The following is a 72,089-nucleotide window of genomic DNA, read 5'->3' as shown; positions in this document are numbered from 1 at the left end:
ATGTACATTTTACACATACATGTACAACTTGTGAGTGTAATATGTCAGCTGATATGGGCCATGTATATGTACATTTTACACATACATGTACAACTTGTGAGTGTAATATGTCAGCTGATATGGGCCATGTATATGTACATTTTACACATACATGTACAACTTGTGAGTGTAATATGTCGGCTGATATGGGCCATGTATATGTACATTTTACACATACATGTACAACTTGTGAGTGTAATATGTCGGCTGATATGGGCCATGTATATGTACATTTTACACATACATGTACAACTTGTGAGTGTAATATGTCGGCTGATATGGGCCATGTATATGTACATTTTACACATACATGTACAACTTGTGAGTGTAATATGTCAGCTGATATGGGCCATGTATATGTACATTTTACACATACATGTACAACTTGTGAGTGTAATATGTCGGCTGATATGGGCCATGTATATGTACATTTTACACATACATGTACAACTTGTGAGTGTAATATGTCGGCTGATATGGGCCATGTATATGTACATTTTACACATACATGTACAACTTGTGAGTGTAATATGTCGGCTGATATGGGCCATGTATATGTACATTTTACACATACATGTACAACTTGTGAGTGTAATATGTCAGCTGATATGGGCCATGTATATGTACATTTTACACATACATGTACAACTTGTGAGTGTAATATGTCAGCTGATATGGGCCATGTATATGTACATTTTACACATACATGTACAACTTGTGAGTGTAATATGTCGCTGATATGGGCCATGTATATGTACATTTTACACATACATGTACAACTTGTGAGTGTAATATGTCAGCTGATATGTACGGTGGCTGATTTATGCCATTTCGTCTTTTCGCCCCGAAAAGACGAAATTAAATATCTGAATTCTTTTCGTCTTTTCGCCCCGAAAAGACGAAAAGTAACAAATTTAAATTTCGGCTTTTCGCGGCGAAAAGACGAAAAGACGAAAAGTCAAACACGAAAAGACGAAAGTGAAGCACGCTAATTAGCGCCTTTAATTTTCGTCTTTTTGCCTTCAAAAATATCGTCTTTTCGTGTTTTCGTCTTTTCGCCCCGAAAAGACGAAAATTAACAAACCTTAATTTTCGTCTTTTCGTCTTTTCGCCTTTTTGCCCCGAAAAAAAATACAAATTACAGATATACTTTGTCATCTATCATATACGACGGAGATTATAATGTAATTTCTTATGTACAATACACAGTACATTGTACCTACTGATTGACTGTTATATAATTAACTGTATTTGAGCAATTTCTTGGTACAAGTCCTTCCTTTAAACTCAAAGTCTTCACGAGTTGTCTTTCATAAATTATTTTGTTAACAAGTTTATCCGTGGTTCAAACGCTTTCAAAAATTACCCGCCGACAACTTTTTTTTTCATGTTGTGTAAGGGAGGCAACTCCTGTAAGTGCTATGTTTAGCATCTTAAGTTCATTATGGTCCTAACATATACAAATATTTTATTTTTACTCAAAAACTGTGCCGTGTTTGTATTGTTATAGTGGAAGTTTGAAATAGAAACACGGATTCTAGATATATTCATGCTAAATTTTGGGATTTTACTCGTAAAAAGATAGTGTTACATTATACTGTTTTTTATGACACTGAAATTTACATCATATGCTATCTATATCTCAGTCCAGACTGATCCGAACATCATTTTGATATCGCTATCAAATTGGTCTGATTGTCTTATATAAAGTTATAGATATATGCTTGTTTGAATTTTTGAAATGGTGTGAATGGAATGTTTTGAAACTGAAAATATCTACATCATAAAGCTAGAATGACCATTTACTCGAAAAACTCAAATTGTAAATCTAACGTATACGTATATATTGATTGATTGATTGATTGATATGCTGTATACATGTATAGTACTAGGTTACCTTGTGTAGCCGCGGACTACTCTGACATCACATCTGTCTAGGTCTGAATGTACCTGGACACTACAATGTATGTCCACCTATAGTGGACACCGTGTTCACGCGTAGTGCACTCCGTGTCTACCTGTAGTCTAAATCTTGTGCACTGGAGCCGTGTCTACCTGTATTCTAAACGCAGTGCACTCCGTGTGCACATAGAGATTGAACAGTGTTTTGATTGCGTTAAAGGTGGTATGAACGCAATGGGATACAGACATATTCAATGTAGCGCGTTAGCGCTACATGTAGAATATGTCTGTATCCCATTGCGTTCATACCACCTTTAACGCAATCAAAACACTGTTCAATCTATATATTTACATAAATAAATCTACTTTTACGTAAAATTTAAAACGGCGATGGTTGCTAAGTTGGGTAACAACGGTAGTCAGGATGACCGAAGATATAGTTCCGATTGTTGAATGTTATAGCTGCAGTTTGGTTCGAAATACAACAATGACAATTTTCAATTATTTTTAACATATATTTTTTTTTTCAATTTGATAATATATCAATAATATCCATTTCGAATCAAAATTGAGATAACCAAGGCGGAACGACTACCGGTATGTATCGTTGTCAGGGTAGGGATGCGGCCCGAAGTGGAGCGAGCCGCCATATTTGATTTTCAACCGAAGAAAGTGACTGTGATATAGCCTTTTGATGGTATGACCGTTGAGCTGCTGAATGTTTGTCATGTATTTATCGGTCTAAGAACGCGATTTAGACTAAATTTTTCATAGTCATGACTTTTATTTTATTGTACGGAGGATAGACAAGTGTTTGCGTGTGTGTATGCCTATTTTGAATGCCAAGACGCCCCCATTTAGGCTAATGATACTGTTTCGGATACGCTACCTGTAATGGTTTTTTTTTTTTTTTCTGGAAACCTGTATATGATCTGTTAACCTATTGTTCGCTTAGACGCTCCCAGAATTGTTCACCGACAATCAGATGTTCTGTATATATAGGCGAGATAAGTGACCGTACACACATGTACAACTGACGTAACTATGGGATTCCCCGAACATTCCTGAGGAAAGCCCCCGGTTGTAGCCCTGACCAGCGATTCATTTTGTATTTTATTACCGTTACAATGCTTGAACACATGTTTTGTTTTGATGTCAAATACATATCTAATTGGATGTAATAAAAACTCTTTATTGTTATTTTAAAATCCGTCAACTTATGACGCAAAATCTTATCGAAGCGTGAACTAGAAGTAGTCCGAACCTTCACTGCTTTTGTATTCATACGTCATTGCGTTTACGCTAATTTGAACGCAACTCCCCTCCCGTTGACTATATAGGGACATATGTGCACAAGGGTGTAACCTTTAGTCTACTAGGCCAACTGTATCTGTCTACATTGTAACGTTATAATTATTCATTTTATCAAGCAACCGGAAGTCAATTTCTAAGCACGCGTTTTACGCTATGCATTAGTAAAGGAAAGAACTTTTAAAGGGACAATTCACTCAGGCTAATTCATTTACATAACCAAGAAGCAAAATATGGCATAAATGTATTGTTCTACATTTCTTATGAAACATATAACGTAAAAAATTGACAAATTCCACGACATTGTTAAGTATTTTAATTTATATCGTTGAAATATCAAATCATTGATCAATACAATTTAGCAGGTACAATACGGACGCTGTACCCATACCCGAGCCAAAGTTACGCACGTTAAACAAATGAACTGCATAACCACTGAGGAGGTGATAAAATGATTTTGAGTCAAGACTTTTTACCTAATAAGGTAAACACACTACTGTCAGAGCGATTTGAGCAGTTCTAGACAAAAGTTGCATTACTCTACGAGCAAGGGGCAGGGTTCGGCATACAAGAAGTTCGACCACAATATGTAATGGCGGACAGCGAGCAAGATGAACATTTTACACACATGTCAGCACCATGGGCTTTTCATATGGAAGGCCGTTTCAGGATAAAATACCAAAACTACTTAAGTGTCTTTTTTACCACTTAAGAACTTAATGACTTTTAGGTCATTATGTGTTGTATTTACTTAAGTATTGTTTAGTTTTACTTAAGTGAAACTTTGGTTCTTGTTACTTAAGTACATTTTACATAATCATCTAGAAAACACCCACGAACCAACTCGCCCCGTGCAAAAGTAATGAGAAGCAGAAGTTGGTTGAATTGAATTGAATCGTTTCTGGGCACGCGTGAAGTTGGTTAAAACAAAGAAGTACTTAAGTAGATACATTGTATGCTAAACTACTTAAGTAGAAGTTGGTTAAAACACGAAGTAGATATGTTAAACTTCTTAGACCAAAAAACATATGTCTGTTTAGGGTTACATTTGCAAAAAAATATAGTCGATCGGTCGGGAGGATTCTTCTTTAAGTATCTGAGATCGAAATCCCGACTGGGTTTTTTTCGTAGAAAAGTGTGAAAAAATTAGGGTCGGGGGTAAAAGAAATAAGGGTCGGTGGGGTAACTACTTAAGTAGACGTTGGTTAAAACACTAATGTAGATATGTTAAACAACTAAAGTTGAAGTTTGTTAAAACAATGAAGTACTTAAGTAGATATGTTAAACTACTTAAGTAAAAGTTGGTTCAAACAATGAAGTACTTAAGTAGATATGTTAAACAACCTAAGTAGAAGTTTGTTAAAACAATGAAGTACTTAAGTAGATATGTTAAACTACTTAAGTAAAAGTTGGTTCAAACAATGAAGTACTTAAGTAGACATGTTAAACAACCTAAGTAGAAGTTGGTTAAAACAATGAAGTACTTAAGTAGATATGTTAAACTACTTACGTAAAAGTTGGTTCAAACAATGAAGTACTTAAGTAGATATGTTAAACTACTTAAGTAGAAGTTGATTAAAGCAATGAAGTACTTAAGTAGATATATTAAACTTCTTAAGTAGAAGTTGGTTAAACAATGAAGTACTTAAGTAGATATGTTAAACAACTTAAGTAGAAGTTGGTTAAAACAATGAAGTACTTTAGTAGACATGATAAACTACTTAAGTAAAAGTTGGTTTAAAGGGCCACTACCTTTCCGGAGCAAAATTTATAGGTTTCTTAAAAACATTAATAACAAAAGAAGATATATATCGATGGCTTAAGATGAGGTTACAACACCAAACATATGCAAGATTTCCTGTCTAATGTACGATAACAGTGAAAATTCATTTCGCTGTTTTTACCGTCTGGCGCAGTGATAGTCAACTACCGCGCGGCATTTAGGACGACGGCGGGAAAACATAAAACGACCCGCGTTATGAAAATTAACATTTTATTTATTCTAATTAAACAGTTCTGAAGGTGGTGATAAGTGTGCTAGTAAACGTATAGTTAATAACTTCAGCGACTCTACAAAATTATTGATCTCGTTTCACATTCCTATTTTAAAAATTAAAAGCCGTTTCGGAAAGGTAGTGGCCCTTTAAACTTAATCCAATGTATACTTAAGTAGATATGTTAAACTACTTAAGTAAGTTGGTTAAAAAATGAAGTTGTAGATATGTTTAAAAACTTAAGTAACAGTTGTTAAAACAATGAAGTACTTAAGTAGATATGTTAATCTACTTATGTTTAAAACAATGAAGTACTTAACGTACTTAAGTACTTAAGTAACAGTTGGTTAAAACAATGAAGTACTTAAGAAGATTAAAACAAGTGAAGTACAATTAAGTAGATATGTTAATCTACTTAAGTAAAAGTTGGTTTAAAAACAATGAAGTACCTTAGTAGATAAAAACAATTAAGTAAAAGTTGGTTTAAAGAATGATAATCAATCGAACTACTTAAGAAGATTTGTTTAAACAATAAGTACTTAAGTAGAAAAGTTAAACAACTTAAGTTTGTTTAAACAATGAAGTACCTTAGTAGATATGTTAAACAACTTAAGTAAAAGTTGGTTAAACAATGAAGTACCTTAAGTAGATATGTTAAACTACTTAAGTAGAAAAATGTTTGGTTTAAAACAATAGAAGTACTTAGTAGATTATGTTAAACAACTTAAGTAAAAGTTGTTTAAAACAATGAAGTACTTAAGTAGATATGTTAAACTACTTAAGTAAAAGTTTGGTTAAAACAATGAAGTACTTAAGTAGATATGTTAAACAACTTAAGTAAAAGTTGGTTAAAACAATGAAGTACTTAAGTAGATATGTTTTAAACTACTTAAGTAAAAGTTGGTTTAAACAATGAAGTACTTAAGTAGAGATATGTTAAACTACTTAAGTAAAAGTTGGTTTAAAACAATGAAGTAGACTGATTAAACTACTTAAGTAAAAGTTGGTTAAAACAATGAAGTACTTAAGTAGATATGTTAAACTACTTAAGTAGTTGGTTAAAACAATGAAGTACTTAAGTAACATTGATAAACTACTTAAGTAGAAAGTTGGTTTAAACAATGAAGTACTTAAGTAGACATGATAAACTACTTAAGTAAAAGTTGGTTTAAAACAATGAAGTACTTAAGTAGATATGTTTATCTACTTAAGTAACAGGTGGTTAAAACAATGGAAGTACTTAAGTAGATATGTTAAACTACTTAAGTAACAGTTGGTTAAAAACAATGAATACTTAAGTAGATATGTTAAACTACTTAAGTAGAGTTGGTTAAAACAATGAAGTACTTATGTAGATATGTTAATCTACTTAAGTAACCGTTGGTTAAAACAATTGAAGTACTTAAGTAGACATGCGTAAACTACTTAAGTAAAAGTTGGTTTAAACAATGAAGTAACCTTAATAGATATGTTAAAAGTACTTAAAACAATAAGTACATAAGTTAGTTTTAGGAACAATGAAAACAAAGAAGTACCTTAGTAGATATATTAAACTACTTAAGTAACCAGTTGGTTTAAAACAATGAAGTACTTAAGTAGATATGTTAAAACAAACAACTTAAGTAGAAGTTGGTTAAAACAATGAAGTACCTTAGTCTAGATATGTTAAACTACTTAAGTAAAAGTTGGTTAAAACAATGAAGTACCTTAGTAGACATGTTAAACTACTTAAGTAAAAGTTAGTTTTAAACAATGAAGTACTTAAGTAGAATATTTAAACAACTTAAGTAAAGTTGGTTCAAACAATGAAAGTACTTAACGTAGACATAATAAATCTATGTATCTATGTATCTATGATTATGATAAACTACTTAAGTAAAGTTGGTTTAAAACAATGAAGTACTTATGAAGATATGTTAATCTACTTAAGTAACCGTTGGTTAAAACAATGAAGTACTTAAGTAGACATGTTAAACTACTTAAGTAAAAGTTGGTTTAAACAATGAAGTACCTTAGTAGATATGTTAAACAACTTAAGTAAAAGTTGGTTTAAACAATGAAGTACCTTAGTAGATATGTTAAACTACTTAAGTAGAAGTTAGTTTAAACAATGAAGTACCTTAGTAGATATGTTAAACAACTTAAGTAAAAGTTGGTTTAAACAATGAAGTACCTTAGTAGATATGTTAAACTACTTAAGTAGAAGTTGGTTAAAACAATGAAGTACTTAAGTAGATATGTTAAACTACTTAAGTAAAAGTTGGTTTAAACAATGAAGTACTTAAGTAGATATGTTAAACTACTTAAGTAGAAGTTGGTTTAAACAATGAAGTACCTTAGTAGATATGTTAAACAACTTAAGTAGAAGTTGGTTAAAACAATGAAGTACTTAAGTAGATATGTTAAACTACTTAAGTAAAAGTTGGTTTAAACAATGAAGTACTTAAGTAGATATGTTAAACTACTTAAGTAAAAGTTGGTTTAAACAATGAAGTACTTAAGTAGACATGTTAAACTACTTAAGTAAAAGTTGGTTAAAACAATGAAGTACTTAAGTAGATATGTTAAACTACTTAAGTAAAAGTTGGTTAAAACAATGAAGTACTTAAGTAGATATGTTTATCTACTTAAGTAACAGTTGGTTAAAACAATGAAGTACTTAAGTAGATATGTTAAACTACTTAAGTAGAAGTTGGTTAAAACAATGAAGTACTTATGTAGATATGTTAATCTACTTAAGTAACCGTTGGTTAAAACAATGAAGTACTTAAGTAGACATGTTAAACTACTTAAGTAAAAGTTGGTTTAAACAATGAAGTACCTTAGTAGATATGTTAAACAACTTAAGTAGAAGTTGGTTTAAACAATGAAGTACCTTAGTAGATATGTTAAACTACTTAAGTAAAAGTTGGTTTAAACAATGAAGTACTTAAGTAGATATGTTAAACTACTTAAGTAAAAGTTGGTTTAAACAATGAAGTACTTAAGTAGATATGTTAAACTACTTAAGTAGAAGTTGGTTTAAACAATGAAGTACCTTAGTAGATATGTTAAACAACTTAAGTAGAAGTTGATTGAAACAATGAAGTACTTAAGTAGATATGTTAAACTACTTAAGTAGAAGTTGGTTTAAACAATGAAGTACCTTAGTAGATATGTTAAACAACTTAAGTAGAAGTTGGTTAAAACAATGAAGTACTTAAGTAGATATGTTAAACTACTTAAGTAAAAGTTGGTTTAAACAATGAAGTACTTAAGTAGATATGTTAAACTACTTAAGTAAAAGTTGGTTTAAACAATGAAGTACTTAAGTAGACATGATAAACTACTTAAGTAAAAGTTGGTTAAAACAATGAAGTACTTAAGTAGATATGTTAAACTACTTAAGTAGAAGTTGGTTAAAACAATGAAGTACTTAAGTAGACATGATAAACTACTTAAGTAAAAGTTGGTTTAAACAATGAAGTACTTAAGTAGATATGTTAAACTACTTAAGTAAAAGTTGGTTAAAACAATGAAGTACTTAAGTAGATATGTTTATCTACTTAAGTAACAGTTGGTTAAAACAATGAAGTACTTAAGTAGATATGTTAAACTACTTAAGTAACAGTTGGTTAAAACAATGAAGTACTTAAGTAGATATGTTAAACTACTTAAGTAGAAGTTGGTTAAAACAATGAAGTACTTATGTAGATATGTTAATCTACTTAAGTAACCGTTGGTTAAAACAATGAAGTACTTAAGTAGACATGTTAAACTACTTAAGTAAAAGTTGGTTTAAACAATGAAGTACCTTAGTAGATATGTTAAACTACTTAAGTAGAAGTTGGTTTAAACAATGAAGTACCTTAGTAGATATGTTAAACAACTTAAGTAGAAGTTGGTTTAAACAATGAAGTACCTTAGTAGATATGTTAAACAACTTAAGTAGAAGTTGATTGAAACAATGAAGTACTTAAGTAGATATGTTAAACTACTTAAGTAAAAGTTGGTTTAAACAATGAAGTACTTAAGTAGATATGTTAAACTACTTAAGTAAAAGTTGGTTAAAACAATGAAGTACTTAAGTAGATATGTTAAACTACTTAAGTAAAAGTTGGTTTAAACAATGAAGTACTTAAGTAGATATGTTAAACTACTTAAGTAAAAGTTGGTTTAAACAATGAAGTACTTAAGTAGATATGTTAAACTACTTAAGTAAAAGTTGGTTTAAACAATGAAGTACTTAAGTAGATATGATAAACTACTTAAGTAAAAGTTGGTTAAAACAATGAAGTACTTAAGTAGATATGTTAAACTACTTAAGTAGAAGTTGGTTAAAACAATGAAGTACTTAAGTAGATATGTTAAACTAACTTAAGTAAAAGTTGGTTAAAACAATGAAGTACTTAAGTAGATATGTTAAACAACTTAAGTAAAAGTTGGTTAAAACAATGAAGTACTTAAGTAGATATGTTAAACTACTTAAGTAAAAGTTGGTTTAAACAATGAAGTACTTAAGTAGATATGTTAAACTACTTAAGTAAAAGTTGGTTTAAACAATGAAGTACCTTAGTAGATATGTTAAACAACTTAAGTAAAAGTTGGTTTAAACAATGAAGTACTTAAGTAGATATGTTAAACAACTTAAGTAGAAGTTGGTTAAAACAATGAAGTACTTAAGTAGATATGTTAAACTACTTAAGTAAAAGTTGGTTTAAACAATGAAGTACTTAGTAGATATGTTAAACTACTTAAGTAGAAGTTGGTTTAAACAATGAAGTACCTTAGTAGATATGTTAAACAACTTAAGTAGAAGTTGATTGAAAACAATGAAGTACTTAAGTAGATATGTTAAACTACTTAAGTAAAAGTTGGTTTAAACAATGAAGTACCTTAAGTAGATATGTTAAACTACTTAAGTAGAAGTTGGTTAAAACAATGAAGTACTTAAGTAGATATGTTAAACTACTTAAGTAAAAGTTGGTTAAACAATGAAGTACTTAAGTAGATATGTTAAACTACTTAAGTAAAAGTTGGTTTAAAACAATGAAGTACTTAAGTAGACATGATAAACTACTTAAGTAAAAGTTGGTTAAAACAATGAAGTACTTAAGTAGATATGTTAAACTACTTAAGTAGAAGTTGGTTAAAACAATGAAGTACTTATGTAGATATGTTAATCTACTTAAGTAACCGTTGGTTAAAACAATGAAGTACTTAAGTAGACATGTTAAACTACTTAAGTAAAAGTTGGTTAAAACAATGAAGTACTTAAGTAGATATGTTAAACTACTTAAGTAACCGTTGGTTAAAACAATGAAGTACTTAAGTAGATATGTTAAACTACTTAAGTAAAAGTTGGTTAAAACAATGAAGTACTTAAGTAGATATGTTAAACTACTTAAGTAAAAGTTGGTTTAAACAATGAAGTACTTAAGTAGATATGTTAAACTACTTAAGTAAAAGTTGGTTTAAACAATGAAGTACTTAAGTAGATATGTTAAACTACTTAAGTAGAAGTTGGTTTAAACAATGAAGTACCTTAGTAGATATGTTAAACAACTTAAGTAGAAGTTGGTTAAAACAATGAAGTACTTAAGTAGATATGTTAAACTACTTAAGTAGAAGTTGGTTTAAACAATGAAGTACCTTAGTAGATATGTTAAACAACTTAAGTAGAAGTTGGTTAAAACAATGAAGTACTTAAGTAGATATGTTAAACTACTTAAGTAAAAGTTGGTTTAAACAATGAAGTACTTAAGTAGATATGTTAAACTACTTAAGTAGAAGTTGGTTTAAACAATGAAGTACTTAAGTAGATATGTTAAACTACTTAAGTAAAAGTTGGTTTAAACAATGAAGTACTTAAGTAGACATGTTAAACTACTTAAGTAGAAGTTAGTTAAAACAATGAAGTACTTAAGTAGACATGTTAAACTACTTAAGTAAAAGTTGGTTTAAAACAATGAAGTACTTAAGTAGATATGTTAAACTACTTAAGTAAAAGTTGGTTAAAACAATGAAGTACTTAAGTAGATATGTTAAACACTTAAGTAAAAGTTGGTTAAAACAATGAAGTACTTAAGTAGATATGTTAAACTACTTAAGTAGAAGTTGGTTAAAACAATGAAGTACTTAAGTAGATATGTTAAACTACTTAAGTAAAAGTTGGTTAAAACAATGAAGTACTTAAGTAGACATGTTAAACTACTTAAGTAAAAGTTGGTTTAAACAATGAAGTACTTAAGTAGACATGTTAAACTACTTAAGTAAAAGTTGGTTAAAACAATGAAGTACTTAAGTAGATATGTTAAACAACTTAAGTAAAAGTTGGTTAAAACAATGAAGTACTTAAGTAGACATGATAAACTACTTAAGTAACAGTTGGTTAAAACAATGAAGTACTTAAGTAGATATGTTAAACAACTTAAGTAGAAGTTGGTTAAAACAATGAAGTACTTAAGTAGACATGATAAACTACTTAAGTAAAAGTTGGTTTAAACAATGAAGTACTTAAGTAGATATGTTAAACTACTTAAGTAAAAGTTGGTTAAAACAATGAAGTACTTAAGTAGATATGTTTATCTACTTAAGTAACAGTTGGTTAAAACAATGAAGTACTTAAGTAGATATGTTAAACTACTTAAGTAAAAGTTGGTTAAAACAATGAAGTACTTAAGTAGATATGTTTATCTACTTAAGTAACAGTTGGTTAAAACAATGAAGTACTTAAGTAGATATGTTAAACTACTTAAGTAAAAGTTGGTTTAAACAATGAAGTACCTTAGTAGATATTGTTATGTATGACACTAAATACATGTAGTTATGAGATAAGGGAGATAACTCCTATAGCTTTATTATCAATACATCCAATAAAGGTCATATCATTAATCTAGGTTATAGAACTTTCAGGCATATCACAGTAAAACCGAATGATTTAATTTCCATTAGAACTGGGGTTTTTCCGATATATGTACAAATTTTAAAGGTAGGTTTCGCCCAATGAAATATAAAGACTACGAAATTGAAATTTATCCTATACATAGATATAATCTTCAGATCATTTTCAATGCATACAGCGAACGATATGGGTGGTCAGTTGCCTAGCTTGACCAGGAAAATACCGCTCTAAAAATAGAGCTAAGCCAAGCTTTACATAGAACATGACGTATTTTTTCCAAAACGAGGCCGCAGCAACACAAACGGAAGCGTGCAACAAAATGTCAAAATTAAGTGACAGTCTTGCCACGGCATGTTTCGTTAAAAAACAACAACAACAAATCGAAGTGCGAGGGACTGTTTATACATATCATATAATCTAAAACACTTCATGTTACTTACATACGCTCGCTAACTTTGTACACCAAATATACATGTAGTTAGTCTGCGGTTGTTTGTGCGCTGGCATATGTGTTGAAATTTAACTCACCACGTGCAATGCCGTTACACGAGTCCCAACAGATCCCGGCAAGTTCCGCTTGAGATGTGGCTTCTGTTTCTTCTATTGCTACATGTCATCTCTGAATTCAATTCCCTATAGATATCCTAGGGTGCTACCGAATCCATTATAATTTCCTCCACTTTGTTGCCGATTCAGATATATTTTTTTTTCATCTCACACACTTTCGTTCAGCCATTTTGTTTACTTTTAGTGCGTGACAATGCGCATGCGCCAAACTTCGACAACACAATCCATCGCAGCTTCATTTGCATATTATTTTGTCTGACGGACACCGTAATAAATCAAGGATTTCCTTCAATTTTGGATTCAAGACACATTTGTTCAATCTCAAACACATAAAGAAATTAAATTGAGATATTTTAATATGTTTTTTCATCTTTTCTTCCGCTTATCGAATTTCACAAAAAATATTTATTTGGTTTGGCGAAACCTACCTTTAATGTTCTCTTAGTCTGAATTGTCCCTTTAAAGGATTTGTGCAGTCAAAAATGATAATTTCAGTGTATACTGGAAATGGCTTTAAATAATCGTAGCACGTGTAGAAACCTCTCCGTGCCGCGCGCGACCGAAATAACCTGTAAGCCGTCGATATCGAGGTCCAAAATTCTGACCGCCCGATTATGCATATTTTCTAGCTCTAAACCGTGTGACGTCATAATAGTCCGTGGCTTACAGCTGTACTATAACTGATGTGCTATCACTTACATCGACGGTCACAGGAAAAGCCGACCAACGATTTTTTTTTTTTTTGATTACTTTTGAGTGCAGTTTATCGTACAATAACTTTGGCTCGAATGTAAATAACTAAAAGAATGAAATTCGATGTCTCAAATACTCTAATTTATGCTCTAATAGCAGGTATCTTCGTGTAATTATGAAAGAAAATCCACACAGAAAAGTTTCGGAATTTTTTGTCGAGGAGTCCAGCAACGAATAAGCTTTAATTAGATACTATTTTCCTGTAGTCTGTATCGTTGATACATTGTGAATTACAAAGTTTGTGACTGTAAAATGAAATTTAACGTAACAATTTAAGAAATCGTTGATTAAAGTAGTGACGTACGTACACACCGATGATTGATCATTACAAACATTGTGTTGTGTTGTGACTAACTGAATAAATTGAGATACATTTATTACAACACCAAAAAACGTTTCAACATGTGGTAGAAAGAATTTATTTTTATATTATAAAAGATCTAAATATTGATATTAAGCAAAACAAACTGGTTTTTTTCAGACCTTGCGGTCGCTTTCAATTTTTAATAGATAAAGCAGTAGATACATCGATACAGATATATAATTAGCCATGCCTTTGGTTTGATGGTTATGTAATACCTTGACCAGGATGTTGTTTACCTGTACACAACACCTGTAATTACCTGGCCGCGGGCAATTTGCTATTCGGTGGACTATATCGGGTATTTGCTATTGTCTTACTGTCAATAATGTTAGGACATCTGTTAATTGGATTTTGATTTGAATTATGGAAACCCCGTACACCTACACTCTAGGTTTTTTTTATTGTCACCTCCATTTTTAATTTATTTTATTACATTTTATCTGTGTACGACATATATATATGTGTGTGTGTAATGTATATTCCTAGGTATGATCAGGGATATTTTATTTCCATTTGCTTATACATCTTCATTTTAAAAATGGAGGTGACAATAAAATACCTAGAGCATTGATGCATGGGGTTTCCATAATTCAAATCACAATCCAATTAACGGATGTCCTAACCTGATTGACAGTAAGACAATACCAAATACCCGATATAGTCCACCGAATAGCAAATTGCCCGCGGCCAGGTAATTACAGGTGAGTTCGATGAATGGCGTTGCGTACAGGTAAACAACATCTAATTAAAGCTTATTCGTTGCTGAATTCCTCGACAAAAATAATCCGAAACTTTTATTTCTGTGCGGATTTTCTTTCATAATTACACGAAGATACCTGTTATTAGAGCATAAATTAGAGTATTTGAAACATCGAATTTCACTCTTTTAGTTATATACATTCGAGCCAAAGTTATTGTACGATTAACTTCACTCAAAAGTCATCATAAAAAATCGTTGATCGGCTTTTCCTGTGACCGTCGATATAAGTGATAGCACATCAGTTATAGTACAGCTATAAGCCACGGACTATTGTGACGTCACACGCTTTAGAGCTAGAAAATATGCATAATCGGGTGGTCGGAAAATTTGACCCCGAATTCGACGGCTAACGGGTTATTCCGGTCGCGCGCGGTACGGAGAGGTTTCTACACGTGCTAATAAAGCCATTTCCAGCATAAACTGAAATTATCATTTTTGACTGCACAAATCCTTTAAATATCACAAAGTATATTTTTTTTTAAAAAGGTACAAGATATTATATCTATTTATATTGTCTGTATACAAGTAATTTCATTTTTCATTTGAACACTATATGTGGTTACTTTTTGGATAATACGATAAATTTTCATATATCATACTATTAACAATCTTGGTATGATATACAAAAGAATCGACAATGAATATGCTATTTTAAGGATTTAGTATAATTTTGAAATAATGAATTTAAATCTACACTTATACTGTAATTTAGAAACATATGTCAGAAATATCATTGATGTATTTCTGATTTTTATTAAACGTTATGGATAAAGTTTCAAAGACAACAATATAGATATACATATTATTTTCGGTATAAGTTCGGTACTGTTACTCCAGTATCATATAACTGATAACCGTCCACATTTTATTTTTACTCAAAAACTGTGCCGTGTTTGCATCGTTATGGCAGAAGTTTGAAATAAAAACACAGATTCTAGATATATTCATGCTTAATTTTGGGATTTTACTCGTAAAAAGATAGTGTTACATTATACTGGGCTTTTTTTATTACACAGATATTTACATAATATATGCTATCTAAATCTAAGTCCAGACTGATCCGAACATCATTTTGATATCGCTATCAAATTGGACTGATTATCTAATCTAAAGTTAGATATATGCTTGTTTTCAAGAATGCTTGAAATGGTGTAAGCTTAGGCCTAAATGGAATGTTTTGAAACTGAAAATATCTACATCATAAAGCTAGAATAACCATTTACTCGAAAAACTCAAATTGTAGATCTAATGTATACGTGCATGTGCTGTATTGATGAATAGTACTACAGGCTTACCTTGCGTACTACGTGACCACCTAGCTCATTATCTCTGAACCGTAACGTCACCGTACCACATTTGGTACAAATTTGACATATTTTGTTCGATATTTTTAATATGCATTCCTTGTGATTCAATGTTTGTCAGTTTCTGACAAGGACTGCCTCTGGGGAGTACGTCCACAATAAAAAAAATTATCGTCGTAACTGCAAGCTAAAAATAGACCGGTTTTATTCCTCACTACGTCACTTCCGGTTTTGATACAGCGAGCGGACCCCTTTTGGTACACGGGACGTTTTGCTTTGAGATTCTCGATTTATATGCTGAAATTTTAATTTATGCACTTTGATGGAAAGGTATGGTATTCATTCATCATTCTGTGTGACTGTCTTTGATATTTACCGACGATTATTTAAAAAGTACCGCCATTCAAAACACTACCTAATCTGGCGAGTCATTTCCCGTATTTTTCAGTGAAATTGAAAGACGGTTTGGTGTTACAATTGAAATATGAGGAATATCCATTACACTTCTTCATATAAACTGATTTAAAATAGAACATACCTGTTTCAGAATATTCTGCAATCTATAATCCCGGTAAATACCAATTTTCAAAACTTTTTAAAATATGTTATCAAAACGAAACAAGCACCTGCTCATTTGCATATAAAATTTGAAATAACATGCCTAAACAGTCCATATTATAACTAGGCCTATACTATAGATCTATCCAGTATCCATTCTCCAAATGAAGCATTAGAAATAAAGCAAATAGAACATATTTTTTGTCGAGGAGTCCAGCAACGAATAAGCTTTAATTAGATACTATTTTCCTGTAGTCTGTATCGTTGATACATTGTGAATTACAAAGTTTGTGACTGATAAAATGAAATTTAACGTAACAATTTAAGAAATCGTTGATTAAAGTAGTGACGTACGTACACACCGATGATTGATCATTACAAACATTGTGTTGTGTTGTGACTAACTGAATAAATTGAGATACATTTATTACAACACCAAAAAACGTTTCAACATGTGGTAGAAAAGAATTTATTTTTATATTATAAAAGATCTAAATATTGATATTAAGCAAAACAAACTGGTTTTTTTCAGACCTTGCGGTCGCTTTCAATTTTTAATAGATAAAGCAGTAGATACATCGATACAGATATATAATTAGCCATGCCTTTGGTTTGATGGTTATGTAATACCTTGACCAGGATGTTGTTTGCCTGTACACAACACCTGTAATTACCTGGCCGCGGGCAATTTGCTATTCGGTGGACTATATCGGGTATTTGCTATTGTCTTACTGTCAATAATGTTAGGACATCTGTTAATTGGATTTTGATTTGAATTATGGAAACCCCGTACACCTACACTCTAGGTTTTTTTTATTGTCACCTCCATTTTTAATTTATTTTATTACATTTTATCTGTGTACGACATATATATATGTGTGTGTGTATAATATATATTCCTAGGTATGATCAGGGATATTTTATTTCCATTTGCTTATACATCTTCATTTTAAAAATGGAGGTGACAATAAAATACCTAGAGCATTGATGCATGGGGTTTCCATAATTCAAATCACAATCCAATTAACGGATGTCCTAACCTGATTGACAGTAAGACAATACCAAATACCCGATATAGTCCACCGAATAGCAAATTGCCCGCGGCCAGGTAATTACAGGTGAGTTCGATGAATGGCGTTGCGTACAGGTAAACAACATCTAATTAAAGCTTATTCGTTGCTGAATTCCTCGACAAAAATAATCCGAAACTTTTATTTCTGTGCGGATTTTCTTTCATAATTACACGAAGATACCTGTTATTAGAGCATAAATTAGAGTATTTGAAACATCGAATTTCACTCTTTTAGTTATATACATTCGAGCCAAAGTTATTGTACGATTAACTTCACTCAAAAGTCATCATAAAAAATCGTTGATCGGCTTTTCCTGTGACCGTCGATATAAGTGATAGCACATCAGTTATAGTACAGCTATAAGCCACGGACTATTGTGACGTCACACGCTTTAGAGCTAGAAAATATGCATAATCGGGTGGTCGGAAAATTTGACCCCGAATTCGACGGCTAACGGGTTATTCCGGTCGCGCGCGGTACGGAGAGGTTTCTACACGTGCTAATAAAGCCATTTCCAGCATAAACTGAAATTATCATTTTTGACTGCACAAATCCTTTAAATATCACAAAGTATATTTTTTAAAAAGGTACAAGATATTATATCTATTTATATTGTCTGTATACAAGTAATTTCATTTTTCATTTGAACACTATATGTGGTTACTTTTTGGATAATACGATAAATTTTCATATATCATACTATTAACAATCTTGGTATGATATACAAAAGAATCGACAATGAATATGCTATTTTAAGGATTTAGTATAATTTTGAAATAATGAATTTAAATCTACACTTATACTGTAATTTAGAAACATATGTCAGAAATATCATTGATGTATTTCTGATTTTTATTAAACGTTATGGATAAAGTTTCAAAGACAACAATATAGATATACATATTATTTTCGGTATAAGTTCGGTACTGTTACTCCAGTATCATATAACTGATAACCGTCCACATTTTATTTTTACTCAAAAACTGTGCCGTGTTTGCATCGTTATGGCAGAAGTTTGAAATAAAAACACAGATTCTAGATATATTCATGCTTAATTTTGGGATTTTACTCGTAAAAAGATAGTGTTACATTATACTGGGCTTTTTTTATTACACAGATATTTACATAATATATACTATCTAAATCTAAGTCCAGACTGATCCGAACATCATTTTGATATCGCTATCAAATTGGACTGATTATCTGATCTAAAATTAGATATATGCTTGTTTTCAAGAATGCTTGAAATGGTGTAGGCCTAAATGGAATGTTTTGAAATTGAAAATATCTACATCATAAAGCTAGAATAACCATTTACTCGAAAAACTCAAATTGTAGATCTAATGTATACGTGTATGTGCTGTATTGATGAATAGTACTACAGGCTTACCTTGCGTACTACGTGACCACCTAGCTCATTATCTCTGAACCGTAGTCGACACTACCCGTAAATCACGACCAAAACCAACCGATAGCGCTAAAAGCTAGGCGATTCGTTGGGTGGGACTTAATTTTTCATTCACCCAAAGCAATATCCTGACGTATTATCAAGAAAAAATTTTGGCTGCACAAATCCTTTAATACATCTAGGCCTAAACAAGTGACACTTTCAACGATGTATTTTGAACGAATCTTACTCTATTTATAGGTGTACAGTAGGCCATAGGTTATAGGCTAGTCTGCATACGTTGATTCACGAGGTATTCCGTAAAATGAGGATATTCCGAAGGAATCACGAGGCAAAACACGCTACACGTTTTGCGCAACGAGATCAGTGTTGTGAAGTCTATTGTGAATAAGGAAACGAGACTGTTCATTCTTCTAACGGAAATGTTTCAACCTTAACTTACCAAATCATGGCATCAAGGCAAACAACGAGACATTTAAGCAGCGAATGCCATGAAATTGAATGAAATGATCTGATTTTTGATGCTAAGAGGACAGTGTTGCATAATGACAATTATTCATCTCTACTTCAAAAATTGTAAGTATAAGCTTAGAAGGTATCATTGTCAGAGGTCTGTAAGGTTTAATCTCGATTAATCTGTTGTATTAGATTCTGATGAAAGCATCGCCCTCTCGCAGAAAACGATAAGCTTCTGGGTATTACTTGTAGTTGATTTGCTGTAGGCTACTGTACTGTTCTATATTTGATTAATGTATCTTAATTAGATAAAAAGTTAGCCTACTCTTTAATATTTAACAGGTGCTTGAAGTATTTAAGTACTATGCACAGTCATATGAATATATATATATATATATAACCAATAGTTAGCTAGTACCAGAACTTCAAGCACATGTGAGATTTAAAAATACACTACACACCTTATTGTAATGGTTATAGTTATTAAGATAATATAAGACTCTTTCATATGTACATCATTACCAAATTTCCGTTTAAATACCTGCCGGTCCATCATTTTACTTCATTTTTTCAGATTTTTAGCTCACCTGGCCCGAAGGGCCGGTGAGCTTATGTCATGGCGCGTCGTAGAATGTTATACAGAGCAGAAGGGGTGGTGGTAGAATGTTATACAGAGGAGAAGGGGTGGTGGTTGAATGTTATACAGAGGAGAAGGGGTGGTGGTAGAATGTTATACAGAGGAGAAGGGGTGGTGGTTGAATGTTATACAGAGGAGAAGGGGTGGTGGTTGAATGTTATACAGAGGAGAAGGGGTGGTGGTTGAATGTTATACAGAGGAGAAGGGGTGGTGGTTGAATGTTATACAGAGGAGAAGGGGTGGTGGTAGAATGTTATACAGAGGAGAAGGGGTGGTGGTTGAATGTTATACAGAGGAGAAGGGGTGGTGGTAGAATGTTATACAGAGGAGAAGGGGTGGTGGTTGAATGTTATACAGAGGAGAAGGGGTGGTGGTTGAATGTTATACAGAGGAGAAGGGGTGGTGGTTGAATGTTATACAGAGGAGAAGGGGTGGTGGTTGAATGTTATACAGAGGAGAAGGGGTGGTGGTAGAATGTTATACAGAGGAGAAGGGGTGGTGGTTGAATGTTATACAGAGGAGAAGGGGTGGTGGAAGAATGTTATACAGAGGAGAAGGGGTGGTGGTAGAATGTTATACAGAGGAGAAGGGGTGGTGGTAGAATGTTATACAGAGGAGAAAGGGTGGTGGTAGAATGTTATACAAAGGAGAAGGGGTGGTGGTAGAATGTTTTACAGAGAAGGGGTGGTGGTAGAATGTTATACGGTGGAGAAGGGGTAGTGGCAGAATGTTTTACAGAGAAGGGGTAGTGGTAGAATATTTTACGGTGGAGAAGGGGTGGTGGTAGAACGTTATACGGGGGAGAAATGGTAGTGGTAGAATGTTTTACAGTGGAGAAGGGGTGGTGGTAGAATGTTACACAGAGGAGAAGGGGTGGTGGTAGAATGTTTTACAGAGGAGAAGGGGTGGTGGTAGAATGTTTTATGGTGGAGAAGGGGTAGTGGTAGAATGTTTTTCAGAGAAGGGTGGTGGTAAAATGTTATACAGAGGAGAAGGAGTGGTGATAGAATATTATACAGAGGAGAAGGGGTGGTGGTAGAATGTTATACAGAGGAGAAGGGGTGGTGGCAGAATGTTTTACAGAGAAGGGTGGTAGAAGCTAAAAGTGTACTTGACTACCAGCATGTTTCTCTGTTAAAGTGGTAAACCATATGAATTAGTTTTCTTTATTTATCTATTTTACCCCTCTTTTTCAGGTTCTGCACTTGAAGAAAAAAACCCTCACCAATGCAGTCATGGCTGGTGAACCAGATTCAAATTATGGTTCTTATTGTTTAAGGTAAGGTACATCTTAAACTCTAGATTCTTGGCCTTAGTGCCTAGAACATTGACCAACTATTTATTCATATAAGATGAGATTTAGTTTTTAGGAAAGTCTTTATATTTGTGAGCCTTGGTGATCAAAATTATGAGACAAGTATCAGAAAATCTCATGAATTTAACATAGATTTAAAATAAAACTTTTTATCACATAACTACAACAACCTACAAGTCTAAAAATTTCCTCACCAAAATTTGCTGTAAAAATCTGGTTGAGGCAGCCAAGCCATTTTGTCATGGAAACCTAACATTACATGGTTTTTGCCATGGAAACCTGATGTCACATGGTTTTTGCTGACTTTATTGTTTGTATCTACAGTACTGTACAGAGCAGCACCAGTAGCATTAGCATGTCGTTAATTGAGAGTGACCTTGTAGAAGACCAACCGTCCACCAGTGGATGCAGGTTTGTACATTAGTACTCGTTTAACCATGTAACAAGGATCAATAGATTATTATTTGGGAAACCTTAGGTATGTGTTGTTTGGTCAAAGTTAAAACTTGTAGCTTATAATAAGTTTCACAGTTTCTTAAAAAAATATGCTCCATCCACAAAAAGTGTACTATGGTGCTACCCATGTCTATATCTCATTTGGATTCCACATGGAAGTGGAGGCATTTTATATTTTACAGAATTCATCGTTTTCCTTTACTAATTAAGAGATGCCTTTTTTATAGAAGGTAATTGTATTAAAATGTTTCTGAATTCTGGTAACATTTCTTCTCAAACGCATGAATTCTTCCTTAAAAAATAAGTTAAAAAAACTTCTTGTAAACACAAAATATTTGTGGGTTAGGGTTTCCATGGAAAGACAGGAAATTTTGTTTTTGTCTCACAGTCTATATTTAGTATGCTTCACAAAAACCTTTCAGATATGGTGAAATGGTGTGATTTAAGGTCATTGAGGGCTTCAACTTCGTATCTTTCCAATATAAGCTAATTGGTTTTGAAGCTATGATGCTAATACTAAGAATGTTTTTGATGCCATGTTGCTAATACTATGCATTTCTTTGGCCCCTTGCAGTAGTGAACAGCCTTATACTACAAAGTTGGCATTGAAGAAAAGCCGGAAAGAGCAAGTTAAACGTTACCTGAAAGAGCTAAAAGGACTTGTTGTTCAACCTGAGGGTAACATCGGGACCCTTTCTGCTCTGCAACAGGTTGTCGACACTTTCAAACAAATCAAAGGTAATAATATATGAAATCGTACTCAAGTTCAGGGATTTTTGTTCATAGTGAAATGTTTTTGGTGGTATCATCATAATACCGTATAACTGGTTGTTGTGCCAGTGTCATCAAAGATGGGGTATCACTTTGGGCCATTTTACGGCCACTCAGTGGTAAGCAAAATATTTTGCATGAAGATATATAGGGTCAGTTGCATATTGTATGCAATTCAGAATGTCAATTTTGTCTTCACTCGTGGTAGGTTTAGGGGTCAAAGGGTGAAAATTCACATTTCCATTGTTTTAGTCCTAATTACTAAATATTAGAACAGAGATGATATTTTTTGAAGTTTTTGCATGTAAATATTGGATTTTTGCAGTTCAGTTCTGAAAACTGTTGAAAAATTTAAAAAGTAGGTCACAGTGTCCTAGTTAAGTATTTGTTCCATTTTAGCATTAAAAACTTATATATTTTTGCTGAAAACTAAGAATTTTCAACAATTTCATAACTTGAGATTTATGTTTAGTACTGCATGTGGCTCTTGACATGAACTGCATAAGATGATTACATCTAAGGCTCACATTGAGATATCCATAACTGTCTTGACAGGCCCTTAAGATTGTTAAGATCTGGCCTGTCTAAACAATTATAACCATTACCTCTAATTTGCCAAAAAATCTATTTCAGAGGAAAAAGAATCGTCCTCAAAGCTTGCAACAAAGGAAGATGAATTTAATTTGCCCTTTGATGAGCAGGATGATTTGAACTCTCTTTGTCTGAACCAAGAGGTAAATTATATAGATCATGAAACAGTATTAAGTACAAATTCCAAAATGACCCTGATTCATTCTGATCGGTCAACATGAAAGAAAATATTCTTTAGACGCTATTATTTCCTATCAATAATATATTAGTTAGTTTTAATTTGTTGTATTGAGTACAGTGGACCTGTGATAATCCGGACGCCAATAGTCCGGAAAACTCACAATCCGGACAAAACTGTCCGGGAACAGATTTCTGTAACGTTAAATATTTATACTTGCTAGTCTGGAAATTCGGATTCCAAATGTGATTTTTCATTTTAAAATTCCCGCAATAATCCGGACAATTTTTTGTTGCCACGTGCAGAGAAAATCCAAGGCCAGCAACAGTCATGTGTAAAATACACTACTACTTCACACTGTATGTGTTGTCATAACGATCGCTGCCAGGTTATAGCCACGGGCGTTTACCCGAACACTTGTGCCAAGAACATAGATATTGATCCTTGGTTAGGCATTTTGAAACATAAATTGCCATATGACAGATCAAGAGTTGGATACTTAGCTATATGTATACATAGTACGCAATTAACGATGGCTTTTGATTTGGTATTTAAAAAAAAAAAAATGTTTATTTGATATTCTTAACGTAATGATATGAAGAAAAAAACCACCTATAAAAACATAGCAAACATATTTATTACACTGCACGTATAACGTAAAAGCCTGTAATAGATTACAAGGTCAAAGAAAGTAACTTGTACATGACAATTTAATTAACTACAAAAAAAAAAATGGAATTCGAAAGTCCGGAAAATTCGTAATCTGGACGGGTTAGGCTGGGAACAAAGGTGCCCGGATAATCGAGTGTCCACTGTGTCCGTATACCAAAAGTAGCTCCTGAATTCCCCTGTCCCAGATTTTGAACTTTGACCTACATTATTAACATAGTTTCTCCTACCAAAATGGAGGTAAGATGGCAATTATAACTAAGCAAAATAATCAAACAATAGACAAAATGATAAGCTTTTACTGTTAACACCTGGTACACATTTTGCTGTATTTTTTTTTATTTTAGCCCTTTTTTGCTTGAATTATGATATTTTTTGTATATATGCCATTGGTAATTTCTTGATATTACAATTATTGGGACTATTGAAATTTATCATCATGTTTGTCTGTTTTATATCGTTTTTCAGCTAAAAAAAATTGCGCCAGACAGAGTATGTCTTGAAAGTATTATACAAGTGTTTAAATTAATTGATGTTGCAGGGCACATTGTTTTTCACACTGAGGTACCCTGATCTCAACATCATCGCTGTGTCTAAAAACATCACAGATGTACTGGGTTACCCTGAGGTAAGATATGTTCTAACGTTAGCATCTTATTTTGACTGACGTTTAAGCCAGCTTTCTTCAAAATGATGATTTTGCTAACAGGCAGTTAAAATTTTCCTTGCTTCTGTTTCATTTGTATCATTAAAATTTCCTGATTGTGTATATCGAACGACCTCAAGGTGCAGATAGAAAAGGCATTGATGGCACAGCTTGTGTTTATTATGGAATTAAGTCACTTGTTAAATCATTCAAGGACATCTATTATTTTAAGCTCATCTCTCGAAGAGAGGGGGCTTATGGAATCAATCTGGCGTCAGTGTTGGCAATTATCAGGTTAAGGATTTGGGGCTAGTGTTGAAATACTTTAATGGTTATGAATTATCACTTTATGGAAGAAAATGCAGGATTTTTAGAATTTTTAGAGGCCCAAGGCTTAAAAGGCTGTGAAAGGTGAGCTTTGCTGTTCTCAAACAATATCTGATTATCTTAGAGCAATGCAGATTCCATACACCATGTAAATTTCAGTTTTGTCCTATTTTACATTTGGTTAATCTTGACTACTGGTGGTCAAACATGGCTTCCACATATAGTACATTTATCATAAGCTATGCTCATAATGTTTAAAATAACAGTATTATCAAAACTACATGCGTTATCATTTATATTTTCCAGCCAAACTACCTAGCTGGACGGGATATTTGTAACTTTGTCCACAAGAAAGACATTGTTACAATGAACAGTAGCATGTCCGTCCATAAGATTGACGATGAAGATAACCATATTGGTGACCTTAGTAAGTACCACAGAGATCCCTGACATTATTTATCTATTATGTCCTGGTTGAGAGGGCACTATTGCCTCATAGTATTGTCGAGGGATGGAATAGGGCCCGAGCCGAAGGCAGTTGTTTTTGATAATGTTTGTGCAGGACTATTGTTTCTATTTACAGCACCGTTACAACAAGTGTTACTGTTAACACTTATTCACTTGATAGACACGCTCGCTTGTAGCTATGTAGTAGGCTGGTAATAACTGATGCAGTAGACTAGATTTTAGCTGGCATGTAACGAGGGCGCTGATTGGCTGAAGCATCGGCAGCCCGACTGATTGGCCTCCTGACTGACAAGATCGCCTACAACATTGAGAAGTAGGCGGAGCCAGCGGATCTTTGATGTTCAAACCTGACTCTGTTGTTGAGTACAATGTGTTTGATCACGTTGTGTACTATTTTATTATGTTTATAACCTATACAATCAATCGCTTTATTCAAAATTTGTAATTGTTTTGTTTCACTAATTAAGGTATTTTTTTGAGGATTTGTTGTTCATAAATTATAGGCTATTTCTCTCGATGTCGGGAAATATTCATAATTACTGTAGCCTATCTACCAACGTTCCAATGGATCAAATTTTGCATTGTGTTTATAAATGTGTGAGGTTTATATCTATTTATTCTTCTATCCGTTGTAATGTTACATTTAATGTCATAGCCATGTCGTTGGCAAACTGCCTAGTTACCATGCAAACTGACTAGCTACCAATCAACCGAACCACCTACTAGACTGGCCGTCACATGTACGCTTATTGTAATGGTGCTGTAAGATGGAATGACGCTAATGTCATTGCAGCGGGAAGATTGAAAATAGTTATGTTTCCTCACCACCGGAGATACTAGTTCCGCACAAACGTTATCAGGTATCATGTGATACGTGAATTAATCCTATTAGAATGCACACTGGTAAGATCTGAATTATCTGTGTTCTGTTTGAATGAAAGAAGCATATGACGCTCTCACCTTCTTGCTAAATAACAAGCTTTATTTGACAGATGAAGATAGAGGAATGTTCCAGATTCAGAAGAAGCTCTTTTACTTTAGAGTACGGTAAGTCAACAAATTAAACATATGATGTGTTTCGAATTAACAAATTACACATGTTGATTTGATAGCCCCTTAGTTAAACTATATGTTTGTAAATACCACACTGACTACCCTACAGAATGTTGTATTTTTTTGAAATTATGAGACTATAAATGTTATACACAAGGGAGAAAAGGACTATGTATGGTTTGGTCCCTTATTGACCACTAAATTCATCATTTTCAAGTGGAAAGTATAAAGCTGCAGTTGTATTTCAAATTAGGTGAATTTGAAAATATTGCCATTTTTGATAGGTTTTTCATCAAGAAACAACAGAGCACAATCTTGAACAAACTCAACATTTACTGTGATGCTCCCAAATCTGTCAAATTCTCAAAACTGTTATTTAGTGATTAAATTGTTGTATTTAAGATATAAATTACATTCCTGATTCAATTATAATGACTGTTTTGTAATGTTGCAGCTTTAGTTCCCATAGTAACTATCTAAATTATGCATTGAAATTTTAGTCTATTTTTGGCTAAGTTTTTGTCTAAGAAACCATAGAGCTTAATCTTGAACAAATTCTATTTACTGAGAATGTGTGTAAACTTCAGATACGGTACATACACCTATAGGAGAAATATCGTGTTTGTTCAAGGATGTGCTCTATCGTTTCTAAGACCAAACTTAGCAAAAAATGTCCAAAGTTATCAAAACTTTCACATTTTTAAAATTTTCATGGTAATTAAAGCCTCCAAATAAGAAAAAAAATCCATTACAATTTTAACAGGGATGAAGTTAATATTTCCAATTTGACTATTTTAGAAATACTATAATAACAGTTCTGAAAATTCGACAAAAGTCCTTTGCTTAATTTAGGCATATTTTGGATGGATACAAAACTTTCATACTAATTGAATTAAAGATGTACTTGATGTTCGAAATTCAACAATTTAATCACTAAATAACAGGTTTGAAAATTTGATGGATTTCTGGGCTAAAAAGGTTCCAAACCTGACATCTATATATAATAATAGTCCTTTATACTGATTACATAATGGACTTTAAAGCATGCTTTGTAGAATTGGCCTATGTTCATGCCAGTTTGCATTTATAATTGGTTTTCCCTTTTTCTCCAATAAGAATTCTTCTTTTTGAGAAAGTAACTACTATTTCTTGATTTTTTTTTCAGAAAATACAAGGCACTGCCATGTGGGTTCAGACTCACATCTAAGGAAACCGAGTTTCTGACATTCCAAGCGACAGTTGCTCAACAGTCCCCTGGTACTGATCTAACACGGACAAAAAAGCCTGCATTTTCTATTGGTTTGAGATGTGTGCCTGTGAAGCCTGTGTATGAAGGTATGTATATATCACAATCAGCCTTTACTGACCACACAGGGTCGCCAGATTTATAAGGTAACTGACCACACAGAGCTGCGGTCACTAGGTGTGTTAGTTTACTGACCACATATTGCTGCAGCCAACAGGTGTGTTAGTTTACTGACCACACAGGGCCGTAGCCACTAGGTGTTTAAGTTTACTGACCACAAAGGGCTGAAGCTACCATATGTGTAAGTTTACTTACTACATAGGTCCACAGCCACCAGGTGTGTTAGTTTACTGACCACACACGGCCGCAGTCACTAGGTGTGTAAATTTACTGACCACACTTGGCGGTAGCCAATAGGTGTGTAAGTTAACTGACCACATAGTGTCGTGGCCACCAAGTGTGTTGGTTTAATGACCACACAGGGCTGCAGCAACCAGATGTGAAAGTTTACTGACCACACACTGCTGCCACCACCAGGTGTGTAAGTTTACTGACCACAGAGGGCTGTGACCTCTAGTTGCATTTTCGGACCGATCGGTCAACAAGATGTCCGACAGGTAGCCATCTTGGGTTTTGATTATTGTTTGTTACCGCTATATATCTCAGACAGTACTGAAAAGGTCTTTCTCAAATTTCACATGTAGTATGTAGTAAAAGTTTGAAAAGCAGAGAAAATATCTATTTTTCCATGGTCAGACATAGATCATTCTTTGGTGGGCACTAAGATCCCTCTGGGATCTCTTGTTAGTATTGTAGTCATGAGTTTCACATATCCCTGCAATAACCAAGGTCACGTCCCAATAAACCAAAATCTTCCCTCAAACAAAATAACATATAAACCGTATTTAAAACCAGTCAAATTGTATAGTGTTGAATTTTGTTTTGTTTTAGTTGAGGAGCTGCAACAGAACATGACTTTCTCCACCAGACACAGCTTGTTCTGTAGTTACAGTCACATTGACTCCAAGTAAGTACTTCTACATATTGCCAATACAAATATTTCAATAGTACTGTATTCAACCCAATAAGCACCCAGGACATTTAAAAAAATGAAAAAGTGCTTAATAAGACGAAATTACGGCAAATCAATAACGGTTTTAATTTTTAAGTTTTGGTCTTATATTTATAAGCCCAGGCAATGAAAATTGTAGTTTCTGTATATTATTACAAAAGTATGTATTCACTGCGGCTCTAAACTAAAATAAAAGATATTTTGTGAAAATTTCAATAAGGTGGTCTTTGTCATGCTATTGAATGATGATATGATATTATTGTTTATCAACACTTTGTTATTGTGCAAATGATGGCATCACAATCAATAGATTTTCTATATCATATTATGCTAATGACAAAAACAACATATAGAAAGCCACAGTCTAACAGATTGAGGAAACATTGGGATACAGACAAAAGGTTGTAAGGGCAAGTAATAGATCAATGTTATTCTTGATTTTGAAAGATGCAATTATATTATGATTGACATAAATAGAAATTGATTTAAAAAATAACCAAAAAAGTCCTTATTTCCAATTGCTACAGTTGTGAATGGTTCAACTATTATGCATCTTTTAGTGTAGTTGAATTTTTCAAACAGGAAAGATTATAAATTCAAAAAGAAATTCAATTAGTAAAGTTTTTCATATAAGAAGGAGAAGTAGCAAAAAATTTGGAATTGAGATACCTTTTTGGTTACACATGGTTAGGATGTTTTTCCTTTTGTGACAGATTTGAAAAATGATAAAATACTGGTTTTGACAAATTATCAATTTCATGTTTTTGTGTGTTTTAGGTCCATTCCATTGTTAGGTTTTCTCCCTCAAGACATTGTGGGCATGTCCATCTTTGACTTTTACCATCCAGATGATATAGAACTACTGTATAACATCTATCAGCAAGGTAACATGTCCTGGTGATATAGAACTACTGTATAACATCTATCAGCAAGGTAACATGTCCTAGTGATATAGAACTACTGTATAACATCTATCAGCAAGGTAACATGTCCTGGTGATATAGAACTACTGTATAACATCTATCAGCAAGGTAACATGTCCTAGTGATATAGAACTACTGTATAACATCTATCAGCAAGGTAACATGTCCTAGTGATATAGAACTACTGTATAACATCTATCAGCAAGGTAACATGTCCTGGTGATATAGAACTACTGTATATCATCTATCAGCAAGGTAACATGTCCTAGTGATATAGAACTACTGTATAACATCTATCAGCAAGGTAACATGTTCTGGTGATATAGAACTACTGTATAACATCTATCAGCAAGGTAACATGTCCTAGTGATATAGAACTACTGTATATAACATCTATCAGCAAGGTAACATGTCCTAGTGATATAGAACTACTGTATAACATCTATCAGCAAGGTAACATGTCCTAGTGATATAGAACTACTGTATAACATCTATCAGCAAGGTAACATGTTCTGGTGATATAGAACTACTGTATAACATCTATCAGCAAGGTAACATGTCCTAGTGATATAGAACTACTGTATAACATCTATCAGCAAGGTAACATGTCCTAGTGATATAGAACTACTGTATAACATCTATCAGCAAGGTAACATGTCCTAGTGATATAGAACTACTGTATAACATCTATCAGCAAGGTAACATGTCCTAGTGATATAGAACTACTGTATAACATCTATCAGCAAGCTAACATGTCCTTGTGATATAGAACTACTGTATAACATCTATCAGCAAGGTAACATGTCCTAGTGATATATAGAACTACTGTATAACATCTATCAGCAAGGTAACATGTCCTAGTGATATAGAACTACTGTATATCATCTATCAGCAAGGTAACATGTTCTGGTGATATAGAACTACTGTATAACATCTATCAGCAAGGTAACATGTCCTGGTGATATAGAACTACTGTATAACATCTATCAGCAAGGTAACATGTCCTAGTGATATAGAACTACTGTATAACATCTATCAGCAAGGTAACATGTCCTGGTGATATAGAACTACTGTATATCATCTATCAGCAAGGTAGCATGTCCTAGTGATATAGAACTACTGTATAACATCTATCAGCAAGGTAACATGTCCTGGTGATATAGAACTACTGTATAACATCTATCAGCAAGGTAACATGTCCTAGTGATATAGAACTACTGTATAACATCTATCAGCAAGGTAACATGTCCTGGTGATATAGAACTACTGTATATCATCTATCAGCAAGGTAGCATGTCCTGGTGATATAGAACTACTGTATAACATCTATCAGCAAGGTAACATGTCCTAGTGATATAGAACTACTGTATAACATCTATAAGCAAGGTAACATGTCCTAGTGATATAGAACTACTGTATAACATCTATCAGCAAGGTAACATGTCCTAGTGATATAGAACTACTGTATAACATCTATCAGCAAGGTAACATGTCCTAGTGATATAGAACTACTGTATAACATCTATCAGCAAGGTAACATGTCCTAGTGATATAGAACTACTGTATAACATCTATCAGCAAGGTAACATGTCCTAGTGATATAGAACTACTGTATAACACTATCAGCAAGGTAACATGTCCTAGTGATATAGAACTACTGTATAACATCTATCAGCAAGGTAACATGTCCTGTGATATAGAACTATGTATCTATCAGCAAGGTAACATGTCCTAGTGATATAGAACTACTGTATAACATCTATCAGCAAGGTAACATGTCCTTGTGATATAGAACTACTGTATAACATCTATCAGCAAGGTAACATGTAGTGATATAGAACTACTGTATAACATCTATCAGCAAGGTAACATGTCCTAGTGATATAGAACTACTGTATAACATCTATCAGCAAGGTAACATGTTCTGGTGATATAGAACTACTGTATAACATCTATCAGCAAGGTAACATGTTCTAGTGATATAGAACTACTGTATAACATCTATCAGCAAGGTAACATGTCCTAGTGATATAGAACTACTGTATAACATCTATCAGCAAGGTAACATGTCCTGGTGATATAGAACTACTGTATAACATCTATCAGCAAGGTAACATGTCCTGGTGATATAGAACTACTGTATATATCTATCAGCAAGGTAACATGTTCTAGTGATATAGAACTACTGTATAACATCTATCAGCAAGATAACATGTCCTTGTGATATAGAACTACTGTATAACATCTATCAGCAAGGTAACATGTCCTAGTGATATAGAACTACTGTATAACATCTATCAGCAAGGTAACATGTCCTAGTGATATAGAACTACTGTATAACATCTATCAGCAAGGTAACATGTCCTAGTGATATAGAACTACTGTATAACATCTATCAGCAAGATAACATGTCCTAGTGATATAGAACTACTGTATAACATCTATCAGCAAGGTAACATGTCCTAGTGATATAGAACTACTGTATAACATCTATCAGCAAAGTAACATGTCCTAGTGATATAGAACTACTGTATAACATCTATCAGCAAGATAACATGTCCTTGTGATATAGAACTACTGTATAACATCTATCAGCAAGGTAACATGTCCTAGTGATATAGAACTACTGTATAACATCTATAAGCAAGGTAACATGTCCTAGTGATATAGAACTACTGTATAACATCTATCAGCAAGGTAACATGTCCTAGTGATATAGAACTACTGTATAACATCTATAAGCAAGGTAACATGTCCTAGTGATATAGAACTACTGTATAACATCTATCAGCAAGCTAAGGTAACATGACCAGACACTAGTAAATTTTCTGAATTTTGTTACAGTTGTGAATACAGAGACAGTACCGTTTGAAAGCCCTCCATTTCGGTTCCGGGTGCGAAATGGAGATTGGGTGTATGTGAGAACAGAATGGTCGAGATTTGTCAACCCTTGGTCACACAGACTGGAGTTTGTCATTGGTCAACACACAGTTATCAAGTAAGTTCTGATCAGACAGACCAATGGCCATCATCGAGCTTTTAAATTATGTCATTTTTGTCTTGTTCGCAACAAGAAGTCATTTATAAAGGAAGACTATGGCATGAGGGTTTCATTAAATGACTTTAAAGTAAGCATTTACATATTTTTTTTAAAAACAACAATTTGTCTGATCTTAACCAGACTAGTTTTAAATAATTTTTTTAGAAATTCCAGTTCATGTCCAGAGCCCCACTTCTTGAAGTGATGATTAAAACAATACCAGACAGGACTTATATCTAACAGAACTTTACCTATATCTGACAAAACTTTACCAATATCTAACAGAACTTTACCTATATATGACAGCACTTTACCTATATCTGACAGAACTTTACCTATATCTGACAGAACATTACCTATATCTGACAGAACTTAACCTATATCGAACAGAACTTTACCTATATCTGACAGAACTTTACCTATATTGGACAGAACATGACCAATATCTGACAGAACTTGCCTATATCTGACTGACCTTTACCTTTATCTGACAGAACTTGACCTATATCTGACAGAGCTTTACCTATATCTGACAACCTTGCCTATATCTGACAGAACTTTACCTATATCTGACAGCTTGGCATATATCTGACACTACTTTACCCATATCTGATAGAACATGACCATGTCTGACAGAACTTTACCAATATCTGACAGAACTTGAACTATATTTAACAGATCTTTACCGATATCTGACAGCTCGACTTGTATCTGACAAAACTTAACATATATCTGACAGCACATGACCATGTCTGACAGAACTTAACCAATATCTGACAGAACTTTACCTATATCTGACAGAACTTTACCTTTATCTGACAGCTTGACTTATATCTGACAGAACTTTACCTTTATCTGACAGCTTGACTTGTATCTGACAAAACTTTACCTATATCTGACATATCATGACCATGTCTGACAGAACTTTACCAATATCTGACAGAACTTTACTTATATCTGTCAGAACTTTACCTTTATCTGACAGAACATGACCAATATCTGACAGTACTTTTTTCTATATCTGACAGAACTTAAGCTATATCTGACAGAACTTTACTTCTTGTTTCAGGGGACCGACAAGGAAAGATATCTTTGGTCCAGTGCTAAATGAGGAAATGCCTGTCAGTGTGTCAGAAAATCTTGCCAGACTTAAACAAATGATAAGAGACTTGCTTCTAAAGGTGAGAGCATATTTATGTAAATAAGATGTAAACTGACTAGAAATGACGAGAAACCTTCTTTAATACTGTACAATACCATATCACAGGTTTTTTCGCCAGTGTCTAATTTTCACCAAAATATTGCTTGGCAAAATATAAACTGGCGAATATTAGTTGAGTAGATCTGAAGGGGGACATTCTGGAGTATGCTTGTATTAGCTGATATCCCATAATAGTTATATGATACAGTATACATAGTCGATCTACCCATGGACAGTCTGACAACAAATAAGAAAATGTTTTCATTACTGTATAAACTATTACTGTATAAACTAACCAAACTAGTTCACCAGTTACCAATCGGAACATCGGCCATATGAAATGAAAGAAATACATAATAACCATGTTGTTTTACATTAAACACTGTAACTATACTGTCGATACAGTGGTCAGAGTCAATCACGTCTCTGCTTCAATACATCAACACTTTCTAAAACGAGATACATGCAACACCTATCTACCAGAAAGAGAACCCTAATATTTGACAGTTCACAGCTTGTTAATTTAAACCCCCCCTTCTTCAGTGGTGAAAATAATTGGCGAAAATTAAAAGTCCTCTTTTTAGCCAACCATCATCAGATGGCGCTAACATCCCTCTGGGATCTCTTGTCAGATATAAATGGCGAAATTTGCTAGTGGTGAAAATAACGAGTTATACGATATCATATTTGTCCTGATTTATCTTCGTGTACCAATCAATCAATTACAAACTTGATGTGGTTGGGTATTCCCTCTCATTTGTATAGAGCAAGAAAAGGTCTATTAATACATTTTACTTAATATTCACTCTGCCTCCACATTAAAGTACCTACTGATCATATCATCAAAGTTTTAAGTGTCTGCCTACAAGTTAATTGTAATTACAGATTATATTATCAACGTTTGATACTCTGTCTCCACATTAACTGTAACCCTAACCTTCATGTTAATTGTAACTTCTGTTCATATTATCAAAGTTTGACTGTCTCTGCCTCAAAGTAAATTGTAACTTGATCATTTTAACAAAGTTCGATATCTCTGCCTACAAATAACAAGCAAATACTGTTCCTATTATCAAAGTAGCTGTAACCACATTGTCTTTGCTTCAGCCTTTGGTACAGGTACAGATAGCCACCCCGAATCTTACTGTAGACAAGCACCACCTGACTGGTAAGTACACCGTGTCCCAGATATTGTTGAAGGTTTTAGACCCTGTTTAAACTAACAATATTGGTATACAAGGGTTAACTTAAAAGGGATACAACATATTTCAATAACTGATATTAGCCAAAGCATGTTTAAAATGTAATTCTATCATTCACTAACCCCTTATATTGGCACAAGGGATGTGTGCAAAAACAAAATCTAGGAAGGTTACAGGAAAAAGGTGCATCCTGAACATTCAAAACCCAAATAAGAAAGGAAACAAAAGTAACTCAAGAAAAGAAAGAAAATGTAAAGAGTGCATATCCAGATCAAGTGGTCAAACAGTATCTGTAACATGGACATCTATATTGTATACATACTGGTAACTTGAATGCCTAATTGGGGCCTACTAATGCATAAGACAAAGGGTTACCGTATCCACAGGGTAAAGGGTTACCATATTCACAGGGTTATAAGGGTTTCAATATTCATAGGGGTACAAGGATTACCATATCCGCAGGGGTAAAGGGTTACCATATCCACAGGGGTATAGGGTTACCATATCCACATGGGTAAAGGGTTACCATTTCCACAGGGTTACAAGGGTTACCGTATCCATAGGGGTAAAGGATTACCATATCCACAGGGGTAAAGGGTTACCGTATCCACAGGGGTAAAGGGTTACGATATCCACAGGGGTAAAGGGTTACCATATCTACAGGGGTAAAGGGTTACCATATCTACAGGGGTAAAGGGTTACCATATCCACAGGGGTAAAGGGTTACTATATCCACAGGGGTAAAGGGTTACCATATCCACAGGGGTAAAGGGTTACCATATCCACAGGGGTAAAGGGTTACTATATCCACAGGGGTAAAGGGTTACCATATCCACAGGGGTAAAGGGTTACCATATCCACAGGGGTAAAGGGTTACCATATCTATAGGGGTAAAAGGGTTACCATATCTACAGGGGTAAAGGGTTACCATATCCACAGGGGTAAAGGGTTACTATATCCACAGGGGTAAAGGGTTACCATATCCACAGGGGTAAAGGGTTACCATATCCACAGGGGTAAAAGGGTTACCATATCCACAGGGGTAAAGGGTTACCATATCTACAGGGGTAAAAGGGTTACCATATCCACAGGGGTAAAGGGTTACCATATCCACAGGGGTATAGGGTTACCATATCCACATGGGTAAAGGGTTACCATTTCCACAGGGTTACAAGGGTTACCATATCCACAGGGGTAAAGGATTACCATATCCACAGGGGTAAAGGGTTACCATATCCACAGGGGTAAAGGGTTACCATATCCACAGGGGTAAAGGGTTACCATATCCACAGGGGTAAAGGGTTACCATATCTACAGGGGTAAAAGGGTTACCATATCCAAAGGGGTAAAAAGGTTACCATATCTACAGGGGTAAAAGGGTTACCATATCCACAAGGGTAAAGGGTTACCATATCCACAGGGGTACATATTTACCATATTCTACTTAATTAGTCACCAGCTGGGTGATGGAGATAATATAATAGGGAGAGGGATATCATGGGGTTAAATTCAGACCATTCACAAAATATTTGCAATCCTCAAATCAATTTGCAAAAGATATATAAAAGATAAAAATGATTTAACTAAATGGTATTGCTTCAGTCTGGATTTCATAATAAATTCAAATTCATGGTATGCGAGATTTAGGTGCTGAAAGGGAGAGGGGCACTGAAATTACATTAGGTGGAATACAGTTTTCTTAGGTTTAATTCACAAGCCAAGTATACATAATTATACGTTTTCTACAGAAGATGTTCCCTTCACTGATTCAGATGATCCCATGCAGGACCAGAACTCTGTGGCCTATGCCAATGACTCCATTGTAAGTATCAATATTTCATTATTTCACTTTACTAGTACAGATACTTGGCAAATAACAACAATACTTTAACATCCGTGGTAAAACCAAACAAGCTCGTTGGTGTTCTGTATTATATCATTTGGAATTGAATAAGAATGTTTTTGTGTACCCAAATTTAAGGAATAGCTATCAGGGAGTTCATAAAAACATTTATTGTGATTAAATTGAATGGTTACAAACAATTGATGACATTAGGAATAAACATTATATGAATTTGTAATTCGAGATAACTCTCCTTATAGATATTATCTTAGAAGTACATGTATTGTATTATGTATGCTTCATATTCATCACATTGTATAGTCTTAAGATTGAGTATAAGAATAGAACTGGTGTCTCATAACTGATTTGGTTATCTCGTCTGACCCCACGGGTCACTGAGCATAAGCCATGGTGTAGCGTCTGTCATCCATACAATAAAAAAAGTGTTATGTGGCTTTTAATGAAAATTGGACAGAAATGCAAAGCAAAAAAGGTAAATATAGAGAATCCTTTAAATCACTATTGCTCAGAAAGTACTCAATAGATCTTAACCAAATGTGGCCAGAAACATCTTTGGAGGATGGGAGATAAGTTTTGTATAAATAGTAACAATGACTGTGAGAGGCAGAAGATGGACCCAGTAGGGAAATAGATGGTTGTCAGTTTAAATGTCACCGATAATTAATAACTGAAACAATTTGAAACAATTTTGTTTACAATCTTCCTGTAGGAAAGGCGAACACATTTTATATAAATAGACACTCTGTTCTAATATGAAAATAAAAGAGTTCTATAACAATCAACTTGTTTATAAGGACTGAATAGATTTAAATCTGGTCAGAATCGTCCTGTATGGAGAAGAAGGCCAGATTTTGAATTAAGGGGAGGGGAAAATTATGTAATCAAATGGTGTTTCTGACCTTCTTGGGACAAGAGGTTTGGGATCCTTAAAGAGAAACAGAGGTAAGTCTTTTAAATCACTATCATTTAAAGAATGCAAACCAATTCTTTTTTCTGGTGAGCAGCCTGACGAGTGACATCGATCTGTAGACGTTAAATACATGTATAGCAATTCCTATAAAATTCATCTTCTTAGATCATCTTAGAATGTTTTGTGAATCTCATTATAATATCCAGGTGTGCGATACAAGCCCTGTTGGCCTCTTGTTCTATTTTCAGGCCAGCAACTCCACCTCTACAAACAAGGAAACCCTCTCCTATGATCACCTGAATTATACCAGTAACATCAAAAGGCAAGTTTATCGAACCTATCATCTTGTAGTGGTAGACTGTTCAATCATCTCTCTTCAGTGGGCCGTCGGTCCATAGCATCTCTCTTCAGTGGGCTGTCATTCCTTTTCATGGGTCCATATTTGGTTCATATCATTAGTGTGTTCACATTTAACAAAGCTCTAGGTATGAATGAAATCTTCAAAATCTAACTTTCTTAAAGATTATTGCAGTTTTCAAATAACAATAGGAATACTATCATCAGAGACCCACGGGTGATTGCAGTATACTACATTACACTCGTGGGACAGCTCGATCTCAGAGTACCGCTTCAATAACGTCACTCTATAAATAGAAACCAATCAACATTACTTTTTGAAATGAGAACTCTTCAGTTTGAGGGAAAACATTTATAGATATCAATGCTGTTTATGTACAGCTTCTGTGAAGAGTATGTAACCTCAAACCTCATTGGCTAAAAAATCGGCAGGATTACTGTCGAGGCCAATCAAATGGCACTTGTTGAAAGCAGTGATCTGAGATCGAGCTGTCCCATGGGTCACCAAAGGTGTTGGAATTCCATCTAAATGTCTATTCAAATATACTCTTTATTTAACAAATCCCTGATGGTTGTTACTATTTGTGCATTTCAAACATTTTCTTTAATAGTGGGTATAGAATATTTGATGGCTAACCATGCATACACATGTTAGGTCCTGGGCGTATTTGGCGATTTAATCAAGAACACCTTGGTTAATTTGGGACTGGATTTACCCGTGAAGATGTCTGCACATTTGATATTAGCCTTCTGCCCCTGGGCCTCAAGTTACCCTCCTAGGTGAGGCATTTATTAGTCATCAGGTACTGACTGCACATGGCCCTGTAGGTACTTGTATCATCCTGACTGTTTATGGGATGCCAGGCCAAACCTTGATAAAATTATATGCACATGACATGTACAACATCACATGTTGGTCACCTCTATGTCACAATAAAACAGCAAATCATCATGTTCTTGATATTTACAGATTCCTGTTCAGTCAGAAAAACACCATGTTCTCACCATTCTCGGATAAGAAGAGCACCACATCGACTGAGGAAGAATTACAGGAAGTCTCTTCCTGTGACTCCTTGTTAGAAGTGGATATTTCTATTCCCATGCCTCCAAGTTTTGGTAGCAGTACAAAAGTAAGAATGTCTCATATTGGAACACGGGCATTGACCTTATGTTAATTCTTTCCGAAATGGTAAATAGTTTCCTAGGCAAAACTTTATAGAGATTTTCACAACCATTAGATACAACTGAAGAACAATACTTTAGACCCATACATGATCGCTATGTCCATTGCTATGCAAAGCAGACTTCATTGCAAAGTAAGAATTGAATTGTGTGTTTTAGGTGTTAGCATCAGAACAGGAGAAAGAAGAAAGTGGCTTAGCAGCATTTAACCAGATGGACTGTGAAAGTGGTGTCCCACAAAAGAGCATCACTACAGTACCGCAGACTTCTACGCCCACCATTTTACAGACTTCTACTATAGTACAACAACCCACTACACCTGTACAAATGGGGGTGCCATCTACACAACCCATCTCTACTATACTACAACAGAGCTTGGCACCGGTACAACACAGCTCAATGCCAGTACCGCAAAGTACACCAACAGTACTGCAGAGTACGGTGACAGTACCGCAAAATACAGTGACACTACAGCAGAGTTCGGTGCCCACACCTATGATACAGTGTCGCTCTACCCCAGTGCCGCAGTCTTCTCCGAACTCTCCAAGTCACACAGCCAGTAAAGAGGTCGAACCAATGGTAGCACAGCCGAATAAAAGTGTGTTCTCCCGAGTGTCACTCACACAAGAGGCACTGTGGAAACACACATGCAGGGAGGAGACATTGTTCATTGAACAAGCAAAGGAGGAGAATGGCCTAATGTCATTTAAACTGAATGGAAAACGTCTTCATTCCCGTGATCTTAGCAGTGACAACAAAAGGGACTTAGCAAAAACTATCAAGATCCAGAGAAAGCGGACAAATGAAAAGAAATCGGAGGATTGCGATGCGAAAACAGAAATGGAAGTGTCTGTTTCTGTTCCTTTCAGTAATCCGATGTTTGTGCCTACAAACAATGCCATGGGTATGCAATATGTCCCATTGGATACTGGTAATAACCCATTCAAGGTCAATGTCACAGCTCCCACAACCTCAGCCACTCCCACATCTACATCCAAAAACATGCACTGGCCGTACTACCCGCAGTCAGGTAAGTAGATAAGGAAAATAACTCTTTACTGAATACTACCCACGGTCAGCTAAGTAGATAGGGGAAATAACTCTTTACTGATTACTACCCACAGTCAGGTAATTAGATAGGGGAAATAACTCTTTACTGAATACTACCCACAGTCTTGTAGGTAGACAGGGGAAATAACTCTTTACTGAATACTACCTTTACTGAATACTATCCACGGTCAAGTAAGTAGACAGGGGAAATAACTACTGTATACTAGCCAGGGTCTGGCTAGAAGCCAGGGGCAATAACTCTCGTGTGTATACTATCAAAGGTCTGGTAAATAACATTCAGCTTGGTAGAAAGGGGAAATAACTCTTTACTCTACACTCCCTACAGTCAGGTAAGTAGCCAGGGGAAATAACACTTTACTGTTTACTACCCATGGTCTGGGTAGTAGACGGGGAAAATAACTTTACTGTATACTAGCCAGGGTCTGGTAAGTAGACAGGGGAAATTACTCTTTACTGTTTACTACCCACAGTCTGGTAAGTAGAAAGGGGAAATAGCTCTTTACTTTACACTGCCCTCAGTCTGGTAAATAGACAGGGGAAATAACTCTTTGCTGTTTACAACCCACGGTCTGGTAAGTAGGCAGGGGAAATAACTATTTACTATATACTGCCCACGGTCAGGTAAGTAGACAGGGGAAATAACTCTTTACTGTATACTACCAACAGTCGAGTAAGAAGCCAGGAAAAAACTCTTTACTGGCTATTTATAGTGAAAGTGATTTGATATTTCTTGTGTTTTGATTTAGCAAGTTTTTTTCTTCTATTAAAACAAATTTGTTGTATTATGATTCAATTTTCTACACCTTACAATTGTTTTGATATTTCCTGTCTTTTACTTAAGCAGGTATTTCCTTTATTCCTCAAGTGATGGAAGGATTTTACCAGCCAGGGACCGGGGCTTTCCAACCGATTGACAAACAGAATGCCGCAATGTCCCAACCTAAAAGTGTCACTGAGTCTAGTGTGCTACCTATGACTAAATCACAGTCCTACTTACACGTCCCCAAACCCAACAAAGGAGAAATTAACCAGAAGGTAAACAAACATTAGTGCTAGACAGATAAAAATAGAGTTAACAGGAAACATGATAACAGTAGCATTGTGAAACCATTTTTCCTGAAAACATTTTTAACAATTTTGGTGAAATGTTAGTCTCCATATCTGATGTGAACACATTTCTTCTCTAAACAGAAAGTAATTGTCACTCCAGTAATAGCAATGATATGAGTTTGGTTTTACACGGATTGGTAGTTATTCAAACCTTTGGGTGATTGCACCAAATTAGATAATGTGACATGGTTTTTCTGTTTTCTCTAGACCCAAGTTTTCACAAGCACATCATCAGATGCAGTAAGAAGTAGTTTTTCATCTTCTATTTCTTCATCTCTCGGGGAGACAAGCTCTTCACTGTTGTACATGTTGGAGTGTGGAAGTCCAAACCGTAGCCCGGATAACATAGAGGTAGGATATTAGTGGTCTTAGGTACATTGTACATGTTGAGGTGTGGAAGTCCAAACCGTAGCCCGGATAACATAGAGGTAGGATATTAATGGTCTTAGGTACATTGTACATGTTGGGATGTGGAAGTCCAAACCGTAGCCCGGATAACATAGAGGTAGGATATTAATGGTCTTAGGTACATTGTACATGTTGAGGTGTGGAAGTCCAAACCGTAGCCCGGATAACATAGAGGTAGGATATTAATGGTCTTAGGTACATTGTACATGTTGGGATGTGGAAGTCCAAACCATAGCCTGGACAGCATAGAGGTAGGATATTAGTGGTCTTAGGTACATTGTACATGTTGGGGTGTGGAAGTCCAAATCCTAGCCTGAACAGCATAGAGGTAGGATATTAGTGGTCTTAGGTACATTGTACATGTTGGGGTGTGGAAGTCCAAATCCTAGCCTGAACAGCATAGAGGTAGGATATTAGTGGTCTTAGGTACATTGTACATGTTGAGGTGTGGAAGTCCAAACCGTAGCCCGGATAACATAGAGGTAGGATATTAATGGTCTTAGGTACATTGTACATGTTGGGATGTGGAAGTCCAAACCGTAGCCTGGACAGCATAGAGGTAGGATATTAGTGGTCTTAGGTACATTGTACATGTTGAGGTGTGGAAGTCCAAACCGTAGCCCGGATAACATAGAGGTAGGATATTAATGGTCTTAGGTACATTGTACATGTTGGGATGTGGAAGTCCAAACCGTAGCCTGGACAGCATAGAGGTAGGATATTAGTGGTCTTAGGTACATTGTACATGTTGGGGTGTGGAAGTCCAAATCCTAGCCTGAATAACATAGAGGTAGGATATTAATGGTCTTAGGTACATTGTACATGTTGGGATGTGGAAGTCCAAACCGTAGCCCGGATAACATAGAGGTAGGATATTAGTGGTCTTAGGTACATTGTACATGTTGAGGTGTGGAAGTCCAAACCGTAGCCCGGATAACATAGAGGTAGGATATTAGTGGTCTTAGGTACATTGTACATGTTGAGGTGTGGAAGTCCAAACCGTAGCTCGGACAACATAGAGGTAGGATATTAGTGGTCTTAGGTACATTGTACATGTTGGGGTGTGGAAGTCCAAATCCTAGCCCGGATAACATTGAGGTAGGATATTAATGGTCTTAGGTACATTGTACATGTTGGGATGTGGAAGTCCAAACCGTAGCCCGGATAACATAGAGGTAGGATATTTATGGTCTTAGGTACATTGTACATGTTGGGGTGTGGAAGTCCAAATCCTAGCCTGAACAGCATAGAGGTAGGATATTAGTGGTCTTAGGTACATTGTACATGTTGAGGTGTGGAAGTCCAAACCGTAGCCCGGATAACATAGAGGTAGGATATTAATGGTCTTAGGTACATTGTACATGTTGGGATGTGGAAGTCCAAACCGTAGCCCGGATAACATAGAGGTAGGATATTAATGGTCTTAGGTACATTGTACATGTTGGGATGTGGAAGTCCAAACCGTAGCCCGGATAACATAGAGGTAGGATATTAATGGTCTTAGGTACATTGTACATGTTGGGATGTGGAAGTCCAAACCGTAGCCCGGATAACATAGAGGTAGGATATTAATGGTCTTAGGTACATTGTACATGTTGGGATGTGGAAGTCCAAACCGTAGCCCGGATAACATAGAGGTAGGATATTTATGGTCTTAGGTACATTGTACATGTTGAGGCGTGGAAGTCCAAACCGTAGCCTGGACAGCATAGAGGTAGGACATAATGGTCTTAGTTACTCTGTATATATTATAATATGGCAGTACAAACCTGTCAGTCTTCAGACTACATTGTTGGACACCCATGATTTATTGCTTATCACTTATCACCAGTGTGTCAGCTCAAGCAAAAAATCAGAAACCAATCAAGAAATTTTTCAAAGTAAGAACTCTTCAGGTGTAGAGGGAAATAGTGGTCAGTTAAAATTACTGCGTCCACAGAGACCTATCGCTATGATGACATAGCACTGACAAAAATCCATACAGGTATATGGAGTCACAAACAGTTAATGTGTTTCTGATGTTAGAAATAACCCAATTGGAATAACATGTATTCTATGTCAATAGAGTTTACTGCATTTATAATTGGCACCATAATTTATACATTTGTGAATCCCATAAAGCATATGCAACTTTGAATTTCATTGGCTAAAAAAAGAGAAATGTGATGGAATCAATCAGTTTTAATTTAAAGAAATAAGAATTTTGTCTGAGCTAACCCAGGGTCACATAGAGATTGATACTAATCCAGGGTCACATAGAGATTGATACTAACCCAGGGTCACATAGAGATTGATATAGTGTATTGACTCGAGGTCATCGTGCTTAGGGTTGACTCGTCCACCATCCATTGCTGTCTGCCGTCAGTTAACTTTTTTTTACATTTTGAACTTCTTAAGTTCTACCTGTGGGATTGAACTGAAACTTACCTGAAATTATTCTGATATTGTCCCGATCAAGTTTTGTATATTTTTTGGGTCAATCTGAAATCCAAGAGGGCTGCCACACCCACCATCTTGAAAACACATTCTAAACTTCACAGTATAGCTGATACTTGCATGAAATGATCCTGCCATGGTCCTAACCAAATGTTATTTTTCAGGTCAATCTGAAATCCAGCAGCCAACCATCTAGAAAACTTTTCACTATCTTGAAAACCTATATTTAGTTAGTTCTTTTCCTATTTAACTGATGCAAAGGTGGTCAGATGACCGGTAAGGCCCTAATGACTCTTGTTAGAATAGTCAATATTACTAACCAAGTCAATATTGTGATTGTAAACTCAATTGCCCAAATGTTTTGCTCGTCAGGGCTACATCCGATGGCCACCATTCTTGTAATTAACATGCACATCAGATAATTAATCCTTTTGACATTTTTAGCTCACCTGGTCCGAAGGACCAAGGTGAGCTTATGCCATACCGTGGAGTCCGTCGTCCGTCCGTCCGTCCGTCAACAATCGACTTCTTCTCCATAACCGCTGGTCGGATTTCAACAAAATTTGACTGGTAGCATCCTTATGGGCTACTAACTAAAAATTGTACAAATGATGGGGCTGACCCCCCAGGGGCCTGAGGGGCGGGGCCAAAAGGGGTCAATTTGGCTATTTCCATATAAACGACTTCTTCTCTGAAACCAAGCATGGGATAGCACCCATAATGCAATGGTAGCATCCTTATAGGGTGGGGATTCAAAATTGTACAAATGATGGGGCTGACCCCCCGGGGGCCTGAGGGGTGGGGTCAAATGGGGTCAATTTGGCTATTTCCATATAAACGACTTCTTCTCTGAAACTAAGCATGAGATAGCACTCATAATGCAATGGTAGTATCTTTATAGGTTGGGGATTCAAAATTGTGCAAATGATGTGGCTGACCCCCGGGGGGCCTGAGGGGCGGGGTCAAAAGGGTTCAATTTGGCTATTTCCATATAAACGACTTCTTCTCTGAAACCAAGCATGGGATAGCACCCATAATGCAATGGTAGCATCCTTATAGGGTGGGGATTCAAAATTGTACAAATGATGGGGCTGATCCCCCGGGGGCCTGAGGGGCGGGGTCAAAAGGGGCCAATTTGGCTATTTCCATATAAACGACTTCTTCTCTGAAACTAAGCATGGTATAGCACCCATAATGCAATGGTAGCATCTTTATAGGGTGGGGATTCAAAATTGTGCAAATGATGGGGCTGACCCCCAGGGGGCCTGAGGGGCGGGGTCGAAAGTGGCCAATTTGGCTATTTCCATATAAACGACTTCTTCTCTGAAACTAAGCACGGTATAGCACCCATAATACAATGGTAGTATCCTTATAGTGTGGGGATTCAAAATTGTGCAAATGATAGGGCTGACCCCCCGGGGGCCTGAGGGGCGGGGTCAAAAGTGGTCAATTTCCATATAAACGACTTCTTCTCTGCAACTAAGAATGGAAGAGCACTTATAATGCAATGGTAGCATCCTTATAGGGTTGGGATTTGAAATTGTACAAATGATAGGGCTGACCCCCGGGGCCTTAGACGGCAATAGATGCGAGGTCAAAAGGTCAATTAGGCTACTATTTTCATATAAATTACTTTGTCTCTGAACCTATGTATTGGATAGCATATTTGTATGGTATCAATAGCATCATTGTATGGTTGTGATTCAAAATTAAACTTTGGGAGTCAATTTTGCTTATTTTTCTAATTGTCAGAGTCTTGTGATAATTACTAACAAAAAACCAGGCGATACAGGCCCTCTGGGCCTCTTGTTTTAAAAGTAAATATCATATCTAATTTAAAAATAAAGGACTTCTGATTTGGTCAATATGGTGTCATACTACCCTCATAGAATCTGAAGTAATTGACACTGGCTATGCCCTTGGTCTGACACCATATTGACCTCCACAAAGGTCAATAATTGGTATTTAGAAGTAACTTGGAAAAAATTCCATCAATATTTTATTGTTTCTAGCTATTATTTCCAACACTTAGTGATGTATGTTTTTATGTTGAATTAAGGATGTTGCAAAGCCAAAGAGGAAAGGGGCTCCACCCTGGCTTGAAAGTATTAACTGGTCTCCTCTTGCTCGTAATCGTTACACGATGCCAAAGAAAAAACCAGGTGTGATCCTAGAGGAGGATCGAGAGGCCCTCGACAAAGTGACACAGCCGGATATGGTGCTGCAGCAGATGGCAATGTTTGAAGAGGATCTGGATGAGGCTATCCCTGTACTGGACATGTTTCAGGTAAGTTGCTTCTGTTCGCACGTACAGTAATGTCGCATTCCACAGTTTATTGCTGCTGAACAAAACTACATATACATGTAGGTGATCAAGAGTCTGGTCAAGTTTGTGTTTGAATTTTACAACTGGTAGAGGGCACCCTGAAAACGTAAACAAACAGGGACGGCTACAAACTCGTAAGCACAAAATATCTTATTTGTGCATAACGGCATCCTGAAGAATGGTGATTTGTAATTTCTTTAACTGAAAATTTAATGTTCACTGTGAGGCTGATAGTGCTCGTCATATTTGTGGGGGAATTTCTATTAACCAATGAAAAGCTTTACCAATTCTTTGGTAAGCCTTAATTTGAAATCGCAAAACTGAAATACGAGCCGGACCAGACTCTCTTTCAGCAATGAGAGCCTAGAGAATGTGAGACTTAATATACAGCTATAGAGGTACTAAAATTGAGATGTTTTTTTTGTCTTCATTACACAATGTTTTTTCTTGTAAGATAGACATTTAGTTTTTGTGTTGGCGACAAAATGCATTTGAAATACTGTCTAAAAAATCAAAAATTGTTTACATCAAAATATTGAACTTTTTGCAGGATGACACATTCTTGATGTTTCCGGATGCAGACTTCAAGGACCCGGAGTTATCAGAAATTGAAGACCAAAGCTGTAACAGCTCAAATGAGTCCAGATTACAGGCAGATTCAAAATTAAGTACTATTGTCAACAAAGGTGACCAAAAGCTAGAAGAAGACATTCAAATGAAACAGAAATCGGAAGAGTCATTTTCTAGAAGTGAAGATGAGACACAAAGATCGTATGATAGAGAATCATTGGCGGATGTTGAGTCAGTTAGTTCTAACAGCTCAAAATGCAGTGGGATTACTCCCAGTGATGAACGTAGTGTAGAAGAGGCGGATAGCTCCCTAAAGGAGTCCGATGAGTCAGACGTAGGCTGTGCGGCAAAAAGCTTTGTGTCAAGGACGCCAAGTGAATACCCTTTCAAAACGATGGATTTTAGGTTTAAGAAATTTTTCACTTCGTTACCGATTCATTTTGTTGACTCTAGATTGGATGGTCCCCCTTGGATGACTAATGCTGTTGTTAATTTTTATACCAACATGCAGTACTGTATTTCACCGCAATCCGTTGAAAGTTCTTTAGCTGCAGATAAAAGGCAACTCAAGGACATGATTCAGGCAGATATGGTCATCGACCAGATCAACCATTTCATAGACGATAATGAATCAGCACTGTTTCAAGTACCTACAGAAAATTCAATGTTATCATCAGGACAGAGACTTGGTATAGAACCAACATCCTCAAATGGAGCTAAGAAAATGTCGGACCTGGTAGCAGAGACATTGGTCAGATACATGTTCCCTGTTGATCCTGGAGCTACTTTGATTCAAAATATGGCTCCAGCAACTTCCGTTCCTGTCACATCCGCTCACTCAATGAGTATGAACAGTGATACCATTCTGGATTAGAGTATACCCGTTATAGGCTATACATATGTTACCATTTACATTTCAGACATTAACTATTTTAGTACATTTTGTGGTGAAATAGTTCTGCTTATGTCTAAATGTGCTTATTAAACTGGCTAATTTTCAATATTGTTATGTTCTAAAAGGAACAAACCAAAATAAGTTTATACAATCATAGATTGGCAGCTTCATAAAGAAACAATTTAAATGGTGTGATGTTCAGGATAGTCTTCTTTATACAGGCTTAAACCCTCCAGTCCTTTAATGGAACCTCCTTATACCATTCTTAACTTTGTTACTTTATATAACTGGGAGACTGTTCTAATAGATATAGAAATCTGTTAAGTTTTCCAATGTTTAACACATCCTAAAATCACTTTTAAATCTTTTTAGCACACCCAAAAATCCATTAAATCTGTCAAGCACAGCCAAAATTCCATTAAATTTGTTAAGCACACCCTAAAATCCATTAAATCTGATGAGCTTATCCCCAATTCCATTAAATCTGTATAGCACACCCCAAAATCCATTAAATCTGTTGAGCTTATCCCCAATTCCATTAAATCTGTATAGCACACCCCAAAATCCATTAAATCTGTTTAGCACAGCCCAAATTCCATTTAATCTGCTAAGCACCCCTCAAAATCCATTAAATCTGTTAAGCACAGTCCAAAATCCATGAAATCTGTTTAGCACACCCCAAAGTCCATTAAATCTGCTTAGCACAGCCCATAGTCGATTAAATCTGTTTAGATACCCTCAGATCCATTATCAACTCTTTCCATAAGGTTGTCAACTATAGTCAACAGGATAGTTGAAAGGATTTTACCCCCCCACTCTCTCTTCCCCGTTTTTGACCAATTGACACTCAATGTTGATGTTATATCTTCTCAATAAATTTCTATTACCCAGTATATTCAAGTTTTTAATGCTGTGATATATGAAAAGCATTTTAAGTTCAAAACATACTTTCTGGATTTCCAGTATTAAATATATGTATGAGGGTGATTTTCAATCCTATCGTAAAATGCTGAAGAGAATTTGAAGTGTTTCAGGCCCAGCTAGCACCTATACAAATTGTCTATATGGTAATCTGCCGGTAAAAGAGGAACTCTGTAGCATATTGGTTAAAATTCACCAATTCACTTGTCACAAATGATTTCAAAATGATACATAAGCACTATGAAATTACTAATCAAAATATCATTGAAAGGCACAAATGTAAGGAAATACAGATGTTTACGATGCCTATAAACCAGGAAAGTTAATGAACTTATTTTTGAAAAAATATACAGATGCATTGATTAAAAATAACATTGATTTCCTGCATATGAATGAACTTTGCACTTTCAACCACTTAAACTAAAACATGAAAAATGCTAGCAAGCGTAGGATTGAAAATGAACATGAATAGCAGTGCGAGCTATCTGGTGTTTTGTTTGGTACATAGATTATTATATGAGCACGGTCGGGACCACATGATCAGTTCGATAAATGGGGGTATTCTAGGAATGCAAGTTCGAGTGAGAGGGATTATTTGGAGATTGAATGTCTTTATACCGCTGAATACAATTAAAAAACTGTTTAATGCATGTAATTACATAATTTGTCTACTTGTTTGGTGTCAAATTTAAACTGTGTTGGCATGGTTGCCAAGTTGGGTAACTGTGGTAGTCTGGATTACCGAAGATCTAGTTCCAATTAAAAATATAACAATGATAACATTCAGATGTTTTTAAAATAAGTTTTGTCAATTTAAAAATTTGATCATATATTGATTAAGTTCATTACGAAAATAATGAGATAACCAAGTCTGAACAATTTTCAAAAAGTATTGCTGTCAGAGTAGTAATGCAGTTCCAAGTAGAGTGAACTGCCATATTTGATTTTCAACTGAGAATTCGTGAGTCTGTTCTGATGTAAACTATGGAATTCCCCGAAACATTCTTGAGTGAAGACCCCAGTTGATGGTCCTGACCAGTGATTCATTTTGTTGTTTATTACTATAACAATTTTTAAACACATATTTTGTTTTGATACCAAATACACATTTAAGTTAAATCTAATAACAACTCTTTATTGTAAACTTTTCTCAAATTTTACACTGACAAGCATAATAATGTCTATTCTGCCTAGATATTAGTCTTATACACCCATATGCACCATAACATTCATTTTTAAATTCAGAAACTTGTCAAGTATTCTATTTATCAGTTATAATTTATTTGTTTTACTCAATGTTAAAGACTCCTCTTTATTTCACAACGATATTATTTAATTAATCCATAAACACTTTCTTTTTTGTAAATTCTTTTCGAATAGTACACCTATTAACATTTAAGAAGGAGTTTTCAAAATCAATTATTCCAATCTCTTTTGAAAAACAGGATAGGATAAAGCTGTTCAGTCTACCATTTAAACTATATGAAGTAGATTATTGATATTATATGTATTCCTGATCCATGATTTTACTTGCTCATGTAATTAGTTGTTGTCTGTATGTGAAGTGTAAGCCTTATTTATTTTTGTATCATTAATAACTAAATTGAATCAATTTTTCCTCTATTTTGTTAGTCTGAATGGATGTGAATATTGTGTGTTTTTAAAAGAAGAAAAAAATAGGATAACGTACAGTAATGTCAACATTGGAAGAAAATTGTGGCTCGCAAAAATCCTTGTTAATCCTTGCAATGTGTTCATGATTGTTATACAATTGTACATGTTTATACTGTTATGTTTTTAGAACTTTCCATAATGTTTGGTACACAGCTGAGTAATGGCTAAATTAGATATCACTGAGAAATTTTGTTTCATACAATATACGTACATAACTGTTAAATATGGCAGTAATGGCAATTAGCTTGTTGTTTTGAGGAAAAAAGTTGTACACCAGGCATGCATGAAATTGGCAATGTAAATGTTTTTACTCAATGTAATTTGTCCCCATTGCTTTTTGTTACCTAGTCACATGCAAAGTCATGCATTAAAGGTGATAACAATCATGCTTATTTGCCATTTTGATAGTGAGTTAATTTGAATATGATTACTTGCCTAACAGAAACCTCCTATTTTAGATGTATATACAAATATATTGATAAAGAAAATAACCTTAACTTGGCATCAATTTTTCAAAGGATGTTTCTTACTTCTATGAGCCATGCTTTATAGCACAAGTGGTAGCTTCAACGTGTTTTTGAAAACTTAAAGCTTAAAGTTTGGAGTTTTTGAATGTACATATCTAAAAGAATTGTCTTTGGACAGAAAAGTCATGTTGGGGTGAAGATTAATGGCGAAATTGAATTCCACTGTGGATGGTCTATCTTTGTGTGTGTTAGCCACTACAGATAGAGTGTAGTCTACTTTGGATGGTCTATCTTTGTGTGTGTTAGCCACTACAGATAGAGTGTAGTCCACTGTGGATGGTCTTTCTTTGTGTGTGTTAGCCACTACAGATAGAGTGTTTTCCACTGTGGATGGTCTATCTTTGTGTGTGTTAGCCACTACAGATAGAGTGTGGTCCACTGTGGATGGACCCTCCTTGTGTGTGTTAGCCACTACAGATAGAGTGTTGTCCACTGTGGATGGACTTTCCATGTGTGTGTTAGCCACTACAGATAGAGTGTAGTCCACTGTGGATGGACCGTCCTTGTGTGTGTTTGCCACTACAGATAGAGTGTAGTCCACTTTGGATGGTCTATCTTTGTGTGTGTTAGCCACTACAGATAGAGTGTTGTCCACTGTGGATGGACCATCCATGTGTGTGTTAGCCACTACAGATAGAGTGTTGTCCACTGTGGATGGACTGTCCTTGTGTGTGTTAGCCAGTACAGTTAGAGCGCAGTCATTTACCATGTAGTCAGCCATTTATTGTCTGTAATAACAGTGAAACAGTTGTACCTTGTTAACTCCTGTTAACCTCCTTAACTCTAGTTTAACCTTGTTAACTCCAGTTAACCTCGTTAACTCCAGTTTAACCTCGTTAACTCCAGTTTAACCTCGTTAACTCCAGCTGTGTACTCCATTGAATTAAATGACTCAAAGACACTATTTGATGAGAATGTGTTATGTTGACCAACCAATCTATATATTTAAGTAAAACAATTCACTGAAATTCTTGGTATTGTTTTTAAGTTAGACCTTTCTCTCATCGAAGGAGACTTTCTGTATGTGTAACTTATTGTTGTGTTTTATTTTGTATAATTTATTGGGCAGTTTATATGAGTTACCTCCCCTGATAATGGGACTAATTCACATACCATGTGATACCTGATAACGTTTGTGCTGGACTATTCTTTTTATTGGTGATGAAATAACTTTTAAAGATGATACCCTGCAATAATGCCATATCAGTGGGAAGATTTCAAAGCGTTACATTGATACTAGACCCTGCAATAATGCCATATCAGTGGGAAGATTTCAAAGCGTTACATTGATACTAGTCCCGTACAAATGTTATCGGGTACCACGGGACAAACGTTATTGGGTACCACGGGACAAACGTTAACGGGTATCATGTGGTACACAAATTAGTCCCAATGTTGTTCAGTTTAAATCACCCATCTGTTTTCTTTTCCTTTCATTTCTATTTTTTTACTTTAAAATTGTCAAAACAGATAAATCCATGATTTCTGCTCGATAATATTTATTGTCCAATTTCAACCTAATTTGGTATATTGGTTTGTATTAATGAGATCTTGGAGTGGTTTGATACGGTTCAAAATCCATCAATATTTGCAAGAGTTAAGGGAATTGATAACTTTACCTAATTATTAACAATATTTTCAACGGTAAATGATGCTGTGCAGGTAAATGATGCTGTGCAGGCGACACATCCACTTCCGTTGAATTCTTGTTTTTCTTTTAGTTTTCTTTAAATCTGTAAATATCTATGTACATGGAGATGATCAATAACCGTCTTACAACTGCTGATGTCTGTCTCAGTTACCTGTGTGATGGTGTCCACACACAGGGATCTATCTCTCTACAGTAACTATATTATTGGGATATTTAGGTTGTATTCGTTATTGGGGGCTGGGTTATCATATTTTCGTTTTGTGGATTTTGTGGTGAGAACTGGGATTGATATTCCTGATCTACATCATCTATATCAAACTACTTTTTAAATCAAGTTTTTATAACTTTGTGGATATAATTCATGGATTTCAACTTTCTGTCAGTAAGTGTGTAAAGGTGATTATTAATTATATGAGGGGGAGCTATCTATAGTAAGTGGTTAATAGGACATTTGTCTGTGATTATTAGTGAGTGTAATACAATAGGTGATAGAACTGTTCCTATTGAGCACTCTGGTTCAGTCACCGGACACATTCACAGCCTCCTTCAACATTATGATATCAACAGCATTTCTTTCATCGTACATCATAATGTTTTTCCAATCTTAGTGTTCCATGAACCAAAACTTAGATATCTGGTAATAGTGACGTAATTTATAAATCTTTATCATTTTTTTCTCAACTATATGCTATTGATCTGAAATGTACAAGGCATATAACAATTTTTATATATTTTAGAAGGTGATTTTGCGTAATTTTTCAAAATTAGATGTACAAAAGTACTTGATATATGGTATCCTTTACATTTCATGGAGCTTTATCGGGAGTCTGATGAAGTAATTAACAAGTCATTGTTATGTGTTGTACCAGGGGCAATATTGTTTGTTCCTGTCTGTCTGTCAAAAGGTCAATTACAAAGGTCACTGTTATTAAAAATAGATTGTTGCAAAAAAAAATTAGTTTCCAGACGATATCTTGAGAACACATTAACAGGTTTTGATCAATGGTAGCATATGCAATAATACAGCATGGGGTTGAATTTTGGGTCAAAAGGTCAACTACAAAAGTCACTGTTACTAAAAATAGATTTTTACACAAATTTTAGTTTCTGGGTGATAACTTGAGAACACATCAACAGAAACTTGTCCAAATTTTATACAATGTTAACATTGGAGTTAACACAGCTTGAGATTTAATTTGGGGTCAAAAGGTCAACTACAATGTCACTGTTACTAAAATTAGATTGTTTCTCAATTTTTTTGTTTCCAGGCGATAACTTTGAAAAATTCTGTTGATGTGTTCTAAACTTCATACAATGAAGAAATAATAAGTTGTCATAGATAAGACAGCAGAGGACGTGTGTTGCTTGCAGTACTTACTGTAAGCTTGTTGATAATGTGTTATGATAGCATGAAACATAAGTGTGAATGTTGATTCCATAGAAACGTGGATGTTTGTACATTTCCTATTCTCTTGATGTTTTTTATAGAGCTTAAATAAGAGTTGATAAAAATTAAAAAAAACTATTAAAACGTTTTATTTTTTATTTTTCAATTTCAGATGTAAGATTTGTGTTTTAGCTTATTTAGTATACTGAAAATTGATATGCTACAATATTTGTCCAAATTAATGACCTTGATTTAGTTCTTTACCATATATTTAAGGTCACAGAAGCTCATCTGACTGAAATTAGATTTATAAATTCCAAGCAGAAACTTCATAACAAACATGCTGTGTGCTACAGTTATTAGCTCACCTGGTCCGAAGGACCGAGGTGAGCTTATGGGATACTGCAGCGTCCGGCGTCGGATTTCAACAAAATTTGACTGGTAGCATCCTTATGGGCTACTAACTGAAAATTGTACAAATGATGGGGCTGATCCCCCGGGGGCCTGAGGGGCGGGGCCAAAAGGGGTCAATTTGGCTATTTCCATATAAATGATTTCTTCTCTGAAACCAAGCATGGGATAGCACCCATAATGCAATGGTAGCATCCTTATAGGGTGGGGATTCAAAATTGTACAAATGATGGGGCTGACCCCCCGGAGGCCTGAGGGGCGGGGTCAAATGGGGTCAATTTGGCTATTTCCATAAAAACGACTTCTTCTCTGAAACTAAGCAAGAGATAGCACTCATAATGCAATGGTAGTATCGTTATAGGGTGGGGATTCAAAATTGTACAAATGATGGGGTTGACCCCCGGGGGGCCTGAGGGGGGGTGCAAAAGGGGCCAATTTGGCTATTTCCATATAAACGACTTCTTCTCTGAAACTAAGCATGGGATAGCACCCATAATGCAATGGTAGTATCGTTATAGGGTGGGGATTCAAAATTGTACAAATGATGGGGTTGACCTGAGGGGGGGGGGTGCAAAAGGGGCCAATTTGGCTATTTCCGTATAAACGACTTCTTCTCTGAAACTAAGCATGGGATAGCACTCATAATGCAATGGTAGTATCGTTATAGGGTGGGGATTCAAAATTGTACAAATGATGGGGTTGACCCCCGGGGGGCCTTAGGGGGGGGTGCAAAAGGGGCCAATTTGGCTATTTCCATATAAATGACTTCTTCTCTGAAACTAAGCATGGGATAGCACCCATAATGCAATGGTAGCATCCTAATAGGGTGGGGATTCCAAATTGTGCAAATGATAGGGCTGACCCCCCCCCCCCCCCACCCACCCCCCCCCCCCCCCGGGGGGGGCTTGAGGGGCGGGGTCAAAAGGGGTCAATTTGGCTTTTTCCATATAAATGACTTCTTCTCTGCAACTAAGCGTGGTATAGCACCCATAATGCAATGGTAGCATCCTTATAGGGTGGGGATTCCATATTGTGCAAATGATAGGGCTGACCCCCGGGGGCCTGAGGGGCGGTGTCAAAAGTTGTCAATTTCCATATAAATGACTTTTTCTGTGCAACTTAACATGGAATTACGCTCATAATGCAATGGTTACATCCTTATAGGGGTTGGATTCAAAATTTTGCAAATGGTGGGGCTGACCCCCCGGGGGCCTGAAGGGTGGGGTCAAAAGGGGTTGATTTAGCTATTTCCATATAAACGACTTCTTCTCTGCAACTAAGAATGGAAGAGCACTTATGATGCAATGGTAGCATCCTTATAGGGTTGGGATTTGAAATTGTACAAATGATAGGGCTGACCCGTGGGGCCTTAGACGGCAATAGATGCAAGGTCAAAAAGGTCATTTAGGCTACTACTTTCATATAAATTACTTTGTCTCTGAACCTATATATTGGATAGCATATTTGTATGATTCAATAGCATCATTGTATGGTTGTGATTCAAAATTAAACTTTGGGAGTCAATTTTGCTTATTTTTCTAATTGTCAGAGTCTTGTGATAATTACTAACAAAAAACCAGGGGAGCGATACAGGCCCTCTGGGCCTCTTGTTCCATTACCTCATCCTGCAATCATACAGGCTCATTACCATTATCTAATGATAACAAATGAAAGGCTTTAAAGGCTGTTCAAATGAGTGAACTTGAAATGTCTTCAGGGTAACAGCAGTCAGCGATTTCTTCTCAAGAACTAAAAGGCCAAGGGTATTCATCTTGGGCCTGCGGCATGCTGGGATGAATGGCTACCAAGTTTGTTCAAATGAATGACCTCACCTTCATTCAAGGTCTCAAGGATCAAATAGGCTATAACCTTTACTGAAAAAATACAACAACTGTTGGGGGTATCGCTGATGTAATAGCTGGCTCGCTTGGACAGTTAGTCACACAGCAGGTGCATGATGCTGTGAGGTACATGTACCCAGCGCCATAATTAATTGGGCCTTTCATTAGCTATCGCGGCGACTGAAAGGCAGGGCATATGTTACCTTGCTCTGCACTTTACTTTAGTCCGATCTAGTGTCTGGCTGACACAAATTCATTTCTCGGATAATACCCATATATAAATGAATTGTACTAACAACCATGATCAATTTCCAAATAACAAATCTGCCAATTATAATATTTCATCAACTATGTATCAACAAACTCAGAATAAACATTGTGAAACACCAGTATCATTTGGATTTTATCCAGAATAAATTTTCAAACTCAAGTTAAACAAGAGATCCCAGAGAGATCTTAACGCCGACCAAAAAATTATCTACGTTTGACAATGGAAAGAGGGATCTTTTCTCTGCTTTTCAAACTTTTACTACATATTACTACGTATGAAATTTGAAAAAAGATTTTTGAGTACTTTCTGAGATAATTAACAGTAACAAACTTAAACTAGAAATTGTCACCGGGACAATTTGACGGGCTTTTCACCTAAAAGCTACTCCGTTCAAGGTCATTCATAACACATTTGGTAGCGATTAGTTTCAATGTACCAAAAGTCCGATACCAGGTCTTAGGCCTTTCAGAACTTTACAATAAGTCATTTGAAGATTTAAGTATTGTTTGCCCGAGTGCCCTTTGATATAGGTCAAGGTCAATCACATTAACAAACTTGGTAGGCATTTATGTCAGCATGCTTCATGCTTAATATTAGGTCTCTAGGCCTTCTAGAAATTGAGAAGAAGATTTTTTCATGATTTTGTCGAAAAATTGCATTTTTGAACTTTGTCCCTTATTTCCAACCGGAAGTTGACATTTTACAGAAAAGTTGTAGCTAAATGAATTGTTTCATTTTTTAATCTACATAACATATCCAAAAATGAAAAAAATTGGCTTTGTGGTTAACGAGCTACGGCTGTCTCAATGAGCTGAATTTTCACAGGATTATTTTCACAACTCTACAATCACACGCACTCTGTGACCTTGGATGAAGGTCAAGCTCGTTTATTTTTTCAAACCCGATAGTCAACTACCTAAGCTTACTTCATGCAAATCATGAAGCCTCTATACTATGTAGAACTTGACAAGAAGATTTTTTCGTGATTTTCACCGAAAACAGCGATTTTGCACTATGAGTCAATAAACAACCGGAAGTTGACATTTTAGAGAAAAATGTACCATTACAAAGTTTCTCAGTATGCTATTCTACATCACATATTAAAAAAATGAAATTGGCTCAGTGGTTAACGAGTTATGGCTGTCGAGGTTAAACCGGAAGTGACGTCATTGCGGCCATATTTGAATTTGAATCAACACCATATTAACAAAAATTGGTCACGGTGATAAGTGGAAGATCTTGTGTGAGTTTGGGCTTGATCGGACTGGTGGAATCAGAGAAGATGTTTAAAATATAATTGTCGAAATTTGCAAAAAAATCTTAGTTAAATATTAATTACGTCATAAAAAATTAATTAGTGGACCAATTTTATTTTTGAAGACATCCAAACCTTGAGAATGACATACTGAATCGATGTATTAAAAAAAGCTGGGGGGAAAATGAATAATCAAAAAAAATCTAAAAATAGTCACTTTTCGTAAACTTTGACCTCATAGCGAGCTTTTTAACAAGACATATTTTGTGGAAACATGTATTGGGTTAAAGATAGATATGTCCATTCCCTATAATAAAATACCTTCAGATTTGAAATAGCTTTCATACTTTTTGAGTTATAGCAGTTTTTGAGGTTTTAGGTTTTACGTCATGGCGGCCATTTTGGAAATTTTTAAAATGCTGAAATCTTTTTTATCCTATGTCTTACCGTTTGACCGATAGAGCGTTCACAAAACTGGAAGAATAATAATAAGAAGAATAATAAGAATAAGAAACTTAACGAAAACAATAGGTCTTTTCACAAATAGTGAAAAGCCCTAATTATCAAAATCAAAGATGACTACCTCTCAGCCATCTTGTTGACCGATCCGTTCGAAAATGCAATAAGCACACCTAACGTCCTAGGGGAACCTGCACATGAAATTTGAGACAGATCCTTTCTGAGAAATAGCAGTGACAAACTTCAGTTATCAAAATCCAAGATGGTGACCTGTTGACCATCTTGTTGACTAATCAGTTCAATATGCTCAACTAGGGCCCTAGGGAAACCTGTATATTTAATTTGAGACAGATTGCTTCAATACTTTTTGAGAAATAGCGGTAACAAACTCTAACCATCAAATTAAAGATGGCTGCCTGGCGGTCATCTTGTTTACCGATCAGTCCCAAAATGCAATTGGCACAACAAGGGTCCTTAGGGAACTTAAATATGAAATTTGAGAGATTCCTTCTGCACTTTCTGAGAAATAGTGGTAACAAACTTCAATTGTCAAGATCCAAGATGGCAGCCTGTTGGCCATCTTGATCACCGATCAGTCCCAAAATGTTATATGCACAACTAGGGCCCTAGGGGAACCTTTGTATGAAATTTGAGACAGATCCCTTCAGTACTTTCTGAGAAATAGCGTTAACAATATCTAACTAGCAAATCCAAGATGGCTGCCTGATTGCCATCTTGTTGACCGATCGGTCCCAAAATACAATATGCACAACTAGTGCTCTAGGGGAACCTACATGTGAAATTTGAGAGAGAGATCTTTTGGACTTTTCAGAGAAATAGCGGTAACAAACTTTAACTATTAAAATCCAAGATGGCTGCCTTGCGGCCATCTTGTTGACTGATCGGTCCCAAAATGCAACATGCACAACTAGGGCCGGAGGGGAACCTACATGTGAAATTCGAGAAAGATCCCTTCTGGACTTTTCAGAGAAATAGCGGTAACAAGAAGTTTTAAAGGACGGACATACAGACCACGGACGAAAAGTGATTTGAATCTGTGAAATCATCTTTCGTAGTAAAAAAGTTGTGTGCAAACAAGTTAGGTTATTCCAAATATGGTAATGAGAATCATCATGGCTAAGTGAACCGTGTCGGAGATGTGAGTCGAAATGTGCTTACAAACATGATTTAGACATGAAGGTGGGTAAAAGGATAATCAGTTTGTTTAAGAAATGTTAGATACATGACTCACGTGAATTATATCATTTTCACCGCTGGATGTTTTGCAACACTACGGTCAAAGGTACAGAATCGTAGCTCTGACGACGACCATCTGTCAGAAACACAGGGACCTGGCACGAAAATTTTTAACCAATAGTATACATATATATTATAGTATCAAGGGTATGAACTCGGCGGTCGAGAAAAACGGACCTATTTTTTTAAACCGTGATTATTTTAATAAATGGGTAATGGGTTCTATACAGCATTGACGGATATCTTACCTTAAAGAGAAATAATTTATCTTTCCAGTGAGTGCTTGATGAACAAAATTGGCTAAGTATTGACGACGTTATGACTTGATGAATCGGGAAATTTACGAAAAATATGCTAGGTAGACATTTCCCTGTCCGGTCGAAATGTCGTCTCGGCTCTAATGGGTACCTCAAAAACCAAGCCAAAATCACAAAATCTACGCTTGTGGTGGTAAACAGTACCCAGAACTGTGTTCATCCACAATCTCCTTTGGAGTTGTCATGACCCGTACTTTGTAGAAACTTTTTGAGAGTTTTTGATGCACATCAGATTCAGAATGATAGTAGGATGTCCATCAGATTCAGAGTTGTGTAATGTCCATCATCATGAGATTGGGAGTGGTGTGATGTCCACCAGATTCAGAGCGGTGTGATGTCCACCAGATTCAGAGTGTTGGGATGTCCATCAGATTTAGAGTGGTGTGATGTCCACCAGATTAGTGGAATGCCAGAATCAGATTGAGGATTGTGTTATGCCACCTATTATCAGTTTCAAACTGGTTGGATGTCGCCTTTATCAGATTCAGAGCGGTGTTCGGAATTTAAATTTAGCCACTTTGACCCCTTTTGACCCCTAGAGGTCAGCCAGGGCCAATTTGGATAAGATGTTAAAACACTATCTCAGACTAATATTTCTAATAATTATAATATTTAAAATAATTTATAATAATCTGTAAGTTTGGCTGATTTTTTTTTCAATAAAAATTGAGCAAATAATGCTCTTCAATGTATTTTTTTCTATAGATGAGGCCCATGGGCTTAACAGTAATCTACCTATCGGCACAATGCAACACTCAAACAATATAGTAGTAGCAAACAATTATGCCAATACATAAGATCTCATTTAATAGAAGTTCAGGTTTTGATATATTGGATGAATTAGGCTATTTGAATGAAGTTCAATTGATACCAACCATGCTACAAGTCCAATATCCAATCTCAAGGTCTCTCAAGGTTATTTACAAGAAGATTTTAGCCTATTGGCCCCTGTGACCTTGAATGAAGGTTAAAGTCATTCATTTGAACAAACTTCGTAGCCCCTCAACCCAGCATATCACCGGCCCAATATAAGGTCTTTAGGCCTCTTAGTTATTCACAAGAAATCTTTTTAAAATGTTAACCTTTTTGACCCCAGTTACCTTGAATGAAGGTCAAGGTCATTGATTTGTACAAAGTTGGTAGCCCTTCAACCCAGCATGCCGCAGGTCCAATATGAGTACCCTTGATCTTCCGATTCTTGAAAAAAGTAATTTATTGATGAAATACAACAAGTGTTGGTATCGGCTGTGATCTATCAACTGATGTCGCAGCTCAGTAGCCACAGTGAAAGGTGAGCGGCCCGATACAGCAATTAGACATTTCAAGTAGGTAATCTTGGCTATGATTGGTTGGGATAACTCCGTGGGCGTGGCTATGATACGCAGAACAATCTTTCACGAAAGATTAAATTCAGAAAATAGCAACAACATACAACACTGCCACATCTTTTTAATCGGTAGTATCAAACATATCTATATAAGTCTCAGTTACAAGTCTTTTCCACAGTAAATGAATTCACACATATCCACATTTCTCCCAACAGATTAAGAAGAAATGAGTCTTTGATATGTAACGTTGTAACTGTGTTATCCAATAAAGTCGTACAGTAGCCGTATTTTTTTTCTGTAACCCATGTCTCATGAAATATATATTCCGCTAAATCTAGAGACTGATAGCTGGCTGCAACAACGTAGCTCTGAACGACGGACGGAGGATTTCTGACCACAGGGACCTGGCACGATTTTTTTAAACTAACAGTATACATATATATATATATATATATATATATTATAGTATCAAGGGTATGAACTCGGCGGCCCAGAAAAACGGACGTATTTTTTTTAAAAACCATGATATTTTTAATAAATGGATTCTATACAACATTGACGGATATCTTACCTTAAAAAGAAATAATTCATCTTTCCATTGAGTGCTTGATGAACAAAATTGGCCAAGTATTGACGACGTTATGGCTTGATGAATCGGGAAATTTACGAAAAATATGCTAGGTAGACATTTCCCTGTCCGGTCGAAATGTCGTCTCGGCTCTAATGGGTACCTCAAAAACCAAGCCAAAATCACAAAATCTACGCTTGTGGTGGTAAACAGTACCCATAACTGTGTTCATTCACAATCTCCTTTGGAGGTGTCATGACCCGTACTTTGTAGAAACTCCATTTAAACATCGTGTAGCTCACAAACTTTAACCGTCACCGCCATGTTCATTTGTTCTTCGGAACGCTTCTCGAGTTTACACACAAGCACAACATAACATAATTTGCATAATGTAGTCACGATATTTAAAGTCGAGAAGCGTTCCGAGAGAAAAATGAACATGGCGGTGACGGTTAAAGGTGAATCTATGAATCTGATGGACAACCCACAACTCTAGATCTTGTGGACACCACATTACCGCTCTGAATCTGGTGGACATCCCACAACTTTGAATCTGGTGGACATGGCACCATTCTGAATCTGATGGACATCTCATCTCTCTGAAACTGGAGGACATCCGACGACCCAGAATCTGGTGGACATCACACCACGCAGAATCTGGCGTGCATCCCACCACTCTGAATCTCATGATAATGGATATCTCACCACTCTGAATCTGGTCGACATCCCACCACTCTTAACCTGGTGGACAGCCAACAGCTCTGAATCTGATGGAAATCCCACCATTCTGAATCTGGTGGACATTCCACCTCTCTGAAGTCTGATGGAAACCCCATCATCCTGAATCTGGTGTGCATCTCATCACTGATACTGAATCTGATGGACATCCCACCATTCTGAATATGGTAGACATCCTACCACTCTTAATCTGGTGAGAATCCCACCACTCTGAATCTCATGATAATGGACATCTCACCACTCTGTATCTGGTCGACATCCCACCACTCTGAATCTCATGATAATGGACATCTCATCACTCTGTATCTGGTCGACATCCCACCACTCTGAATCTCATGATAATTGATATCTCACCACTCTGAATCTGGTCGACATCCCACCACTCTTAACCTGGTGGACAGCAACAGCTCTGAATCTGATGGAAATCCCACCATTCTGAATCTGGTGGACATTCCACCTCTCTGAAGTCTGATGGAAACCCCATCATCCTGAATCTGGTGTGCATCTCATCACTGATACTGAATCTGATGGACATCCCACCATTCTGAATATGGTAGACATCCTACCACTCTTAATCTGGTGAGAATCCCACCACTCTGAATCTCATGATAATGGACATCTCACCACTCTGTATCTGGTCGACATCCCACCACTCTGAATCTCATGATAGTGGACATCTCATCACTCTGTATCTGGTCGACATCCTACCACTCTGAATCTCATGATAATTGATATCTCACCACTCTGAATCTGGTCGACATCCCACCACTCTTAACCTGGTGGACAGCAACAGCTCTGAATCTGATGGAAATCCCACCATTCTGAATCCGGTGGACATTCCACCTCTCTGAAGTCTGATGGAAACCCCATCATCCTGAATCTGGTGTGCATCTCATCACTGATACTGAATCTGATGGACATCCCACCATTCTGAATATGGTAGACATCCTACCACTCTTAATCTGGTGAGAATCCCACCACTCTGAATCTCATGATAATGGACATCTCACCACTCTGAATCTGGTCGACATCCCACCACTCTTAACCTGGTGGACAGCCAACAGCTCTGAATCTGATGGAAATCCCACCATTCTGAATATGGTAGACATCCTACCACTATTAATCTGGTGAGAATCACACCACTCTGAATATGGTGAGCATTCCACCACTCTGAATCTGGTGGACATCACACCACTCTGATTCTGTTGGGCATCCAACCACTCTTAATATTATCACATCACATCACTATTCTTAAGTACATGTCGCTCGTGTATCAGACAGAAAAAATAATCTTTCTTAGTTTTGGATATCCAAATAATATAACGTAAATACAAACTGATTAAAATACAGATCACCATTTATACACTACGTTATGAAATGAATGGTGATCTGTATTTTAATCAGATTGATGTAAATAGCTCTTGGTGAAGATGAAGTAATATTTATTCTAAAGAGATCGTTTCGGAGATAGTGCTATTTTGATCATCCTCGATATTCCAGGGGTTCCGATCACTTACGATCTCTACACCCTTGGACTATCTCACAGTGAAATTGAAGGCAGCACAGCGGAAAACATTTGACCAATCACAGGCTAGCAAAGATTTCCTTTGAAGACTACAGAGAGAGCGACACTTAACACCAAAGCCACACAGTCAACCACAATGTACTGTTATACGGCTCTTTTGATGTACATCAAATGACTAAATTACCTGTTCTATTCTGTTGCCTCCAGTTTTACTATGAGATAGTCCAAGTGTGTAAAGATCGTAAGTGATTGGAACCCCTGGAGTATCGAGGATGTATTTTGATTTACATGTACTCAAATTAAGACTTAAAAACATTCCCTGTGAAATAGTGAACGGTTAAAATATGTATTGATCAGTAGGTCTATGTTTAATTAATATTAGATATCGAAGTCATTTATTACGGACCATACAATGTACTCGATACTCTATGGATTTTGTGTGTGTGTGTTCGTTGAATAGGCATGTTTAGTGTCGAACCAATTTTTTAGTCTTTTCTTTTCGTTTGTATATTTGTACATATTTCATTATTTTTTTCTCGTCTTACCTGTTATAATATGATTACTTTGCACTTATTATACGTTGCTCATATTATTGATTTACGATTACAGTAGTCGTTTCTAGACGGAAAACTTTGAATTGAATCTGTCGTTCATGACTGAACAAGAGTATTTCTTGAAAAACACATCACAAAAATGTTTCTAACGGTAATTCCAGCTGACATTGAGTGATGCTATACAATATAAGTAGCCTATAGCTAACCCTCACGTGCCGGTTAATACATGGATTCTAGATTTAGACATTATTTATCATCCACTGTGTACCTCTATGCAATACAAGAGTTCTGGTGATCTCGATCATTCAAGTTCCCGGATAATGACGTCAGTTCTGCCAAATCCGCCATATTTCCTGTAAATTTACATTTTTGCAGCAAGAGTAGCTCAGTTGCCACAAGGTGGAGAGGATAAACTGTTCGTTTAAGCTAAAGGCCTGTATTCTATAAACAAACACAATGTAAGTATGCACCGATCAGTATGTTATCACTAAATTGGCCGATTGCTGGGAATTAATTTATGTCTGGAACCAGTGTTTATCGATTTCCAGATTTCTTGACATTTCATTTGATTTGTCCGAAATGACAGCTCGGTGTATCTATGCTAATAACAATTTAGTCAGTTTGATAAAGAACAACATAATAATATTGTGCATTACCATTTTGTATATCTCTCAGTTGATATATGTAGCCCCGCACTTGCTACAGAACACGGACTAAAATTTTTGACAGTGGTGTGTGAAAGTCGGGTGATAAAAAAATGCACACACGATTAAACGCTCTTTGCACAGTTCACATGTTTTCTTAGGGTGCACCCCACAATGTTTCTGATCTGGAATATTGAGTTCAGTCCTCGGTATAATTAAACTACGCAGAATAGGTGAACTGATTTTATTCCCAACCCTGCATCTAATCCACCCACGCAAAATTATAAATACTGATGCCGTGTTCATGTTATAGTCTAGTAGTATTGTAATTATTTATATGTTTTTGGGATTGAATTAAACTAGGTTATTCAAGTTGCAAAACACACCTTGAATGTTGTTGAAATTAGTATACCTGCTTTTCTATGGCTAAATGCATGCTGATAGGCCTACTAAAATTATGACTTTTTTCTATTAATTGCAAGGAATACTCATAGCAACCTGCCTGATGTAAAGGATATGATACAAATTATACAATTACATAAGTACCTGCAGGCTTATTGGCTGCATGGTCAGTGCAGCCCAATCATAATTTGATATTTAAATATTCGAATAAGAATTTAGGTATTATTGCAATAATTAAAAATAAAGCTATTTTTTATTCACTTTATATTTTTATGCATTGATTAGAATAAGACCCATACTTCACTCATTAGGGGTGTAACAATACATCGGACTATCGATATATTGCGATTGTATGCCTCTCAACTCGATCAATCGTTGGCAATTTCAAAAAGTCAATTACAATCGCCGATAGTACGCCAAACTATCGATAGTTTCAATAGTCAGATATTTTTCTGTAATTTGGACTAAAATCATGTACTCAGAGAGGGTTCATACAGTAACAGACTAACAGTCATGATAAAATGTCACTTTTTCATTCTTTTCAATCCAAACGCAAACACCGACAATGTTCTCAATCACGATCTTCATTGCGTTTGAGTTGGTAGTGATGCTAGCAGGTAAAGTGAAGTAACTCTAAATCAATACAGAGGATTCCGCTTATTTGCATAGGTCATTTTCCAGAAGAAAATATGCAAATAACCGGAGTATTCGAATAGGCGGAGATGACATTTTGCACCTCCGTTTGACCCCACACATATGTATGTGAATAGGCAAATAGATATTGTTTCATTTACTTGATAAATACGTAAATTATTTACACTTAAAACGAACCACAAGTAATTATTTTCGATGTTGTAAATCGATTTTAATTGTTTAATATCAAAAAATATTCCAATATTAGATTCTTGTTTACGTTAGATCGACACGTGAATATTTGAGAAACAGCTAAACGATCGATATCAAATGCAATTAGATTCTACTAAACAGGATTGGATTTGTGTCTACAATTCTGAACCTAAATAATAAACAAATTTACGTACATTTGCCTGGCAAAATGAACTTACGATCGTGATTAAACTTCAAAGTGCCGATCAACTAGTAGTGTTGCTTTTACACATGTGCATATGAATTCGAAAATGGCGGCAGGTGATGAAGCCATGCGTTCACTCGACCTAAATGTCTTTTGAGATTCTCCCTGTATTGTTGATCTATACGACGAATAGCTTGATAACATTTCAGAAATTAATGCATATTCAAGTAGCAATGAAACAATTAACGTAGCAAGTATCTTTTGTATCCTAAGCTTACATACTGTGCGAAACTTGCGGTAGTCATTGTACACCAACTTTGCATGCTTTTATGTCTCGTTCAACGAGACGCTTGATACGCACATGTCTGTCGTAGTCAACAAGGCTCTGGTTGAACGAGACTACTCATGAATGGCGATTATTGTAAGGAAGCATGGTTTCTCCAACCGATCGCGAACTAAGGTACGTTACGTTAATAAATAAACATATTTGAAAGTGCAAATGCTTTAATTAGATGTTTGAGTCAGTGAATATACTAAAGTTATGATCAACCGCTGCTGATGTAAATCGTAACTGCGTCGAATACCTTTGCAGATTCATGCATAAAATAACAAGCCATACTATAACGTTAATCTGTTACCAGGATGATTTCTAGTAAAAGCGAAGTATCTTGAAACATATATCGGCGAATTTCGCTAAAAATATATTGCAAAATTGAAAAATATTCGATTTTATTTTTAGAATTTCCCAAATATTTTATTCAAATAACCGGAGGTCATGTAAAATTCTATGCAAATACATGGAGTTGAATAACAAAGATAAAGAAGGAAAAAATCGGGACCGCAGAATTTTATGCAAATAACCGAAATATTCGAATATCCGTTATTCGATTATGTGGAGTCCTCTGTACTGCACTAGATGTACGCATGGCAGCCAATTCATCGACCGGATTGTAATCGAATTAAGAGAGCAATACTATCACAATACTATTGCAATTGTATTCTGCAATAGTTAAAGTGAATAGTCGGGCAAGGATGGCAATTTAAAGTATAGGAATCCTAAAACGTTCTCCTGGCTGACTATGTCCGTGGTTACATTTCCACGCAGCCTCGCTTTCAATGCTTTCAACTTTCCTTTACTTTAATGGTCAGAAGTGGGAAACGTAAGCAGAACTTGGCCATCGTATTAATATGTTAGAACTTTTGGAAGGCCAATGAATGCATTTAGACTGGTTTTCTTTGCCCGACTACTCACTTTAAACTATCTCAATGGTGTTACCCTCAATAGCAATAGTATTGCAATAGTTAAAACTGTTGGCAATAGTCACCCCTATCACTCATTTTATATTAATGAAATTTGGGAAGATACACACAGTGCTCCAGATAAGTTTTTTTCAAGAGGTGTGGGTAATTGTACTATTTAAGGTGAGGGGTACAACTCGTCTGTGCGAACCCAAATCTTAGCACAGATATTTAGATAAAAGTTAAGTGGTTATGTTTAATTAGAGTAATCAATGATATTAACTAGCAATACATTGTTTTTAGGTCATCTGACCCGAAGGGTCAGGATGACCTATAGTCATCATGTTTCGTCCGTCGTCGTCCGCCGTCCGCCGTGCGCCGTGCGCCGTGCGCCGTCCGCCGTGCGTTAACTTTTCACATTTTGAACTTCTTCTCAAGTTCTACCAGTGGGATTTGGCTGAAACTTGCATGAAATGTTCCTGACACGTTCCCGACAAAGTGTTGTTATTTTTCGGGTCGATCCGAAATCCAAGAATGGCCGCCACAGCCGCCATCTTGAAAACACATTTTGAACTTCTTCTCAAGTTCTACCAGTGGGATTTGGCTGAAACTTGCATGAAATGATCCTGACACGGTCCCGACAAAGTGTTGTTATTTTTCGGGTCGATCTGAAATCCAACATGGCCGCCACAGCCGCCATCTTGAAAACACATTTTGAACTTCTTCTCAAGTTCTACCAGTGGGATTTGGCTGAAACACATTTTGAACTTCTTCTCAAGTTCTACCAGTGGGGATTTGGCTGAAACTTGGCATGAAAAGTGTTGTTATTGGGTCGCTCCGAAATCCAAGATGGGCCGCCATGAAATGATCTTCAAGTTCTACCAGTGGGACATGGTGATCGACAAACAGTGTTGTTATTTTTTGGGTCGATCTGAAATCCAAGATGGCCGCCACAGCCACCTATCTTGAAAACATTTTGAACTTCTTCTCAAGTTCTACCTCAGTGGGATTTGGCTTAAACTTGCATGAAATGATCCTGACACGGTTCCGACAAAGTGTTGTTATTTTTTGGGTCGATCTGAAATCAAGATGGCTGGCCGCAGAGCCGTCATCTTGAAAACACATTTTGTTCTTCGAAACCGCCCCTCATCTTGTAGTACGGACACGTCCTCTACAGTTTGGTCACCGCAGTTTGTAAAAGGGACAAAGTTGCCATAGAAAACTTCCAAAGAAAGGGCAACCAAACGAGTGAACTCATTGCAAGGACTTGCCGTATAGTGAACGACTAAAAACCACTCTGCCTACGAACTGTTGAGTACAGGAGGATTTCAGGATAGACTGGATGGAGGTTTCAAAATCAATGCATGATATAGATATTGTAGACCAACAAAGAATGTTTCCTTCGCACGATATGGGATCTACCAGAGGACACTCAAAAAAAACTATACAAGAGACAAGTTAGACTTAATACCAGCAAAAATGTGTTCAGTAACAGAGTCATCACACAATGGAATTCACTACCAGAATCAGTTGTATCGGCGCCAACGACCAATAGTTTCAAAAGCGCCTAAACAATCATTGGAAAGATCATCCAAATAAATTCAAACCATCACTCTATTATGATACAGGATCAAATGTGCTAAATATGGACCAAGAGACAAATGAACAGTTTCAATATCCCTAAACAATCATTGGAAAGACTCAATATCCGGCCTAAACAATTATTGGGAAAGGACCATCCCAATAATTGAAGGCACCGATCGCCAAACTCCGCCCACATCTTTTATTGACCAATCAAATAATTCGTCTATAGCTGTGCGCGGCTGCGATAATTTCTAGCTGTTGCTATGTCTGCCAAGCGCACGGTTGTTACGCATATGTAGAGCTAAAGCTATGATGTATAAATAAAGGTTTAACTGCGGTAAAAAAAGATGGGGAAAAGGTGTGCTTTATGGAGTTTGTAATTCAGATAACCGGTATCCAGAGAGAGTAGTAGGGGTGTGCAATTTATTCCGTTTCCAAAAACCTAAGAGTAATTTGGATCGTTGTCTACGTTGGATCAAGGCATGTAACCGCCCCTCACGATTCAGCTCAACGTCAACAAAGTAACAAAGAACACCTTTATTTGTTCGAAGGTAAGTTATGATAATTATAGCGTTTTCGTTTGATATATTTAAAAAAAAATCGTTAAATTTAATGCGCGATTCTTCAAATACGAGTGAATTACTAAGTACCTCTGCCGCTCTGAGCTCGCATAAATAACGTTAAACTTTCTACACTTCCTTTCCCGTCGGCCAAATTATAGAAAATATTGTTTAAAAGGGCTATTAAATACACTATAAGCTTACATGTCAACTACCTAGATACCCTGCTTCAGAATGTGTGACTGTATAAACATGTGTAACACACATGTGCGAAAAAGGACACGGGTATTACATGTACCGGGCCGGGGTTTGACTTGAACAGCAGGTATCGCGTGTAAATTTGACACGTGTATTCTACCTGTGAATGAATATACAGACTACGAACGGAAGTGTTACGTAACAGACCTGATGTATGAACTTTTAATTATTATGATTATTAACACCTGTCATCGGTAATGGGAGGTGGATGTATAGGTATATACACGTTGTACATCTATAATATCGTGAGTCTCTTACATGTTAAATATAATAATCATGGACTGCAAATACAGCGTGTATGCATATATATGTATGTGCTTGAATTGAATAAACAGACGTTTCCCGATGCCTAAGTAGGAAAATCACTTTTTTTTGTTTATTCTTTTCTCATTAGCACTTCCACGGAGAATCGGGTCCAACTGATTCGTTTCCTGATCCCATACCACACACATCAAACGGACACGTGTCTCTGCCAAGTCCTGCTAGACAGCCACCGAAAAGGAGAAAGCTTGTCCTGTCTTCTTTATCAAGGTGCTTGATTTATATCCTATTTAATTACGTAAATTGGTATTTTAACACTCGGAACAGTGATGCTTTTATCCATTTATTTCTCAACTTAATACGGCATATATCACTCTTCAAAAGTTCAAAGAAGTTTACCAAACACTAAATCCATTATTAGCATCTGTGTCTGTGACCAGTAATGAATGAACATTAAATTTAAATTAATCATATATCCAGCTGGACATCATGGCCATCTTTACCGTTCTAAATATCGTTTTTTCAAACTTAAAAGAGATAGTATCATGTAACTGTAACAAACATTACTATAAGTGCAAGGACTTCAGGAAACATTTGAAGGGCTATGTATATATATGAATCTATAAAGTAAAAGCATTTTTCATTTCATATTAATTACAATGAGATGTTTTCTTTAATTAAGTGCGACATGTGAGACACCTGCAGAGGATGATTTACCACTTGATGTAAAGAAAACACAAGAAAATGCCAGTCAGACTGAAAGTCCATGTATGTATACATTTTCAACATTTATTTATGGCCAAGAAAGGCCGAACATGTTCAAAATAAATATTTGAAAGTTTGGAGAGAATATCGCTCATACACTTTTGGTTTGGTTTTAATTCTCTCTATAAATGTTTCCTTTGGTGTGAATACAACAAAGTCACAAAACTCAGCACCTGTTACTAGCAACTGTCCTTGCACTTGCGTGTAATAGGAGTGGTTTTCCCTAAGTTTCACACATGATTCTCTTTCTTCCAAACAGAAGTTTGGCAATGATAACGCCTCTTTCTATTTTCATTTGCCTGGCACTGAATGGACATTTGATTTCTAAAATGCCGGTCTTACCATTTTCACAAACTTTCCCGTCTG

At 35.8% G+C, this 72,089-nt stretch overlaps 1 protein-coding gene across 3 annotated transcripts; it reads left to right on the top strand.

Annotated features, from left to right (window-relative positions):
• The first annotated feature begins 19,239 nt into the window (after positions 1–19,239).
• LOC138322486 (period circadian protein homolog 1-like) lies at positions 19,240–52,386 on the top strand. Of its 3 annotated transcripts, none has more exons than XM_069266525.1 (22): positions 19,240–19,492; positions 21,206–21,288; positions 21,649–21,735; positions 22,355–22,518; positions 23,185–23,285; positions 24,531–24,617; positions 25,269–25,389; positions 26,423–26,477; positions 27,649–27,818; positions 28,681–28,756; positions 29,579–29,685; positions 32,569–32,722; positions 33,834–33,945; positions 35,073–35,133; positions 36,940–36,989; positions 38,190–38,263; positions 39,269–39,428; positions 39,640–40,510; positions 41,393–41,586; positions 41,869–42,012; positions 46,565–46,792; positions 47,382–52,386. In XM_069266525.1, the coding sequence occupies exons 2-22, from the start codon at positions 21,245–21,247 to the stop codon at positions 48,273–48,275; spliced, it is 3,954 nt and encodes a 1,317-aa protein (XP_069122626.1). In that variant the 5' UTR covers positions 19,240–19,492; positions 21,206–21,244; the 3' UTR covers positions 48,276–52,386. The 3 variants fall into 3 exon arrangements, with proteins under 3 accessions (XP_069122626.1, XP_069122619.1, XP_069122612.1); XM_069266518.1 differs by having other exon boundaries at positions 19,241–19,492; positions 36,916–36,989; positions 41,396–41,586; XM_069266511.1 differs by having other exon boundaries at positions 19,241–19,492; positions 36,916–36,989.
• Positions 52,387–72,089: the final 19,703 nt, after the last annotated feature.

This window comes from Argopecten irradians, chromosome 1 (genome assembly GCF_041381155.1).
Source record: "Argopecten irradians isolate NY chromosome 1, Ai_NY, whole genome shotgun sequence".
NCBI lineage: Eukaryota > Metazoa > Mollusca > Bivalvia > Pectinida > Pectinidae > Argopecten > Argopecten irradians.
This window is presented reverse-complemented; position numbering and strand designations above follow the sequence as displayed.

What these genes read in the sequence shown, in the direction of transcription:
- LOC138322486 (XM_069266511.1), top strand. Translation starts at nt 21,245, where the DNA reads ATGGCTGGTGAACCAGATTCAAATTATGGTTCTTATTGTTTAAG. An exon ending in ATGTACTGGGTTACCCTGAG is followed by an intron (nt 24,618 to 25,268) that starts GTAAGATATGTT and finishes TATATTTTCCAG; the next exon opens with CCAAACTACCTAGCTGGACG. An exon ending in GTATAACATCTATCAGCAAG is followed by an intron (nt 29,686 to 32,568) that starts GTAACATGTCCT and finishes ATTTTGTTACAG; the next exon opens with TTGTGAATACAGAGACAGTA.